Here is a 72,089-nt window from a genome sequence, read left to right as displayed (position 1 = left end):
TGTTCATTGGAAGAACTGATGTTGAAGCTGAAACTTCAATACTTTGGCCACCTGGTGCAAAGAGCTGACTCATTTGAAAAGAGCCTGATGCTGGGAAAGATTGAGGGCAGGAGGAGAAGGGAACAACAGAGGATGAGATTGTTGGATGGCATCACCGACTCGATGGACATGGGTTTGTGTGAACTCCAGGAGTTGGTGATGGACAGGGAGGCCTGGTGTGCTGTGGTTCATGGGGTCGCAAAGATTCGGACATGACTGAACTGAAAATAACTTCAGACGGTGACTATGCCATGAAATTAAAAGATAATTTCTTCTTGAAAGAAAAGTTATGACCATCCTAGACAGCATATTAAAAAGCAGAGACATTACTTTGCCAACAAATGTCCATCTAGTCAACGCTATTTTATTTCCAGTAAGGATATGCATGGATGTGAGCATTGGACTACAAAGAAAGCTGAGTGCCAAAGAATTGATGCTTTTGAACTGTGGTGTTGGAGAAGACTCTCAAGAGTCCCTTGGATTGCAAGGAGATCCAACCAGTCCATCCTAAAGGAAATCAGTCTTGAATATTCATTGGAAGGACTGATGCTGAAGCTCCAATACTTTGGCCACCTGATACCAAGAAGTGACTCATTGGAAAAGACCCTGATGCTGGAAAAGATTGAAGGCAGGAAGAAAAGGGGATGACAGAGGATGAGATGATTGGATGGCACCACCGACTTGATGGACATAAGTCTGAGTAAACACTGGGAGTTGGTGATAGACAAGGAAGCCTGGCATGCTGCAGTCCATGGAGTTGCAAAGAGTCGGACATGACTGAGCCACTGAACTGAAGATATATTATTGTTATGAATATCCTGCTATAAGTTTAAAAGGCTATATGTAATCCTTTTACATATATAAGGATATGTATATCCCCTTTTATATAGAGAAATAACCATAGAGAAAATGTTTATAAAATGTATACAAAATGATAAGGAATCAAAAGGTGTCAGTAGAAATATCAGCTGAAAACAAAGGGAGACTGAGGGAGAAACAAGGAACAAAAAGGAGTAAAAATACATACAAACACAACAAAAATGGCAAGAATATGTCCTTCTTATGAACAGTTAACTGTTAATGGTTTAAACTCCCCAGTCAAAACACATAGAGGGAAAGAATGAATTTAAATAACAGAATTTAGATATGGATCAAGGTGGTAGAGTAAGAGAATGTAGAGTTCACCTCCTTCAACAAACACATCAAAAATACATCTTTATGTGGAACAATTCTCACTGTAAACAAACTGGAAACTGACTATACTCCTTCTCAATCAAGGTTGTATGAAAGATTCATGTAATCATATAGGAAGGGAAGAAAAGTGATGGGGCTGGGACCATGTTCCTGGGAAAGAACACTGAGGAACAGGGAGAATTTATGGATAAGACCCCCGCCATGGGAGTTAGGCAGTAAATGCCACAGATTGGGTAGCCCAGTCCTGGGGTCCTGTGAACGGGAGAAGAGCCCTGTTGGCTGGTTGGAGAATGACTGGCACTAATGGGAGTGTGTAGTAAGCATGTGTGAGGAGCGTGTGTGCACTTAGCTTGCCTGGAAGGCAAGATGGACGGAAGTCTGCTCTATGGGTTGCCATGTTTCTCAAGACCACCTTGGCATGTGCTCCAGATCAAGCTGAGTGAACACTCTGGCCCTAATCACTCCATGCCACAGAGCAGCACTGGATGTGGGTAACTATAACCCACAACCAGGTGGGGGCAGTTGTGGTAGAGGCTGGGGGCAGTAATTGGCTGTGAGGGGCAAAGGGGCTTGCACCTGAGGCTGAGACTGATCAAAGTAAGGAAAGCAATTATGGGAAACTGCACAGAAAGCATTATCTTCCCTAGGGCTCAGCAATAATCTGCCTACAATGCAAGAGATGCAGGAAATATGGGTTCAGTCCCCTGGGTTGGGAACATCCCCTGGAGGAGGGCGTGGCAACATACTCCAATATTCTTGCCTGGAGAATCCCATAGGCAGAGGAACCTGGTGGTCTACAGTCCATAGCGTTGCACTGAGTTGGACACAACTGAAGAGACTTAGCATACATGCATGCATGCATAGAGAGTACAGTTTGGATCCCCGTGTACAGCCAACATGAGTCAAGAGACAGCATGGGCCCAAATAGCTTCACCACTCTCCCATCTCTGGGTTAAGTGTCTGAGTGCAAAGAGAGGGAAAAACACACATTAAAAGAGAATAGGAACAGCTTGGGTGTAAACAACTTGGAATTAACCTCCAACCCTCATAGGGTGGTAACAGTCACTGAGCAGAAAGAATGTCCCACATCACAACTAGCTCCGCTCTAGCTTATACATTTCCAGTTTCAACGTCTAAACAACAAATGGATCACTGAAGAAAAAAAAAAATGAAAGAAAAATTTTAAAATGCCTGGGGAAGAAAAAAATCACACACAAGAAAATGAATCAAGAAAGCCCAGAGATAAATCCATGCACCTATGGACAACTTATCTTTGACAAAGGAGGCAAGAATATACAATGGAGTAAACACAATCTCTTTAACAAGTGGTGCTGGGAAAACTGGTCAACCACTTGTAAAAGAATGAAACTAGATCACTTTCTAACACCGCATACAAAAATAAACTCAAAATGGATTAAAGATCTAAATGTAAGACCAGAAACTATAAAACTCCTAGAGGAGAACATAGGCAAAACACTCTCAGACATAAATCACAGCAGGATCCTCTATGATCCACCTCCCAGAATTCTGGAAATAAAAGCAAAAGTAAACAAATAGGATCTAATTAAAATTAAAAGCTTCTGCACAACAAAGGAAACTATAAGCAAGGTGAAAAGACAGCCTTCTGAATGGGAGAAAATAATAGCAAATGAAGCAACTGACAAACAACTAATCTCAACAATATACAAGCAACTTATGCAGCTCAATTCCAGAAAAATAAACGACCCAATCAAAAAATGGGCCAAAGAACTAAATAGACATTTCTCCAAAGAAGACATTCGGATGGCTAACAAACACATGAAAAGATGCTCAACATCACTCATTATCAGAGAAATGCAAATCAAAACCACAATGAGGTACCACTTCACACCAGTCAGAATGGCTGCGATCCAAAATTCTGCAAGCAATAAATGCTGGAGAGGGTGTGGAGAAAAGGGAACCCTCCTACACTGTTGGTGGGAATGCAAACTAGTACAGCCACTATGGAGAACAGTGTGGAGATTCCTTAAAAAATTGCAAATAGAACTACCTTATGACCCAGCAATCCCACTGCTGGGCATACACACCGAGGAAACCAGAATTGAAAGAGACACATGTACCCCAGTGTTCATCGCAGCACTGTTTATAATAGCCAGGACATGGAAACAACCTAGATGTCCATCAGCAGATGAATGGATAAGAAAGCTGTGGTACATATACACAATGGAGTATTACTCAGCCATTAAAAAGAATTCATTTGAATCAGTTCTGATGAGATGGATGAAACTGGAGCTGATTATACAGAGTGAAGTAAGCCAGAAAGAAAAACACCAATACAGTATACTAACACATATATATGGAATTTAGAAAGATGGCAATGACGACCCTGTATGCAAGACAGGAAAAAAGACACAGCTGTGTATAACGGACTTTTGGACTCAGAGGGAGAGGGAGAGGGTGGGATGATTTTGGAGAATGGCATTCTATCATGTATACTATCATGTAAGAATTGAATTGCCAGTCTATGTCTGACGCAGGATACAGCATGCTTGGGGTTGGTGCATGGGGATGACCCACTGAGATGTTATGGGGAGGGAGGTGGGAGGGGGGTTCATGTTTGGGAACACATGTAAGAATTAAAGATTTTAAAATTTAAAAAAAAAATTAAAAAAATAAAAATTAAAAAAATAAAAATAAATAAATCAACAACAACAACAACAAAAAAAACTATGGGACACAGGAAAAGCAGTTTTAAGAGGGAAGTTTGCAGTGATACAAGCTTACCTCAGGAAACTAGAAAATTTTCAAATAAGCAACCTAACCCTACAGCTAAAAAAACAAGAAAATGAAGAACAAGTCAAAACCAAACCAAAAATAGACATTAAAAAAAAAATCAAACTCCAAAAAACATTAGTAGAAAGAAAGAAAGAAAGATCAGAGGAGAAATAAATGGAGGCAAAGGAAAGAAAGAATCGGTGAAACTATGAGCTGGTTCTGATAAACAAAATTGATAAATCTATAGCCAGACTTATCGAGAAAAAATGAAAGAGGGCCCAAATGCATAAATCAGAAATAAAGAAGGAAAATTAATAAACAGTACAACAGAAATACAAAGTATCATAAGATATTACTACTAACAACTGTAGGGTAATAAAAAGGACAATCTAGAAGAAATGGACAAATTCCTAGAAATGTATAATTTCTGAAATAGAAAATGTGAACAGATAAATGATCAGTACTGAAATTTAATCAATATTTACAAATTCTCAACAAACATTATTTCAGGACCAAATGACTTCACAATTGAATTCTACCAAACATTTAAAGAAAAGTTACTACCTGTCCTCAAACTAGTCCACAAAACTGAGGAGAAAGGAATACTTCCTAGCTCATTCTGTGTGGTCAGCATTCCCTTAATACCAAATCCAAACACCTTATTAACAAAACAAAACAAAACAAACAAAAAAAAACTACAGATCAACATCTGTTATATACAGATATAAAAAAATTCTAAAGAAAATATTAGTAAATCAAATCCAACAATGTATAAAAAGAATATAGACCATAACCAATATAAATCGTTCAAAGATAAAGAAAAAGGATAAAGAAAACTATGACATGATCAAATCAAGAATATATGCAGACAAAGCATTTCACAATACCCAAAATTCATTAATTATACAAAATTCTCAGAAAACCAGAGAGGAAAACTAGCTAAATTTGATGAAGAGTATCTTAAAAAAAAAAAGAAAAAAGAAAAAAACTATAGTTAACAGTACAATTTACAGTGTGAAATTCAAAACATTCACTAGGATCAGGAACAAGGCAAAGATGTTCCCTCTCTGTACTGTTTTTCAACTTAATATTGAAAGTCTTAGCTAATGCAATAATGAAAGAAAAGAAAAGGAATAAAGTTTGGGAAAGAAGAAACAAAATTATCTTTGATTACAGATATTGCAATGGTCTATGTAGAAAAATCCAAAAGAACTGACAAAAATTTCTGTAATTAAGCAATTATAGCCAGGTTTCATGATACAAGGTTAATATACAAAAGTCTATCTCATTCCTACATACAGCAATAAAAAAATTATAATTTAAATTAAAATATATTACCATTTATAACAGTACTTAAATAAAATACCTAGGTATAAATCTTATATATATGAGTTCTGTATGAGGGGAAAGTACAATATATATATATTGTATATTTTTATATATTTTATTGTATGTATGTATATTTATTGTATTGTATGTATGTATACAATATGTATATTGTATATTTATATATGTATATATATAACAAAATACATGAGTTGGAAGACTTTCCAAGTCTATAAGTAGTAAATTTCAAAATTGTCAAGTTGTCAGTTTTTCTAACTTGATGTATGCTGCTGCTGCTGCATTGCTCCAGTCGTGTCCGACTCTGTGCGATCCTATGGACGGCAGCCCACCAGACTCCTCTGTCCGTGGGATTTTCCAGGCAAGAGTACTGGAGTGGGTTGCCATTTCCTTCTCCAGGGGATCTTCCCAACCCAGGGATTGAAGTCAGGTCTCCTGCACTGCAAGCAGACTCTTTACTGTCTGAAACACCAGGGAAGCTCAAAGGTACCTGTAAAGGTACATTTACCTGTTGCTTAATTTCTCTACATCTTTTCATATATAAATTTAAAGACAAAATTGCCAATACTTGGCAGTCAAGTGTCTCAATTTAAGACATTCAGAGAACTTAGGTTTGGAGACTAAAATAACCCACAAATATATGAAAAGTTCAGCATTTTTTAAAACCTAGAAAATAAAACTATATTTTGTGCTTCTTTAGCATCCTTCAGAACCACTGTCCCTCATATGTTTCTTGTTCCAACTGATCTGACATGATCAATCTCTGGTAGACTGAATAAATTCATTCAAGCTCAACATTGTGGAGCTTCAAATTATGCCATCCTTCAAACTCCATTCCCAAGGTAATAACTATCAACACCATTAATCAGAAAGTGTAACTGGAAGTGATCCTTCTACAAATTGTAAATGGGAACCAGTAGGTAAATCAAATCCCCTTCAAGTAACAGTCATGAGATACAATTTCTAAACAATGGTCTCATAAGATAGAGAATGTTGTTACATTTAGCAGCAGCCAGCTCTATAAAGAATCATAATCAAGGATCCCCTACTATTTTGGTCCCTTATAGTCATTAATATATTGTTGTTGTTCAGTAACCCAGTCCTGTCCAACTCTTTGCAACACCATGGGCTGAAGGACTCCAGGAAGTCTAATATGTAAAGTAGGATATGTGATTTTAGAGCTCAAGAAATCTAGGGATCCACTGATCCTGTACCTCAGGAACAAACCATTATTTTGCTAATCTAACTTCAGAGTGTGTCTAAACTAGCCAGATCCTGCATGTATATATAATGTATAATAAAAAATAATATTATGTAATATAACAACAAAAAACAGCCTATCTATTTCACACTTCTATTCTTTCCTATTCTGCTCAACAGATCAACCCTAAATATAAATGAGCCTTAATTTACTTAGAGAACCAACCTTACCTGTCTGTGTCTGAGAGAAGACCACTCTTTTCAAATTTGCATACCAGGTCACATTTAGTGTCCCCAAAAACAGTAGTTTGTTTGATATTTATTGAATGAGATAATTTAAGAATGGTGAAATCTATTCTGACGAATGCCATTTGAGAACCAACTCTAGGAATAAACAACTCACTCACTCGGACCAAAAGTAGGGTGGCTAATACTGAAGGTTCCCATAGGATTAAGTACTAACACTCACAAGACAACAGAAACAAGGTTTCTTCTGGGACTCCAAGCCACCCAGAAGAATAACCAACTGCTGTGAAAATAGGAGGGCATTTGGAAGAAGATAAAGAAGAAACTCTGAATGCTGACTTTTCAGGCAAACAAGATAAGAACTCAAGGAAGATGCCAAAGATTGATGCTCTCCATTTCATAATTTTCATTTCCACAAGAGCTAAGAGCTATATCAAGAATATTGAAACTTCCATTTTCCACTTCTGATAAAGCTGTTGTATGAGTGCTTGCTTCTGTCATTTGGCATGTATTATAGAACCTCAAAAAATTTTGTCTAAACTGCTATCCAAAGCACTGAATGGATGGTCAGTATGGTTGAATGATAAAGGTTGAATGAAAGTGAAGCCTGAACAGTTTTGACTTCCTATCCAAGTTTTCTTCTGCACTTATCATAATCAGTGGTGAGAAGACAGAATACCAACCACTATGGCATCCATTAACATGTCATATTTGAACCCCGGAACTGTAATCTTGATTGGAATTCCTGGACTACAACATATGCAGTTTTGGATTGGGTTTCCTTTTTTTGCTGTGTGCCTGGTGGCTCTTTTGGGAAACATCATTTTACTGATCATAATCCCTATGGAACACAGCCTACACCAGCCCATGTACATCTTCCTGGCAGTGTTGGCAGCCACTGACATAGGACTCTGTGCAGCCATTGCTCCCAAGATGTTGGCTATCTTCTGGTTCAGGTCTTACTCCATGGCCTTTGACACCTGCTTAGCCCAGCTGTTCTTCATTCATGCCCTGCAGTGCATGGAGTCTGGTATTCTGTTGGCCATGGCGTTGGACCGCTATATTGCCATCTGTGATCCTCTGAGGCACACATCCATTCTCACACCTTCAATTCTGGGTCACATGATGGTGATAGTGGCAATTCGAGCTACAGTGTTGGTGGGTCTCTTACCCATTCTAATCAAAAGATTGCACCTTTTCCATTCCACTGTAATTGCCCACTCCTACTGTGAGCACATGGCTGTGGTCAAGCTGGCTGCAGAAGACATCCGTGTCAATAACACATGTGGTCTTTTCATAGGTTTTACAATTCTGGGATTTGATATGATTTTCATCCTCATTTCCTATACCCTTATTTTCCAGGCTGTTTTTCGTCTACACCAAAAGGAGGCACGGCTCAAAGCATTCAACGCATGCACAGCTCACATTTTTGTTTTCCTTGAGTTTTATATTCTTGCCTTCTTCTCCTTCTTCAGCCATCGTTTTGGACACGTTGTCCCTTCTACTCATATTCTTCTGTCTACCATCTACCTTCTTGTACCACCTGCACTGAACCCTATTGTCTATGGGGTAAAAAATAAGGTAATTTGTAAGCGTGTGGCACAGGTTTTTCTTCTGAATCATGGATCCCAACAGTGATCTATCAAATGTCCCTGGACGTGTAGAGAATATTTTATTTCCTACAAGGGATAGAGTTCAGACTGTGCTTGTTAACTGTTGGGGTTTTATATCATCATGCTCTATCTTCAAAGCATTTATTTCCAAGACGACAGCTAAGTTGACATAAGAAGTGTTCAGGTTAACACTGATATTATCTCTCTATCTCTAATATATTTCTCTTCTAATATAATCTTTCTTATTCCTTTCCTTGTTTTTAATTTGTAGTTAATTTAGTTCTTCACAAGAGATCATTCTTTGATTTCAGTTTTTGAACTTTTGGTACTGGAATACCATCCAACCATTTCATCCTCTGTCACCCCCTGCTTCTCCTGCCTTCAATCTTTCCCAGCATCAGGGGGGTCTTTTCCAATGAGTCAGCTCTTCATATCAGGTGACCAAAGTACTGTAACTTCAACTTTGGCACCAGTCCTCCAATGAATATTCAGAGCTGATTTCCTTTAGGATTGACTGGTTTGATCTTCCTGCTGTTCAAGGGACTCTCAAGAGTCTTCTCCAGCACCACAGCTGGAAAGCATCAGTTCTTTAGTTCTCAGCCTTCTTTACGGTCCAACTCTCACATTTGTACATGAATACTAGAGAAACAACAGCTTAGACTATTTGGACATTTGTTACAAAGTGATATCTCGACTTTTTAATAGCTGTCTAGGTTTGTTATAGTTTTTCTTCCAAGGAGCAAGCATCTTTTAATTTTGTGACCATTCACAGTGATTTTTGGGGTCCAAAAAAATAAGATCTAAAAATAAAATGTTTCCACATTTTCCCCATCTATTTGCCATGAAGTGATGGGATTGGATACCATGATTTTAGTTTTTGGCATGTTGAGTTTTAAACCAGTTTTTTCACTCTCCTCTTTTACCTTCAAGAGGCTCCTTAGTTCCTCTTCTCTTTCTGCCATTTAAGTGGTATCATCTGCATATCTGAGGTTACTGATAGTTCTCCTGGCAATCTTGATTTTGTTTTGTGAGTCATCCAGCCTGGCATTTCTCATGATGTACAATATATAATATAGAGTGACAATATACAGCCTTGACATACTCCTTCCTGATTTTGAACCAGGCTGTTCTTCCATACAAGGTTCTAGCTGTTGCCTCTTGTCCTGCATACAGGTTTCTCGGGAGACAGGTGAGGTGGTCTGGTATTCCCATCTCTTTAAGAGTTTTTCACAGTTTGTTGTCACCCACACAAAGTCTTTAATGTAGTCAATGAAGCAGAAGTAGCTTTCTCTCTCTCTCTCTCTCTTTTTTTTTTCTGAATTGCCTTGATTTTTGTATGAAAGGATGGATGCTGGCAATTTGATATCTGGTTCCTTTACCTTTTATAAGTCCTGTTTTTATATCCAGAAGTTCTTGGTTCACTGCTGAAATCTAGCTTGAAGAATTTTGAGCATAGTCTTGTTAGCATGTGAAGATAGGAGGTGCATGATTTCCAAATATTTAAAACCTTTAATAATATTAATTCTTAATGTAGCTATATTGTATTCAGAGAATATGCTTTTTATAATATTAAACATTTGAAATCTGTTAAGACTTGAATTATGGCCCAGTTTAAGGTCTATTTTGTATATTCTGAAATGAATGGGCATTATATAGTTATTGAAAAGTGAGAAAAACAGAACAAATTAAACATAAATAAGTTGAAAGATGGAAATGATTATGATAGAAAATACATTAATAAAACATGAAGCAAATTACAGGAAAAAAGCCAGAGAGAGAGAGAGAATATAAATCACCAACACAAGGAAAGAACAAAGTCTTATTTCTACATGCTATATACATTAAAATATTAATAATGAAATATTGAGAATTACTACCAATGAATTTGACTATGTAAACATAATAAGCCCAATTCTTGAAAGATATGAATTACAAAAATTGTAAAGCAAAACATACAAAACCTGAGTATCTGTAAAGATATGAAATTTTATATCTGTAAAACAACTGAATGTTTAGAATTTTTCTTAATTGTTTTTGAAAAAAATTGTATATATAAAATAGATGTTAAATACACAAACATGCAATTTAAAAATTATACACATACATACACACACTGAAAATATTACCACAAGAAAAGTAACATATCCATCTTCTCATAGTTACTTTTTGTGTGTGAGGGGAGAACACTGAAGATCTACCTTATTAGCAATCAAGTGTACAACACATTATTATCGACTATAGTTCACCATGTGGTGCATTAGGTTTCTTGAATGTATTCGTCTTACAACTGGAAGTTTATACCCTTTGATCAAAAGCTCCCTTTCCTCTCTATGGTACAGCCTCTGGTAACCTTCATTCTTTTCTCCACTATGAGTTTATGAGGTTTTTTTTTTTTTTAACATTCAATATATAAATGAGATCATATTTGTCCTTCTGTATCTGGCTTATTTCACTTGAGTAAAGTAATCCAGCTACATTTATGTTGTAACATAAATGGCAGGATTTCCTTCTTTTTTTTAAGCCACAATACATAGTTACGTATCATATTTTTTATATACACATTTATCTTTCAATAGACACAGGTTACTTCCATATCCTGCTTACTATGAATAATGACACAATAAACATGGGAGTGCAGATAGTGCCATGAAATACAAATATTATTTCCTTGGGATATGTACCCAGAAGCAGGACTGCTGAATTATATGGTAGCTCTATTTTTATTTTTTTTTAAATACCACCATACTTTTTTTCATAATGGCAATACCAACTTACATTCTCACCAACAGTGAACAAGGGTCCCTTTTTCTCTACATCCTTACCAAGATTTGTAATCTTTAGACTTTTTGATAATAGCTCTTCTAACAGATGTGAGATAATGATAATTGTGGTTTTGATTTGTCTTTCACTAATGATTAGTGATGGTGAATACCTTTTCATGTATCCTTATCTTAGGGGAAATTTTTTCAGTGTTTTACCATTGTGCATAAAGTTAGCCATAGAATTTTCCCTCTACTTCTAGCTTTCTGAGCACTTTTATCATGAGAGGGTGTTAGACTTTGTTAAATGTTTTTCTGCACAAGCTAAGATGGCCATGTGTTTTTGTTTGTTGTGTGATTTTTCCCTGTTTGTCTGCTTGCTTCTTTTGTTCCATTAATGTGGTGTTTCATACTGATTTTTGTTGTTGAGCCACAATTGCATTCCTGAAATATATCCCAACATGGTCACGGTGTATCTTTTATTATGCTACTGGATTCAGTTAACTAGTATTTTGCTGAGAAAATTTGCATCTATATTCATTAAGGATATTGGTCTGAAATTTTATTCTTGTTATATCTTTATTCAGCTTTGATAGTCCAAGTCCAGCCACACAGAATGAGTATCCAGTCCTGAACATGTGTTACCTACCACATTCCATGATATATACAGTGGTCCTTGTGAGCCTGCCCATATAACCCCAAGAAACATTTTCCTTCATATCCTTGTGGGGTGTTGGAACTGTTTGCTGTTTGTCTTAACTCCTGTCTTTTACTCTAGGTGAACGTAAAGCAGTGTTTATCTTTAAATCTTTTTGACAAGCCCTCCTTCCTCTCACAAAGCTACTCTAGTCTAAGTGGTTGGGAACAAAAGTGATGCTCTGTGCTGGTTTTTCAGTGAACCAACAGATAGGTCAAAATGCACACTTACAGTATTTTTAGAAGCATTCATATTATCTCCTGGCACTTGCAAGGTACACCAGAAATTTGGGCCCCCATTTCCACAGCTACTGCTGAACTGTGAAATGGAAGATGGTAAGTGAATGACCAAAAATGCCATTAAACTTTCTTCCAAAATTCAGCTGCTTTTCCCCCCTCCTCATTAAACAGGTCCCTGGTGGTTGTCATATTTTGATTAGATCTTGACATTCTAAAAAATGTTTATTCTGTCAGTTTTTGAAAGTTCATTGTTGTTTGAGTAAAGTAGCTTGATTCTTTGAGTTCCTTACTCCATCATTTTTCATGACATAATTCTTAGTCCTTGTCTTTAACCAATGTTTATAAAGGATTATTCAGTTACATAGAAAACCATCAATGAAGAAATACCAAATGTATATCCTTACATCCATTTTAATGATAACCAAATCCTTCAGTATAACTACTTAACCCAAATCAGCTTAAGGAAGCTATTACTGGGTTTTATAAATGTTTTCAATGTTGCAATTCTTTGTGATATATATGACAAAAATCACACTTTTTGCTTAAAAATTTGCTTAAAACTCAACATTCAGAAAACTAAGATCATGGCATCCAGTCCCATCACTTCATGGCAAATAGATGGGGAAACAGTGGAAACAGTGACAGACTTTATCTTTTTTTGGCTCCAAAAGCACTGCAGATGGTGACTGCAGCCATGAAATTAAAAGACGCCTGGTCCTTGGAAGAAGAGCTATGACCAAACTAGACAGCATATTAAAAAGCAGAGACATTACTTTGCTGACAAAGGTCCATCTAGTCAAAGCAATGGTTTTTCCAGGAATCATGTATGGATGTGAGAGTTGAATTATAAAGAAAGCTGAGCACCGAAGAATTGATGCTTTTGAACTGTGGTATTGGAGAAGATTCTTGAGAGTCCCCTGGACTGCAAGGAGATCAAGTCAGTCAACCCTAAAGGAAATCTGTCCTGAATATTCATTGGAAGGACTGATGCTGAAGCTGAAACTCCAATACTTTGGCCACCTGATGCAAAGAACTGACTCATTGGAAAAGACCTTGATGCTGGGAAAGATTGAAGGCAGGAGGAGAAGGGGATGACAGAAGATGAGATGGTTGGATGGCATCACCGACTCGATGGATATGAGTTTGAGCAGGCTCCAGGAGTTGGTGGACAGGGAAGCCTGGCATGTTGTAGTCCAGGGTCAGACACGACTGAGTGAATGAACTGGACTGATGACGATAATTATCTGTAAGTTTCCAGGCAAATGTGTATTAAATCCTGAAAAGCAGCCTAATTCTAAAAGTGATTCTTTTTTTTTATTTTTCAATTTTTTGATCAAGCAATGCAATAACATAATAAATATGAGTTAACAATACAGACAATAAGCAAAAAAATGTATACTGACCATTTCATTATAAAAACTTAAGTATTCTAGAAATCAATTTGGAAAGAGAATATCATGCTATTCTAACCACAGTCATTTGAATAAATACAGAGTGAAGTGATACTTAAACGGACAAATTTGCAAATTTGAAGGATTTAACTCATTGCAAATATCAAGTGGCAGTAATTTGAATTCAACCACTAATATAATTTAACACCATTTTGTAAATATTTCAAAATAGCCATTAAAGATGCACACACATATCAAATTCTATCTCCTCACAGTGCAGCTTTGTCTATGTATCTTTCTGAGCCGGATTGAAAGCAAAAAAACAGACAGTGTTTGACAGAAAAAGTTTAATTTAAATAATTATTCACTTTAACTTGGGATTGAACTAATGAGGGAAGGAAGAGAATTCTAGTAAGAAAGGAAGAGAATTCTAAAGGATGTAAAAACAGCAGATATAAGACTGCCACTACCCCGAGGAAGGACTGAGATAGAGTACCTAAGAGGGGAGCCTCCCTTTTCTGATCTGAAATTCAGACCTCATTAGAGAAGGCACAGGCTTGGATCACTGAAAGACAGAAATGTTCCTGTGATGCTGATCCAGTGGAACCTGCCATATATCCATCTTCTAGAGGGTGCCAGGAAAAGCTGCTTATGGGTTCCTGAGGAAGCAGCCGGCTGCTAGGTGCTGCTTACTTCGTGCACTGTAGAACCTGGGCCCTGGAACAGCTGGCTAGAGTTGCAGGAGCCTGTTGGAGACTAGAGATGGCAACCAAACTATGTCTTTGAAGTGAGTACGTAGGATGTTGTTAGTCGTTCAGTCATGTCCAACTCTTTGCAATCGTATGGACTGTAGCCTGCCAGGCTCTTGTGTCCATGGAATTCTCCAGGCAAGAATACTAGAGTGGGTTATCATTCCCTTCTCCAGGGGATCTTCCCTACCCAGGGATCAAACCTGGATCTTCTGCATTGCAGGCAAATTCTTTACCGTCTGAGCCAGCAGGGAAACTCAAAGGATTAGAGTTAAGAGCTAAATCTCCATCTGCCAGGATATCTGAATTTGTGTGTGTGTTAGTCGCTCAGTCATATCTGATTCTGAATCTGGAAGCAAAACTCTTTTCCCACAGTGCCTCACTAGTGCCCTCAACTGAAAGTTTATCATTGTACCGGCTGGTAAAAAGAAAAAAAAAAGGAGGGGGGGTGGGGAGCCATGGCACATTTTCACAAACAAGGAAAAGTGAATTTAGAGCTGAATTAAGACAATTCTTAATTGCAGCACAGGCTGCATGGCAAGTAATATAGTGGTGGGCATATGCAACTATAAACAGAGCATACAACCAGGGTCATGTCTTCAGTGAGTGTAGTGCTCAAAGTGGTCCTTACCTACATAGATGACCCCATAAAATTCTCTTTAATATCTGTTTTAAAAAATCCCGGAATATGGAATCAACAAACGGAACTTCACTTTGTTCTGATATTTTGCCAGCAATAGGGAGAGGAAGAGTGAATACTCAACACCCTTGAAATCCAAGGTGAGAGAATTGGAAAATATGGAGTTGGGGGCACTGCAAGGGAACTGCATTTATTAATCGGGTATCGATCACAAAAAGTAAGTATTCTGCTGTCTCCATGACTAGAGGCTGTTTTACAATTAAAGCACAGACATACCAAGGTTAGGCTCCTACCTCCCCATAGAGACTGGATGTGAGATGCACTGCCTCCCTTGAGGAATAAATTTCAAAGGGGATGGTTACCAGGTCCTTGAGAAAGACATTTCTATGCTGTCAAACTCTCAGAGACTTTTAAATGACTTCCATCTCAAAAGAGAAGAAAAATAACCTAACAGTTAAAAATTTTCTAAAGTAAATGCTCTACAAGAAGAAAGAATAGTATGGTAAATACAGATTCACTGTAGTTTTGACACTCTATAATCCACAATACCCAATATATTTTTGCAGAGCACATGAGAATAGCGTTCAGGGAAACGAAGGAGGGGTTCTGTTACTACAGATACTAAATAAGAAAAGCCCAAGTTCCCTGTTTACGACATAACTAAAATTCATTAGAGAAGGTGTACTCCCCATGTAATTTACCAATCAGGATTGTGTTTTCCCCATTTTGTCTTTTCTCCTTCCTTCCTCCCTACCTACCTTTTTTTTTCTCTCTCTATCCTTTTTTCCTTTCTTTCAATGCAGCTGTAGGTCCATCTATAGAATTATCTAGAAGATTAGATTTATAAAGTTAAACTAAGGAAAATACCTCCTTACATCTTGTGACCTTTGGTTATAATCTTATAAATAATAATAACAGATCATGTACTTGATGAAAAGCATTTGTATCACTTAGAAAGTCACTGATATCCTCTCTATAACCTGAACAATCAGGCTGTTGCTTTGTCCAAATAATTCATCTAAGTCCTCGACAGATTTTAAGTATCACAAGCAAGTTCCCAAAGAGTATTAAAAAAGAATTTAATACATCAAATCATAGAACAGTATCATTTTTATCACTTTTAGAATAAGTAACACATGTATTGATACCATTATTAAAATCAGGGTTTTACCAAGTCTTATAACACAGTCATATTTAAGTCTTAAAATAGTAAAGTGTGATGCATATCTTGCACCTGGAACTTTTAAATCGCCACATTCAGTTCAGTTCAGTCGCTCAGTCATGTACGACTCTTTGCCACCCCATGAATCGCAGCATGCCAGGCCTCCCTGTCCATCACCAACTCCCGGAGTTCACTCAGACTCACGTCCATCGAGTCTGTGATGCCATCCAGCCATCTTATCCTCGGTCGTCCCCTTTTCCTCCTGCCCCCAATCCCTCCCAGCATCAGAGTCTTTTCCAATGAGTCAACTCTTCGCATGAGGTGGCCAAAGTACTGGAGTTTCAGCTTTAGCATCAGTCCTTCCAAAGAACACCCAGGACTGATCTCCTTTAGAGTGGACTGGCTGGATCTCCTTGTGGTCCAAGGGACTCTCAAGAGTCTTCTCCAACACCACAGTTCAAAAGCATCAATTCTTCTGCACTCAGCTTTCTTCACAGTCCAACTCTCACATCTATACATGACTACTGGAAAAACCGTAGCCTTGACTAGATGGACGTTTGTTGGCAAAGTAATGTCTCTGCTTTTGAATATGCTCTCTAGGTTGGTCATAACTTTTCTTCCAAGGCACAAGCATCTTTTAATTTCATGGCTGCAATTGGGTCTCACATTTTGAAAGTTTTGTGAATCTGTATTCCCAATAGTTCTTAGTAGATGATAGCAAAGAACTCTGGTTACATTCTAATAGTGGGTATAGTTGTGCAGCAGTTGTAGCCAAAGATGCTGTGATGTAGGTGCATGGATATTAACATATTTGGGGGCTGTTGCATTGACATTACCCTTGTAGCCCCGACAGCATCTCCTAGATTCAACTCCACTATCATTACTGCAGCTGTTATTGGAGTTTAGCTACTCTCTAGACACTCTGGGCACTCAGATGGGCACGCAGAAATTCTCAGGTGATTCTCCACTAGCCACAGTTCTCATTGGATGAGCGGATAGCTATTAATACATTTCCCAAGTTCAAATCCTGTCAGAGAAGAGCTGTTCCACTGATTTACATCCTAGCCAGGTATCCGTTTTTGTTGGTGAGTTTCTTCTCCATGAATTGGAACCTATGTTCCAACTGAAAACATTGTTTTCAATTTTAGCAAATTTTAAAAAGAAATGGAGAGGAGAGAATCAGGTGATCTTAAACTTTTTTTTCGCATGCTATCTTTCCCCCACTCTGATCCAAGTTTTTTTTTTTTTTTTGGTTTGTTTGTTTTTTAATCATTGATAGGAGAGATGAAAGAGATTCATGTCATTTAGAGACATAAGAGATGAAACAGTAATCTAGTATCAGCCTCTTAACTACATGGGAAGAAAACTCAGAACTGACACATCCCAGCTACTTAGTGTCAGGATAATATCAAAATAAGGTTTCACACTCCTCAACAAATGTTTACCTACAAGCACTCTAATACTGCTTGTTTTATTAAAATAAGAAGATACAGTTTATGGTTTGGAAAGTTGTCTGTGTGTGGGTGTGCATGCATGTATATTTGTAATTTAAGCAGGAAAACTTAAAAGATGTGGAGAGATGGTGAAAGATAGAGGCATCCTGTTGCTTTTAATATCTTTGATGTCTGGTCTTGTCATTGTGACTACAGCTCATATCCTATCCCCTGAAATACAGTCTTCTCTTTATCTGGGTGCATTAAAGTCTCATATTTTTGACTCTTGTTTCTTAGACTTTATACTACTTTCATTGAAGGTATCTTCCTATTCCTTTTTCTTTCTCTTTCATTTAGAGATCAGGAAACAACATTGTCTGCTTTGATTATCATAGAGAGAAAATTCCATAGAATGCATGCCTTTGCTGTCCTAGAAGCATTTTTAATCTAAACTGTTTTCAGAAAACTCGTTTTCCTAATCATGTGTTTTCCATCTACTAGGAATAATTTAAAGAAGGATATGACTATTTCTCTGATGAAGTAGAAACATCAATTTAAATAAGTGAAATTTATTGACTCCACCAAGTTCTATGCATCATTGGGAAGTAATTTTTCTATTGTAACCATGATCATTTTACTTGCTTACATACATGTCCAATCTTATGGACTGACTTGAGGAAGGTTATTCAGCTCCAGAAAATTTATTGCCTCATGGAATTTTAGTCAATTCTTTCTTTATAATGTTTCCTTGTTTGTGTATTTTAATTTTACACTTCCTCAAGAAGTAATAATGTGTCTCTGTCACACAGAAGTTTTCTGCAGATTCTGACAGCATGAGCTACCAGAGACTGAGGGCTTATTTTCTCCCCCTTTGGTGTTGAATTTTTTACATATAAACTCATTTAGCCTTTCCACTAATTCAATGAATTAAGCAATGTTATTATTTCTATTTGGGCTTCCCAAGGCACTAATAGTAAAGAACCCACCTGCCAATGTAGGAGACTTAAGAGATGTATGTTCAATCCCTAGATCAGGAAGATCCCCTGGAGGAAGGCATGGCAACCCACTCCAGTATTCTTGCCTTGAGAATCCCATGGACAGAAGAGCCTGGCGGCTACAGTCCATGGATTACAAAGAGTTGGACACAACTGAAGTGCTTAGCTCTCATGCACATTATTTCTGTTTATAGTTGAGTGAACTTAAGGAACTAGATAAGATTCCTTTTGAGGTAAATGTTAGAATCAGCATTTTAGATAGTATGTTATATTTCTAAATTTCTATACCATGTTTTACATATTATATTTTATATTTTTATGAGATAATCAACCAGGTGTGGCCACAAGTGAAAAAAGACAGGCTCAGGGAAACAACAGTTATTATACTAATTGGTCCTAATAGAGACAAGAGGCATAGCAGGTCTTGCAGAGCCAAATGGTGAGTAATCAGGGTAAGTGGGAGGCAAAAGACAGGAGGAGGAAGTGGGGGGCAGGGAAGAACTTGGGTGCTTAGAACAAGGCTTTAATTGGGATTTCCATAGGAAAGTCATGACAGGGAAGGGTGAACAGGTTAGGATTCACTGCTTTGAAAAACTTTCGTGGGTTTTGAATATAGAGATGATCTCTGTTGCCCATGGATGTTCAAGGCAGAAAAATACTGCCTCCTGGAGTTTGTGGGCCAGATAAAGGATGAATTCATTTGCAGACCAAAGATTTGCTGCTGGCTAGGCATTTTGCTGTCACCCAGACAGAGACAGCCTCTTCCCAACCAGAAAGGTTTTCTTAAGATGTCAAAACATAATATGCATAAACATAAAACATAAAATTGTATATATATAATATATAGAAAACTATGTTACATTTTTATATTTATAATATAAAGTATAAATAAATATATTTGTATATTACAGCAGTAATCCCTCTAGTTTCCTATCAAATAAAAATATATAAAATCTCATTCAGAGTGGTATTCTCTATTCAATGTATTTGCCTATGACAAAAATCATACACAGAATAAAACTTGTGGATGATTGTAAGTTTGTATAATAATTGATGAAAAAGAAAAAAGAGTATATAAAGTCACCTTAAGTTTTTTGAGTAGATTTCTAAAGAAAGAGAAGAGGGAAATTATAAAAATACTAGAAGTTTGGGTTGGGTGTGAAGCAAGGTAATTTGATCAAAAATATCAGAAATGATTTTCATTGTCAACAGAAAATACTAAAATGACAGAAAACATCTAGGTTAGACTGAGCTCCGTTATAAACAGTAGAGTGGCCCACAGGCAACTCTGTCCTTTTGCATCTGAAACATGATCATAACCAAAATATTTAAGTTACAGGGGTTACCCAATAGGTCAATTTTTATATGTTACCTTCATATCCTAATTTACTGTGCCTTTTATTCAATTGACTTTCCATTTATTGTCTCAACTTTGTTTTCTTTAAGATCTGTAAGGATTTACATCGCCTTGTATCCCATTCTGCTTACATATCCATTTTGAAGCTAATGGGCCAGAATTTTCTCAGTAACTCAAGTTTTCCTCCACTGCTGATAAAAGGACACCACTTCCATATAAATTCCAAAACCTGGATAGGAACCTGCACATGGGCCAACCATTTTTTTCTGGAGAGAACAAACCTCCTCACTGTCTCACCTGAGAGTCAATTCCAAGGTTTGTGAGTAGGTATACTTCCTAAACCAGAGTAAATGTGAACCCTGGGAAAAGCTGCCACTTTCTGGAGATTCAAAGTTTCAAACAAAATAGACAGAGCTATGAGTTTGAGGAGCTAGTCTATGACTTCAATTGTCACAGAGGAATTTCACCTAATCTGAAAGATGTTTGGAGTTTAGAAGTGGATATAGACAAAAAAAATTAATGTTGTCATCTGTGGCCCCATCTGAGACCACTTCAAAAACTACTAACGTCAATGCCCTTAGAATCATAATTGTGATTTCTACAATTTCTAGGTGAGAAACACTGGACTCATCTTCCTTTTCCATAAATATCCATACTGGCATTTGGAAAAGGTATTCCAAATTTTATTATCATGCTGATTTAAGCTGATTTCCAAATATTTAATGTCATGTGGCCATATTTCCATCCATTTTTTTCATGATCTACAAGGAATGACAAAGAGAATTCCCTTCTTCCTTCCCATCCATAATTGGTCTGTGAAGAGGTATTAGGATCAGTGGTGAGGAAAGGATTCATGAGCCTTATGGGATCTACTAACATGTCATATCTGAACCCGAAGACAGTGATTCTGATTGGGATCCCTGGACTAGAGCATGTGCAGTTTTGGATTGGATTTCCCTTCTTTAGTGTGTGCCTGGTGGCTCTGCTGGGGAATGTCATTTTAATAATCATTATTGCAACAGAACGCAGTCTTCACCAACCCATGTACATCTTCTTGGCAGTGTTGGCAACCACTGATCTAGGACTCTGTGCAGCCATTGCTCCCAAGATGTTGGCTGTCTTCTGGTTTGGCTCCTATTCCATGGCTTTTGATGCTTGCCTCACCCAACTCTTCTTCATCCACGCTTTGCAGGGCATGGAATCTGGCATACTGTTAGCCATGGCCTTTGACCGCTATATTGCCATCTGTGATCCTCTGAGGCATGCATCCATCTTCACGCCTCTCTTTCTAGTCCAGATGGTACTGATGGTGGCAATTCGGACAACAGTGCTTGTTGGGATTTTACCCATTCTGCTAAAACGACTGCACATTTTCCAGTCGGTGGTTATTGCCCATTCCTACTGCGAGCACATGGCTGTGGTCAAGTTGGCTGCGGAAGATGTCCACATTAACAAATCATATGGGCTTTTTGTGGCCTTTGCAATTCTGGGTTTTGACCTGATTTTTGTCTTCATTTCCTACATTCTTATTTTTCGAGCTGTTTCTCATCTTCCTCAGAAGGAGGCACGACTCAAAGCATTCAATACCTGCACTTCCCATATTGTCATCTTCCTAGAGTTTTATATCCTTGCTTTTTTTTCCTTCTTCAGCCACCGTTTTGGACATGTATCACCCTATACTCATATATTCTTATCTACCATCTATCTGCTTGTTCCCCCTGCCCTTAACCCCATTGTCTATGGTGTGAAGACCATGGAGATCCGCAGACGAGTTGCTCAGATTTGTATTATGGAGCATGACTCCTGGTAGTAATCCAAAAATAATATTACACAGGAAAAAATATATTTTTAGGTTTAAGATGAAAACTTCTTGTACCATGTCTATTTTGATGAGATTTTACATCATAATGATCTCCGCTAAAGAATGCATATTCCAAAAGAGGAACAATCAGACTACGAGATCAACTTAAGGTGAAAAAAATATATGTATCTCATATCTTCTTACCATCCCTTCATCTCTCCCTTCCTTTCTTCCTTTATCTTTTTGCCTTCCTTCCATCATTCTTTTCTCTTTTTTCCCTTTCTTTTCTTGTTTACAAGGAAACAAGACATACGATTCCTTGTATCTTCCTGTAATATCAACAGGCAGTTTATCTTTTGGATGTGTAAGACTGACACAGATATATCCATTATTTAAAAAGAATAAATCTAATTTTACTTAAGCTATGCTAAGATAAGAATAAAAGATTTCAGTTCACACGTGAGAAGCAATTACTTTAGATTTTTTTAGGGAATCAGAGAGGATCTCATATAGACAGTCATGGCAAATGTGAGATTTAAATAATGTTTCATTTAAAATGATGAAATTGTGTTAAACATAACTCAGTTTTTAAAACACTATAACTTAGGTAGTTATGGAGGAGTATGTGCAGATTTGTGTGAATCTAACTTTCTTGAGCATTTGATTCATGAAAAACAGAATCAAATATGCCTTTACCAGTTCTTCAGGCCAGAATACTGGAGTGGGTAGTCATTCCCTTCTCCAGGGGATCTTCCCAACCCAGCGATCAAACCCAGGTCTCCTGCAATGCAGGTGGATTCTTTACCAGCTGAGCTACTAGGGGAACCCCTCATCAGTGATCAAAATTATACAAATCATTCCACATTATGAAGTTATGTATTAATATCCAAGTAATATGATACTTGACACCATTTAACAGCCCAAACACAGTCATTTTTATTGGGTAAGTGAACAATTCCTCTTTTCAAAGTTCCCATTGACTAGCATTGCTTGTGATGGTTTTAGAAGGAGTTCATTTTCTGCCTGTATTGTTGCAACTCACTAAGAACTTAGTTTTTTCCAAAAGGTCATAAGGAGACCCTGACAAATTTTGACATGCTGCCCATTAACCTGAGCCAGTTCTGTGATGATGCACATGGAACAGTTTCTTTTTTCCCCACTCTTTTTATAGATACAGCTCAAAAAATATTACAAAAAACCCTAATACTCTGTTTAAGCCATCTCTCCCTTAGTCTCATTTTCACATCGTACCTTCCTGTCCAGTGTCTACAGCTTGAGAGCATATATGCCACCACATGAACACCAATAAGTCTTAGCTCAGGTTTGTCATCAACCACAACTGTTTGTCTCCTTCCCCTTGATGACCAAGATTAAGTTCAGTTCAGTTTCTCAGTCATGTCTGAGTCTCTGCAACCCCATAGACTGCAGCACACCAGGCCTCCCTGTCCATTACTAACTCCCGGAGTTTATTCAAACTCATGTCCATTGAGTCGGTGATACCATCTGACCATCTCATCCCCTGTCATCCCCTTCTCCTCCCGCCTTCAATCTTTCCCAGCATCAGGGTCTTTTCAAATGAGTCAGTTCTTTGTATCAGGTGGCCAAAATGTTGGAGTTTCAGCTCAAGCATCAGTCCTTCCAATGAATATTCAGAACTGATTTCCTTTAGGATGGACTGGATGGATCTCTTTGCAGTCCAAGGACTCTCAAGAGTCTTCTCCAACACCACAATTCAAAAGCATCAATTCTTCGGCGCTCAGCTTTCTTTATAGACCAACTCTCATATCCATACATAACTACGGGAAAAACCATAGCTTTGACTAGATACACCTTTGTTGACAAAATAATATCTTTGTTTTTTAATATGTTGTCTAGGTTGACCATAACTTTTCTTCAAAGGAACAAGTGTCTTTTAATTTCAAGGCCGAAGTCACCATCTGCAGTGATTCTGGACCCCAAAAACATAAAGTCTGTCATTGTTTCCACTATTTCCCCATCTATTTCCCATGAAGCGATGGAACCAGATGCCACAGTCTTAGTTTTCTGAATACTGAGTTTCAAGCCAACTTTTTCACTCTCCTCTTTCACTTTCATTAACAGGTTCTTTAGTTCTTCTTCACTTTCTGCCATAAGGGTGTTGTAATGTGCATATCTGAGGTTATTGATATGGATCAAGGTAATGACCTATACTATTTCTTAGAGAAGGAATAAAAGATCAAAGTTATATTACCTCACGATGGGCTCAAACAATAAACAGGTAAGTATGACATTAGAATGGCCCTATCAAGAGTTCTCCCCAAAGCAAACCAAAGCTAGAATTTTAGTGTATGTGGTATAACTGGGGATTGATACATGAAAAATCTTGCGAGAGAGGGAGCAAGTGAGACAGTGAAGAGAAGAAGCTAATAAAATAATCATGACTGAGCATATTACTGCTGTAGATTGCCAGGGCTTTTTCCTGCTAGGGGTACAGGAAAAATGTAAGAAACCCACCTAAAATTGTTCCAATGGGGGACCAGAAACATGGGATATTTATTTAACAATCTCCAACTGGTTCCTAGGAAAAGGAGTATGTCAAGGCTGTATATTGTCACCCTGCTTATTTAATTTATATGCAGAGTACATTATGAGAAATGCTGGGCTGGAAGAAGCACAAGCTGGAGTCAAGATTAAGTATCAATAACCTCAGATATGCAGATGACACCACCCTTATGGCAAAAAGTGAAGAGGAACTAAAAAGCTTCTTGATGAAAGTGAAAGAGGACAGTGAAAAAGTTGGCTTAAAGCTCAACATTCAGAAAACTAAGATCATGGCATCCGGTCCCATCACTTCATGGCAAACAGATGGGAAACAGTGTCAGACTATTTTTTTGGGCTCCAAAATCACTACAGATGGTGATTGCAGCCATGAATTTAAAGACACTTACTCCTTGGAGGAAAAGTTAGGACCAACCTAGATAGCATCTTTAAGAGCAGAGACATTACTTTGCCAACTAAGGTTCATCTAGTCAAGGCTAGGTTTTTCCTGTGATCATGTATGGATGTGAGATTTGGACTGTGAAGAAAGGTGAGCACCGAAGAACTGATGCTTTTGAACTGTGGTGTTGGAGAATACTCTTGAGAGTCCCTTCGACTATAAGGAGATCCAACCAGTCCATTCTGAAGGAGATCAACCCTGGGATTTCTTTGGAGGGAATGATGCTAAAGCTGAAACTCAAATACTTTGGCCACCTCATGCAAAGAGTTGACTCATTGGAAAAGACTCTGATGCTGGGAGGGATTGGGGGCAGGAGAAGAAGGGGACGACAGAGGATGAGATGGCTGGATGGCATCACCGACTTGATGGACATGAGTTTGGGTAAACTCCAGGAATTGGTGATGGACAGGGAGGCCTGGCGTGCTGCGATTCATGGGGTCACAAAGAGTCAGACACGACTGAGTGACTGAACTGAACTGAACTCTCCATATAAGAAAAACACAGAAGCTTTAAGTATTACCACAAGCTGGGTTGAGTGAAAAGTATCAGAAACGATTGCCAGCAATTAATTTATTTTTATTAGTTCTAAAGGCACTGTCTGTCATAAAATATAGAGTGGAAAGATATCACATTCTACAGAATGTTATTATTGGCAGATGCCGACAATGGTTATAATTATTTTTTGTAGATGAGAATATGAACTGATAAATGAACAGTTTGGGGGGGGGTATTTAATTAGAGAAAAGTGCTTCTTTCTTCTATATAACTTACCATTCCATACCTGTTCCCAATCTACTTTTTTTTCTGGTATACTACCTGGAATGGATTGAGTTTTTTCACAGTTGAGCATGGTCCAGATGAGAACCTAACCTCTTAAATTAAGAGAGGAGAAAATTGCTGTTGTGCAGAATAAGGTGTGTTGTCTTGGAAAGAAATAGATGTAATGGTGTGTCCTGGCTTTCTCATCAATTCCTATTAATTCCTGTATACATAAGTGAAGGTGTATTGACTACCTTGGAATCTCTATAGAAACAAACAAACAATTAAAAAAACTGAGAGTAGACTATATGTATGAGATTAATATGGGAAGCACTGAAAATAATCATTGGAGACAATGCTAAAAATGTTTGGGACCATAACATAGAACCTTTGATAGGGGGTTAATAGTGGTTTTGCATATCTACTGATGATGTAACTGGTATGTACATCAGATATATGTGCATACAGAAGTTCCTATGAATGTATGCATATTTCAGGTGAGATGTATAGATGAATACAAATATGCATATGTTATCATATTCCAGAAAAAAAAAAGGAGTTTATAGACAAATAAGATGATTGCAAGGCTGTATACGAATGAAATAGCATGTCTATTTGTATATATTTATGTGAGTAAATATCATCTGTGTGATATTTATTCTAAACAGATTTGAAGGTGTCTATATTATAAACATTAGAGGCATGAAGATGGGTATGATTTGCATGTATTAGTCCCTAGGTTTACAAATTGGTATTTAATAATGTTTTTTGAAAAGCTAAGACAAGGGTTTAGAACTGGTTTGCATGAGGTGAAAAGTTCAATTTCTGGGCATGCCATTGCCCTTAAAGAAATGTCAATGTAAGAGGGATAGGGTGGAGGGGGAGGTGAGGTCAGGATGGAAGGGACATATGTATACCTGTGGCTGATTCCTGTCGACATAAGGCAAAAACCATCACAATATTGCAAAGCAATTATCCTTCAAAAATAAATTAATTAAAAATAAAGGTAAAGAGTGCAGACTAAAATTGAACTATAGAACAGATCACAGATGACTAAACGCCAAAGAAACTGGCAGTACAGACTGGCACATACTGTTTGAAGATAAGCATTAAGGAAAACAAACTGAAGAAAGTCTCTTGAGGTGGGAAGAATTTTGACTAAGATTAAGGAAATGCTTTCTAAGTAGCAGGAGAATGAGCTAAAACAGCAGTAATGTGTTATTTCTTTACAAATAAAGCAGTCAGGTTTGGCTAGACTGATGCCTAGTCAGTGATTTAGTGAAAGTAAAACACCTGGCACAGCAGTTTGAAATCAAGTAATGTACAACTTGAATGCCATGCTATGGAGTTAAGCCATTATCGTAAGGAACAGGCTGTTGAAGATTTTAACTGGACAGAATGAGACATCTGTTTGAAAAAGATGAGTCCAGATAGGTGGAGAGTTAATGAAAATTTTGAATATGAGATAAATTGAATATAGGCAGGATAGTTAGAATTTTCTGCATAGAGATTGAAAGTAATGAAAATATAAGACAGAAAAAAAGACAAAGGAGATGTGCAAAGAAATATTGGTCATTGGTTGGATAACAGGTAGGAAATAAGTAATTCAAAGGTTGTGTATTTAATTTAACTCAGGTCAAAAGAACAATAGTGAAGGCTACAGAGGAACAATCTAGCTGATAGTGAGATAAGGAATTATTTTGGAAAGACTTACATTTAAGGTGCATATGAAGAGAAGAGTGGTTCACAACATTGTTGCAATGTTTTCTGGAACACAGCTATAACTCAGGGTTTAAGACATAGATCTGGGTGTTCTGGTTTGTGAAAACCTGTGAGGTTGGATAGGTGGAAGGAAAAAAGTGAAGCTAGATAAAAAAATAGCTTCTCTGAGTCATGTAAAAGTTGGTTTATAACATTATATAAGGTGTGCATGTACAATATTATATTTCATGTTCTGTATACACTACAGTGTGCTCACCACTTAATACTTATTTTCTGCCCATCATCATACAATTGACCTTTGCCCATTTCACCTTCACCCACCCTTCTTCCTTCTGGTAACCACTACTCTGTTCGTTGTTTTTCTGTTTGTTTTTCTTTTCATTTTATTTACTCATTTATTCATCTATGAATAAATATATTCCTCATATGAATGAAACAATATGGTATTTTTTTTCTTTGCCTTATTTCACTGAGCATAATACCTTCAAGATCCATCCATGTTGTCACAAATAAAAAGATTTCACCCTTTTTTTTTTAACTGAAAAGTGTTTGACTATAGGTGTGTGTATACATGTGTATGTGTATATATATGTGTATACATATACACACCATATCTTTATCCATTCATCTGTTGATAGACACTTAGGCTGCTTCCATGTCTTGGTTATTGTAAATAATGCTGTGATGAACATGGGATGCATATGTAGCTTTTAATTAGCATCTTCATATTTCTTTGATAAATACTCAGAATGGCTGGATCACATGGCAGATGGCCAACAGGCACATGAAAAGATGTTCAACATCACTAATTCTATGGGGAATATGAGTCAAAACCATAATGAGACACTACCTCATACCAATCAGAATGTATATTATCAAAAAGGCAAGAGATAATAAGTGTTGGTGAGGATATGAAGAAAAGATAACCCTCATACACTGCTGGTGGGAATGTAAATTGGTGGAACACTATGAAAAACAGTATGGAAATGGAGGTTACTAAAAAAAACTAAGGCTTTTTTTTTTTTCCCATTTGTAAAATCTATCAAGTCCAATCTACTTTATATTGGTACTATGTTCTGACACTGAGTAACTCTCTAAGAATGACACTTCTCTATTAAAACCCTTCAGACAAAAAAAGGAGCTCAGTATTTATTGATATGGTCATGGATACTTATACATATTTATTTCAGTTAGGATTATTTTCAACGATATATAATTCTGTTGGTGAAATATCTGACAAATAAATATGGAAGAAAAATCATTATATCAACAAAAACTTTGGATAACTGTTTTTATCCACAGGTCTTAAGATACATGTCTAAATTCATTTTATCTCATTTGAAAAAAATTTTCCAATTTATGTTATGTGATGGAAGTAGATAAACAATAAAATTAATTACAAAATGTTCTCCTGTTTTATTACACATAAGCATTTAGGGAGGATTGCTTGTCATGAAGGTTTCATAACAACTACATTTGATGGGAAGGACATGCCCCTGCTACATTCCCACACTGACCAAGTCCTTCTCTTGCCTTGGTTTATACCTTTCCTCACTAAGCCCAATTCAGACAGGAATTCTCTCTACCTACAACCTAACATGATTTCCAGCTCCATAGGTACCAACATCAATCTCCTTGACAATGGAAGATTCGTTGCACCCACTCCCGCATTTGCTTGGTCCGAGCCCCATAAATCAAAGGGTTGATCATGGGAGGCACCAAGAAGTAGAGATTGTCAATGATAATCTGTAGGTGGGGAGCCATACGATAGCCTAAAATCTGGGCCAAGACAGAAAAGATAACAGGGGAATAAAAGAGAGCAATGACACAAAGATGAGAGCCACATGTGCTGAAAGATTTGCCCCGTGCCTCCCAAGAGGGTATCCGAAAGACAGCATGAAGGATCAGGCCATATGACAGAATGACAAAAAACAGATCAAATCCCACAGATGCTACAATAACCATAAGGCCATAGACAATGTGATCAGAGATGTCTCCGCAGGCTATTTGCACCACAGCCATGTAGGCACAGTATGAGTATGCAATGATGTGAGTTTGGAAGCTTTCCAGTCTTTTCACCAGGATGGGTGCTGGGGTCAGCACTGCCACTGCCCTTGCCAGGACAGCCAGTGCCATCTTCACAAGCAGGTTGTTACTAAGGACAGTTGTATATCTCAGAGGATGCCAGATAGCCACAAATCTGTCAAAAGCCATAGCCAGAAGGACCCCAGACTCCATGACATAAAATGATGGGATGAAAAACATCTGTGTGAGGCAGGCATGAAAGCTGATTTCCTTGGCATTCATCCAGAAGATACCCAGCATGCGGGGCACAGTGACACTGACAAGAGACAGGTCAACAACTGACAGCATGGCCAAGAGGAGAAACATGGGCTCGTGAAGACTCTTCTCCACCCTGATGATACATAAAATGGTGGCATTGCCAATGACAGCAACAACAAATACCAAGAAAAAAGGCACAGAGAACCAGCCATGGGAAGATTCCAGTCCAGGAATTCCAGCCAGGACAAATATCAAGGGCTGAGGGATGGAGTTGTTGCAAGAGGACATCCCTCACCAGACCTCCTCAAGGTCTGATTCCTAGAGAGAAAGAAAGGAGGGACATTTTGAAATCACTGCATCATTTGAAGCTAAAATGCTGGGTACTATAGTAATTTATGGCGATAAGTAAAATTTACCAACTAGTGAACAAATAAATGTTGCAGCTAATGGAGTTAAGGAGAGAGATAATTCTCAGTTACTTTCTCTGCAGGAGAGAGAAGCAGTCTCAGGGAAAAATTCTCAATAAAAACATACCAACTCTGCTGTGTAAATTCTCCTGTTGACCTGAGCCTGTTTAATATTCAATGTATATAAACTTATAGGAGAGTTTTTTTTTTTTTTTCTTCCCTCAGAGAACAGGACCTGAAAGGAGACTCAATATAATCATTACAGGCATGACGTGGGGATGTGGATGAGCTAGAAAGCATGGTTTTCACTCAAGAAGTTGAATTTCATCATCTGAAGCTCCTCAGTTCCTGAGACTGGCTTTGATGCTTTAGAATTCTTCTCTGGAGTGTTATTTTCACAAATAACCAAGGAAATTTGCTGATCTTATATCTAAAAAATATGGTTTTCTGGAGGAATAACTGATATTTTGAAGGACTAAGGTAGAGTCAAAAATACGTCAATAGATAATGATTTCATATTAAAATTATATATATATATGTATTTATGTATAGCAATCATATTTAGAAGTTAATGGTAACATATGTCTATATAAATAAGACTCAGTTTAGTTCAGTTCAGTCGCTCAGTCATGTCTGACTCTTCGCGACCCCATGAATCTCAGCATGCCAGGCCTCCCTGTCCATCACCAACTCCCAGAGTTCACTCAGACTCACGTCCATCAAGTCTGTGATGCCATCCAGCCATCTCATCCTCAGTCGTCCCCTTCTCCTCCTGCCCCCAATCCCTCCCAGCATCAGAGTCTTTTCCAATGAGTCAACTCTTCCCATGAGGTGGCCAAAGTACTGGAGCTTCAGCTTTAGCATCATTCCTTCCAAAGAAATCCCAGGGTTGATCTCCTTCAGAATGGACAGGTTGGATCTCCTTGCAGTCCAAGGGACTCTCAAGAGTCTTCTCCAACACCACAGTTCAAAAGCATTAATTCTTCAGTGCTCAGCTTTCTTTATAGTCCACCTCTCACATCCATACATGACCACTGGGAAAACCATAGCCTTGACTAGATGGACCTTTGTTGGCAAAGTAATGTCTCTGCTTTTTAATATGCTATCTAGGTTGGTCATAACTTTCCTTCCAAGTAGTAAGCGTCTTTTAATTTCATGGCTGCAGTCACCATCTGCAGTGATTTTGGAGCCCCAAAAAATAAAGTCTGACACTGTTTCTACTGTTTCCCCATCTATTTCCCATGAAGTGATGGGACCAGATGCCATGATCTTAGTTTCCTGAATGTTGAACTTTAAGCCAAATTTTTCGCTCTCCTTTTTCACTTTCATCAAGTAGCTTTTTAGTTCCTCTTCACTTTCTGCCATAAGGGTGGTGTCATCTGCATATCTGAGGTTCTTGATATTTCTCCTGGCAATTTTGATTCCAGCTTGTGCTTCTTCCAGTCCAGCGTTTCTCATGATATACTCTGCATAGAAGTTAAATAAGCAGGGTGACAATATACAGCCTTGACATACTCCTTTTCCTCTTTGGAACCAGTCTGTTGTTCCATGTCCAGTTCTAACTGTTGCTTCCTGACCTGTGTACAGATTTCTGAAGAGGCAGGTCAGGTGGTCTGGTATTCCCATCTCTTTCAGAATTTTCCACACTTTATTGTGATCCACACAGTCAAAGGCTTTGGAATAGTCAATAAAGCAGAAATAGATGTTATTCTGGAACTCTCTTGCTTTTTCAATGATCCAATACTAAATTTCACTATTAAGGTCTGGACTTCACATTTCATTAGAAATATTCCAATTATATAGTAGTTATAAAAGGCAATCACAGAAAAAATAGAAGCTTCAACAAACGCTTAAAATACAGAGATGGAAAAACAAAACACAAAGTTGCTTTAAAAAATAAAAGTACATGGCATGGGGGAGTGGGAGGGAGGTTCTAGAGGAAGGGAAATATGTATATATACAGTCCATGAAATTCTCCAAGCCAGCATACTGGAGTGGGGAGCCTATTCCTTTTCCAGCAGATCTTCCTGACCCAGGAATTGAACTGAGGTCTCCTGCACTGCAGGTCAATTCTTTACTAACTGAGCTATCAGGGAATCCCATGTATACATATAGTTGATATATACTGAGGCACAGTAGAAGCCAACACAACATTGTAGAACAACTGTACCACAATAAAAAGTACAGTAATATTAATATTGTACACTTTTTTGTTTTGACACACTTGGATTATTTTTCTTTTTGCCAATTAATTTACTCTAAATACTTAAGACCCCAAAACAGAGTGGCAAAAAGTACACAGCTTTTATACATCATAAATTGAGTTATGAAGATCTAAGTATTTCATGTATCAACCACCTTTGTTAAAAGGCAAGCCACAGTCAAATTACAGGCAGGTCTCCTAGCAGGTAACTAGGTATAGTAAAAATAATAAGGTCTTTAGATAAATGTGGCTGTGATACAATTTCAACCCTGCCACTACTTTTATGTGACTTGACCATAAAGTGTTCAAGGCTTTGAGCCTCTTTCCTCATCTCAAAAATGAGATGAGGTTTACCTTGCAAAACCTGCTGTGAGAATTAAGTCCATCATTAAATCCCAACATTATATAAAATGTACAATGTTTCTGGCCTAATTCTTTTAATGTTTCTGTGCTCTACAAATGCAAATTTTCTTCTTTTTCAATAAAGTACAAAGATTAAGTGAGATACGCCAAAAATAAAGTCCTTTTTGCTCTGTGTTTTTCTTGGAAAGAACAGTAATGAGGATAATAACTGGTCTTGAATGGATACCATAAGAAGGAATATGTGATGGTCCTGATAAAATATGTAGTTTTATCTTTAATCTTTTTTATCCCTTTAGAAGTGTATTTATTTTACCATAGCTATTATCACTAGGTTCTAACAAAGTACAAATAATTTGACACCCTGTAAAATCCCATTTCCAAGACATCTTTCTAAAAAGCATTTTAGACAACGTTGGAAGGGCCATAAACTTACATTCAACCTATGTACTTTTCTACCATAGTGTGTTTCCATAAATAACCTTTAATCAGTACTTTATGGATCCTTACCAGAAAGTCATTTCTTCCTGGTCTTAGCAATCCATCTCTAATACAATAGGAGACCTCATCTGAAAGCTTGAGTACACTAGAAAGCCAGAACCCAGAAACCTGGCAGTGATAATGGAAAAGACAGTGTACTTTAAGCACCATGTCAATTTATCAGCATCCAAGAGAAGGTGATTTGAAAGTTTTCATTTTGCTCATGGCCACTGAGGTCAGCATTAAACATTTCATAGAACTGCCCCAAAGTAGCCTCCTCTAACAACTTTTCATAAATCTGTCTGGTTCAATGTGTTCAAAATAAGAACTGTGCATTCTATGTCTCTACTCAGTGTTACTGAAAAACATCTTTTGAAAGTGCATTGGTCGTTTTAAAAATACACAGAGAAAAAAATTGAAACGTACATTTTCCAAGAAAAATGATATTAAAGAGTTTGTCTTTTTTAAAATTGAAGTATAGTTGATTTATATTGTTTAGTTTCAGGTGTACAGCAAAGTGATTCAGTTATATATCCATATATATTCATATATATTTTTATATCCATTTTTACATATTCCTGTTCCTTATAAGTGAGTTTATTATAGATTATTATAAAATATTGAGTATAGTCCCCCATGATTTTTTAATTCATTACCTGCTATGGGGAAAATATATATATTTGGTGTCACCAGACATAGATACCTGGCCAAATAAAGGAGGCTAAAATATTTTTAAAGGTGCATTTTAGTTCAGTAGGGGAAAGAGACCTACCACAAACTCAAAAGAAAAGACAGCCCTGTGAAATTAGTCGCTCACTATCAGTGGGAGTTTTCAGGTAGAATTTAAATGGTCATCTACCCGGAATAGTATAAATAAAAATTATCCATGTGCTGGTGGCATTAGGATATTATTTGAGCTTTAAGTACTGCCAGCAACAACTATATAAATATTAATCTGAGTAAAGGAAGCATAAATTTAGATTTAAAAAGTAGGAAGATACTTATTATTTTCTAATGAATGTCATTGGGCAATCTAAAGATTACAGATCTCAACCATAACTATGCAAGGGTTAGTGACTATGGTATTTAGATGAAAAGATTTGAGAATCTCTTTATCCTATATGACTGTGCATCTCAGGATTTTGTACTCTTTTCCCTCCCCATTTTTCTCTCTTTGCCTAGCATAGTACCTGTAGAGGGTTGAGAATTTGGTCATAGGAGGACTGGGACCAGCAAAGCCACTGTCCTCTTGAGGCGTGAGGAAGATCTGTTGATGTCCAGAACAAGATGACCGTCTCAGCTAGAGGCAGATTTATGCTGGTTTTTCCTGGCCCTCCTGAGTCCTTACTGGCCTCTCTGTTAATCAAGGGACATTATTTAGCTTTGCTATTCTAGAGAACAAATCCTAGAGCCAATTAGTGAGGGGAGTACAGATGGATAAGAATTGTTCAGAAGCACTGTAAAACTAATTGCCGGTGTGTTGTGGCTGTAAAACTAATTGCCGGTGTGTTGTGGCATGTGGTATGGTGTGGTTTAGGAAGCCCAGGGAGGAGTAAGGATTGAATTATTTAGAATGGAAATTAAAGAACACCTGGGGCAACAACAGGCAGGGCCAAATGCGACTATAATTATATATAAATTACTATGGTTTGCTTCAAAACCAACAGTTTAAATCATTTTAATTTCCAGTGGCACTGGGACCTCCACAGACAAAACTGAAACTGAAATTAGAAGTCTTGATTCCCTAGATAAAAAAAGGATCCATAAAAAGCTGGCAAAAAGTATGCAGTAAATAAAATATTTAATTGACTAAATTAAGACCATTGTTTGGTAAATGAGATATGTGGAAAGAAAAATAACATAAAGAAGTGAGATTCAAGTAGAAGAAAGAGATGAGCTCTATAAAAAAATTGCACACTACTAGGTTTAGAAGAGACTGAGTTTCAGAAGAACTCTTGGCAGAAGTCAAAATCTCAACTTGAGAGTAAATATAAAAGCGGAAGAAATTGCTAATAAGTATTTTGTTGCAGGATGTAGTCAAATGTAAATATCCTGGAGACAATGACTGGGGCGCTGTTTATTCACTATTTCCCCACTGCCTGGCAAATTGTATAAGTCTTCAAATATTTTTTAAATCAGTAAGTGCACCACACACACACACACACACACACACACACACACACACACACACAGACACATAAATACACAATGGTTCTTCATCAATCATCCACTCTAAACTTTAGGCTTAGGGTAAGCAACAGTCATAAAGTGTGTGAGCTTGTCAAAGTCTTCATCAAGCCAAGTCCTAAAGTATATTCAGGGTACTCAAATCAGTTTAATTCTTTTCATCATGATGACCATCAACATGGATCAAGTTATCATTATACTGTCCTTGAAAACTTTATAACCTCCTAAAAGTTTTTCTCTAGTCATTCCTTCTACTCTGTCTCAACCCATTTTCTTCATTGCAGCCACAATGACCATTTTAAAACACAAACCTGATTATGTCACTCCCATGCATAAAATTTCCTTTTGTTTTTAGGATAAAATTGTGAATTCTCAGCATGCCTACCCCACACTCTCATGATACTCTTAGCTGTCCTCAGCACTCTTCATTCCACTCTGTACTCCATCCCATGAATGGACCTCCTTCAGTTCTTCAAATGTAAGATGACTCTGCCTATCTAAATATTTCTCTTAAAATCTACCTTAAATCCACACATGTTCACATATACTGTTCTCTCTCTCTTTAACACCACCCCAACATTTTCTCTTGCTTCCCTCAGCTAGTTATCTCCCATTCAACACTTACATAAATGTCTTGTTAAAGGGAACTTTCCTTGATTCCCCTAGACCAGATCAAAACTGATGTTAGTTGCTTTATAAAAATCTGTTTCTACTTGATAGCACTTGATATCCAATGTAGCTATGCATTTGAACATTACTTACTTAAGTCATGTCACCTCAACCAGAATATAAACTCCCTGACACACGGATTTCTTTTCTGCTCACCTCTCATTAGAATCTATCACAACCTGGCACATTTTAGCCACTCCATAAATAATCTTTTGTTGTATGAATATATGAATAAGCTGTATATCTTCTCCCCATTGACTAGAATTTAATGCAGGGATCTTGGCTATATAATTGTGTGATTATCTTATAGACACATGCCCCAGGAAACAAACTCACTCAGAAGGACAGTGTGGATAGTGGAGTACAGTTTATTACACCAGTGGGTCCAAGGCAGAATTTCTCCTCTTTAGCCAGGGACCCCGACTGACTTTTATGAAAACCTTATATACCTTAAGTGTACTGCACAAGCCCACATCCCCAAATTCCTTAAACCTAGGCTGGAAAGTGTTAAACGGAGATTCAATCAGGTTACAGCCATGATTCATAATCAGAAGAGTCAGCTGGTTATATATTGTAGCCTACAGCAATGGGAGCCATAGAGATTACGAAGGTGATTGACTAGATAGGGGATTATTACATTCTTTTTGGTGATGGGAAATCTTGGTATGGAATCTGGTGTTGATCAGTCCAGGAGGCCAGTTTGGCTATAGGTATGTTATCCCCATGGCTACCAGGCATGTAGTCCAAAGTTCACTGAAACTGCAAGATGGAATTTCCTTCTTTTTCAAGATGGAGTCAGTTTGGCCTGTTCCTTTCCTCTTTCAATTATTGTTGAACATCTGCAATTTGAGAGCCATTGGTATATAACCTATAAAAGCTAACTGCTTAGTTCATATTTCCCAATCTAACATATAAACAACCTTGTTTAACATATAAAAAATATATTACCTTGTCAGGAAATATATTTTAATTAGATTCAATGATCCATCATACTAAAAATTTTAAATAAATAAATACAACTTGAAGGTCCAGACTTTGAAATTTACCTTTTGGAAACATCCAACATAATCACAAACAGTCTTTTTTTTTTAATTTAAATTTTATTTTTTTACAATACTGTATTGGTTTTGGCATACATTGACATGAATCCACCACAGGTGTACATAAGTTCCCAACCCTGAACCCCCCTCCCACCACCCTCCGCATAAAGATTAAATTTCCCTAGAGATTCTCTTAAGCCTGGGAGAGATCCCTTTGTCATTGAATTTTTCTCCATTATCTTACAAAAATATCATTAAAACCTATCTTTATATTTTTAATTCAGTACTTTAATTATAACTATCACAAAACTAGGAGCTCTGAAATATGACAAGTGAATTCCACATCTTATGGCTTCATTGATTAAGAAGCATTCATTGAACACACATGTTCATAGGACACTGAAAGGTGTTAGAGATAAAAAGTAAATAAAGGATAGTCTTTAACCATGGGATTAACTACTTTCATTTTTTTAAAAATATATACTTCACTACTTTATCGACAGGTGATGTTGAGAAAATTACTTAATCTCTCTAAGTCTAAATTCCTCATTTGTGAAATCAGACTAGCATTCTGATGATTATGGTGATAATTATATAATTCAAATTACATATATGTGTGTGCAAACATGTATATATATATTGTGTAAATATTAATAAAATATTAATATATATTATATATATTTATTGCAGTTGTTTTTTAGTTGCTAAATTGTGTCGGACTCTTTTACAATCCCATGGACTGTAGCCCACCAGGCTCTTCTGTCCATGGGATTTCCCAGGCAAGAATACTGGAGTGGGTTGCCATTTCCTTCTCCAAGGGATCTTCCTGACCCAGGAATTGAACCCACATCATCTTTATTTTTACCACTGAGCCACTAGGGAAGCGTGTGTGTGTGTGTGTGTGTGTGTGTGTGTGTGTGTGTGTGTGTGTGTGTGCATACATTTAAATGAGACATATATGTCTCACAAAGTCAGGCATTCAATATACAAAAATTATACATGTCTGTATAATCCACAATGTTAACTAATGTATGTTTATTAAAAGCTTACTGTGTGATACTATTTAATGTATCTTACATGCTTTCACTCATTCAATCCTTAAAAGTTTATGGAGACGGCAATGTCACGATCCCTGTTTTATTATGTAAACAAAGCCCAGAAAGTTTTAGCAAAGTGTCTGGGTACACGAAGATAGCAAGTGGTAAAGCTGAAACATGATCCCAGGCACTCTCATTCTAGGGTCAATGCATTTAACCTCTAACTATACTGTGAGTTGAAGTGGCAAAATTACAACATATCATTTCATTTTTTACAATAATGATAGGGAGAATTTCTGTTTAGTTTGGTTCAAGGAAACAATCTTTCTGAGGAGTTTAAACAGGAGCTGTATCTTGAAGGATAACTGAATCCTCTCCAGGTAAGAAAGAAGATGGGACAGAGAGAAACATTCTAAGCAAAAACACAAAGATATGAAGAGAACTACTGTTTGAATAAAAGTGAGAATTTTAATGAATAGTATAAAGAGTATACGCGATATATAAGAAGGATAAGAGAAACAGTAGAAAAGGTAATTCATAAAGCTCTGCTTTGCCATCCTGGAGCTTCATGGGTCTGACACAATTAATTGTTTGTTTTAAATTGTTAGGAGGATAACTATGGTCTCCATGTAGAGAATTTACTGAACATAATAATCAAAAGTTACTTCCTTGAAGATATCAGTGGAAACTGTTGAAATGATACAATGGAAATGATAAAAGCTTAAATAATGGCATTTAATAGTCAAAGAGGAATGGAGAGGAATGGAGAACTTAGATGTTAACCTCTATGAAGCTCTGAGACTAAAGAGATGGCAAATAGTGAGAAAAGAAAAAAAGTACAAATAATACTTTAGGAGTAGTAAATCACACAGAGAAACCTGGTCAGGGAAGTTCAGCATGTAACTCTAAGTACCTCTGTTACCAAACCAAACTCGAGTCCACTTACACACAAGCAGTAAAGTCAATCTACAGACACCAGGTTGTGGTGAAGAAAGCATTTATTGTAGGGCACCAAACAAGGAGCCTGCGATAGTTAACATTCAAAACTCCCCAGTGGGTTTCTGCAGACCATTTTTAAAGGCAAGATGAGGGAGAGGAGCTGCAGGGATTTTGGTTAGCTCATGCGCAATTGTCTCATTACTTGATGGTGAGGTAACAGGGCAGTGTCACAAGGGTTAACATTATCAGTCCTCATGCTCCAGTAGGTTTTGGAGGCTAACGCCTGTGGTCATCAAATACTTAATTTCTTCCATCTGTGGAGTCTGGGGGGGGGGGCGGTTAACATCAGCAAAGAACTCAGGAAATGTGCATTAGATACTGTTATCTAGGTACTTCTGAGACATATAAAGTAGAGGATATGGGGGAAGGGTCTACCCCAGAAGGCCCCACAAGGTACTGCTCACTTACACCTCTAGAGTAATTCCCAATTTTTTGTAAGCCAAGAAGTGAAGGAATGAAAAGTAACAAATATTTAATTTTTTCCAGTAAATTATTTATATTCCTTTTAATAATTTCACTTTCAATGTCAGCAGTAGTACAATCACTACAAATTTAAATTGAATTATTTGTGATAATAGACTTTGTCTCTGAACAAGGACTTGTTACATACCAGCATACTTGAATCTAGCTCAGTGGGCTGCCTATGCCCTGGGCAAACTCCAAAGTATGTAACATCAAACATAAAGCAATTTGGTTTTCAGGATAAAGGTTTAGAAATCTCATGTTGGTTCAGGTAAAAAAATAATTGCAGACACATGTTACTCTTGGTGGAGAGAGAATACTCTATGAGCAATACAATGGTTACAGATGTGTGGACCTGATTATTTATAGCAATGTTGAACTTTTCCACATTTCTATCTGACAGCTTGTCCAGTTTGTCAATTTGTAGGAATAAAACACAATTACTTGTTGCATTCAGAGGACATCAACCCTGATATATTGCCTCTTCTATGGATATTTACAGTCATAATTAATTTTTTAATCGCCTATACTTTATGTGGAATTCTTTGAGGTTCTCATGGATTTCCTTCTTTTTAAAATCACTCCCTATTTGAAAATAAACTACTACCCCAGTTAACACCACAAAAATTGAAACTGAAGTCACTCAGTCGTGTCCGACTCTTTGCGACCCCATGGACTGTAGCCCACCAGGCTCCTCCGTCCATGGGATTCTCCAGGCAAGAATACTGGAGTGAGTTGCCATTTCCTTCTCCAGGGGATCTTCCCAACCCTGGGATCAAACCCAGGTCTCCCGCATTGCAGGCAGACGCTTTAACCTTTGAGCTACCAGGGAAGCCTAGCAGCATACCAGGAAATGATCACTAGCAGCGCGAAAAGAGGAGAGTCCCTTTAAGTTCATCAGGTTCTAAGTAAGCTCCCCAAAATTCAAAGGCACACAGAATATATTAAGTGTACTAGTTTAATTAAAATTGAGAAATTTCTATCTTGTATGGTCATTCTTCCCCATTAAAATCTGATAAGATGTCTGATACTGTTGCAGGAAGGGGGACCCCTTCCAGGGCCCGAAACTGGGCTCTTGTCTAACACTTGGAAATGAATTGTCCAAGGAGACACATGTGCTGACAAAGCAAGAGATTTTATTGGGAAAGGGCACCCGGGTGGAGAGCAGTAGGGTAAGGGAACCCAGGAGAACTGCTCTGCTGTGTGGCTCGCAGTATTGGGTTTTATGGTGATGGGATTAGTTTCTGGGTGGTCTTTGGCCAATCACTCTAATTCAGTCTTTCCTGGTGGTGCACACATCACTCAGCCAAGATGGATGCTAGAGAGAGGGATTCTTGGAAGTGGACAGACATGCAGTGTCTCCTTTCAACCTTTCCTGAACTCTTCCTGTTGGTGGTGGCTTATTAGTTCCATGGAGAAGGCAATGGCACCCCACTCCAGTACTCTTGCCTGGAAAATCCCATGGACAGGGAAGCCTGGTAGGCTGGAGTCCATGGGGTCGCTAAGAGTCAGACATGACTGAGCGACTTCACTTTCACTTTCATGCATTGGAGAAGAAAATGGCAACCCACTCCAGTCTTCTTGCCTGGAGAATCCCAGGGACGAGGGAGCCTGCTGGGCTTCCGTCTGTGGGGTTGCACAGAGTTGGACACGACTGAAGCGACTTGGCAGTAGCAGTAGCAGTATTAGTTCCATATTCCTTATCAGGATCTCCTGTCATAAAACGACTCATATAAATGGTTACTATGGTGCCTGGCCAGGGTGGGCAGTTTCAATCAGTGTGCTTCCCTAACAATACCAGTGGAAAAAGGCATCATGTCAGTTATGAAAAAGGGATAAGTCATTTATATTCTTCCCTCCTTATTCTTATACCATCTTTGCAAACAATTTCAATATAATCAAGCAACCTTTACCATTAGAGAACTAAGAACATGGTCTCGAATTTTCTTGGTCCTTATACCATAAACAATGGGGTTAAGAAAAGGTGGTACCAGAAGGTATATATTGGCAATGAAGATATGAATTTGGGGGGCCACATTGTGGCCAAAACGGTGAGTGAGGAAGGTAAAGACAGCTGTGGAGTAGAAAACGAGAATGACACAGACATGGGAGCCACAAGTGCCTAGAGCTTTAAGACTTGCTTCCCGTGATGGAAGACGAAAGACTGCACGGAGGATTAGGACATAAGACACAGCAACGAATAACCCATCACAGGAGCCGATGACAGAGGCCACACTGAGGCTGTAACGCTTGGTGGGCCCTGTGTCCACACACGCCAGCTTCACCACAGCCATGAACTCACAGTAGGTGTGGGCAATGATTCGAGCCCTGCAGTAGGGCAGCTGTCTGAGCAGGATAGGATGTGGGGAAAAGAAGGCCACGCCCCGCAGTACCACAGAAGCTCCCATTTTAGCAATGCGAGTGTGGGTGAGAATGGTGGTGTGGCGCAGTGGATGACAAATGGCCACATAACGGTCAATGGCCATAGACAAAAAGAAGCCTGATTCCATAGCAGTAAAACTATGAATGAAGAACATTTGGGTCAGGCAGGCATCAAAGGCAATGTCCTGGGCTCCGAGCCAGAAGAGACAGAGCATGCGAGGCAGTGTAGACGTGGAGAGGACCAGGTCGGTGACAGAGAGCATGCACAGAAAGAGAAACATAGGCTTGTGGAGGCTTTGCTCTGTCCTCACCACAGCCAGAATGGTCATATTCCCCACCACAGCCACCACATACATGGAGCAGAAGGGAATCCCAATCCAAACATGCAGTTGCTCTAGTCCTGGGATGCCCATCAGCAAGAAAGTGTCTGGAGATGTTTGGGATTTATTGGCTGGTCCCATTGCTCTGCTGCTTTCTGTCTCTTGCTGATAGAATCCTCCTTTTTACAGCAGAAGCTTTGTGCCAAGATCATCACAACCAAATCTGGCAACAAATGAAAAACAAGTCTGGAAGATCCCAAAGCAGCACATTAGAAAACATCCAAGGTTACACTTCAGGGTGAAAAAATTTAGTAACACTAATTACTAAAATAAAAACCTTGCAACCAGACACAAAGTACTAATTCTAAATCAAGTCATGAATCTCACACATTTAAGAACAAAACAAACTCTAAATCTGTTAACAATCTATGTATAATAAAATTTAATACTACTTTTTAAATTCACAATTTGCTTTCAACTTAAGTCAAATTATCCTTTGATAAACAATATCAGGCATTATAAATGGAAAGGATCTAAGATTTCATCTAACCCAACTTTCTTAATATCATTCTGAGATATAATATTCTAGGATATGTCTGAAGTATTCTCTGAGAGTACATATGCTCAGGTATGATTACTCATTTCCTAGTCCATTACACATGTTCCCAGTACTGTCACAGAACCTATCTTCAGGGGGTATGAAACAGTACTGCCCATTCCATGGAGCTCTACAGATTTATCTGTCTTGTACATAAAAGTCTTCACTAAATTTGAGCTTTAACAGTCATACCTTCATTAAGTTCTCTCCTTTTCAGTGAAATAGTCCCAATTGACATATCTGCTTATTTTAAGCTTAATTTTCAAAAATCCTAACTTTCTACCTTAATTCTTCTGTACATGCCCCAATATGCCTTGTTTCTTACTTTGATCACTTATATCTGAACACACTAATCACTACAAAGATCCACGCACTTGGTACCACTTTTGATTCGTACATTATTAGTGTGATTTCAGTTACTATAATTGTTTAAGTGAAATAAGAAAGTAAAACTTAGTGATCCTAACATGAAAAAAAATATATATTTTCCTGGAATCTTTGTATATGTTCATTTGTAGCTGGAAAAGCAATGTAAGCTAAATATCATTTTTCAAATTTTTTCAATTAAAACATAGTACCCCAGAGTGTTATGAATAATGCAATAGCCTCACAGAAAGAATGGCTGAGACATCAGAATTCTAACATAACTCTGTATGACTGCAAAGTTCACATTATTTCCATTACACCAAAATCAGTATTTGCTGTCACAGATGTTAAGTAATAGTAAAATATAACCAACAAAAAATTTTCATAATTTTAAAGTCATATTTGTTAAGACACCTTTGAGCATTTCAACATTTGCCTTTTTCATTAAACTTGATAATCTATAGAGTATTATTTTATATATTACTTTAAATAACCATTGTTTTTATTTTATTATTATTAAGCATCTATCAATATTCACATCCTGAATTAAATGATTATTGTCTATTAATTTTAAAGGTATTTATTCTACATCTACAATGAAGCAATTGAAATCTAATTTTGAAATAAGAATAGACCAATAACAAGATTCTTTTTATCATCCTAGGAAATTGTGATTAACCACCCTAATATACTTTACATAATATCCATAAATTAGAAATGGATCTGTTGAGATAAATGTAATTACAAATATTGAGTCTTATTTACTTCATAACCTCAGATATGTAGATGACACCATGCTTATGGCAGAAAGTGAAAAGGAACTAAAGAGCCTCTTGATGAAAGTGAAAGTGGAGAGTGAAAAAGTTGGCCTAAATCTCAACATTCAGAAAATGAAGATCGTGGCATCCGGTCCCATCACTTCATGGGAAATAGATGGGGAAACAGTGGAAACAGTCTCAGACTTTATTTTGGGGGGCTCCAAAATCACTGCAGATGGTGACTGCAGCCATGAAATTAAAAGACACTTACTCCTTGGAAGAAACGTTATGACCAACCTAGATAGCATATTCAAAAGCTAAGACATTACTTTGCCAACTAAGGTCTGTCTAGTCAATGCTATGGTTTTTCCTGTGGTCATGTATGGATGCGAGAGTTGGACTGTGAAGAAAGCTGAGTGCCGAAGAATTGATGCTTTTGAACTGTGGTGTTGGAGAAGACTCTTGAGAGTCCCTTCGACAGCAAGGAGATCCAACCAGTCCATTCTGAAGATCAGCCCTGGAATTTCTTTGGAAGGAATGATGCTAAAGCTGAAGCTCCAGTACTTTGGCCACCTCATGGGAAGAGTTGACTCATTGGAAAAGACTCTGATGCTGGGAGGGATTGGGGGCAGGAGGAGAAGGGGATGATAGAGGATGAGATGGCTGAATGGCATCAGGGACTCGATGGATGTGAGTCTGAGTGAACTCCGGGAGTTGGTGATGGACAGGGAGGCCTGGTGTGCTGCAATTCATGGGGTTGCAAAGAGTCGGACATGACTGAGTGACTGAACTGAACTGAATTTATAGTCTGATCAAGTGTTATCAAAACTGGCATATGACTTACATTACCCAGCATTTTGGGAGGAACATAGACCTTGTTAAACTGACTATATATTATATTAGAAATATTCCCAGTGTCTTCTGAAAAATTTTCCAGCCTGATCTGAGCTCTGTAAATGATCATTTATATAATACTTTAAATGACCAGGATAATTAACTCAGAAGAAATAAAGTTCAATAAATCTTGAAATGTATCATTCATCATGCTGCTGCTGCTGCTGCAGCTAAGTCGCTTCAGTCATGTCTGACTCTGTGTGACCCCATAGACGGCAGCCCACCAGGCTCCCCCGTCCCTGGGATTCTCCAGGCAAGAACACTGGAGTGGGTTGTTATTTCCTTCTCCAATGCATGAAAGTGAAAAGTGAAAGTGAAGTCGCTCAGTCATGTCCGACTCCTAGCAACCCCATGGACTATAGCCTATCAGGCTCCTCCATCCATGGGATTTTCCAGGCAAGAGTACTGGAGTGGGGTGCCAATGCCTTCTCCAATCACTCATCATAAGTAACGGTTTAACTTGTTCTCATCTTTTTTTTTCCCTTCTGTCTGATTATTTCATTCCTATCACACGTTCTTCCTATGCCCTTTTATTAAATGCATGTATTTCCATAAAAACTTTTAGTTGTGTTCTATATACTGATTATGGGCTTCTCTGGTGGCTCAGATGGTAAAAAAAAAAATCCACCTGCAATGTGGGAGACTTGGGTTTGGTCCCTGGGTTGGGAAGATCCCTTGGAGGAGGCAATGGCAACCCACTCCAGCATTTTGCCTGGAGAATCCCCATGGAGAGAGGAGCCTGGTGGGCTACAGTCCATGGGGTCACAAAGAATCAGATATGACTGAGCAACTAAGCACACAGCAGAGCACAGACACTGATTATATTTTTTCTCGGTTTCCTCAACTGTAAAGTGGAGAAAATAAAATGCTGTTAATGCTTAACAAATTAGCACATTATCTTACACAGAGCATTTTAAGATACTGTTTCTATACCTCCCATGGGGGTAACAACTAACTTCTAACTATTCCCCAAATGCAACATGTTTTTTGGTGAAATTGTGCCTTTTTCACCTACTTCTCTGATTGTAATGTTCCTCCCCCTCCTTTTTATTAACTTCCTTTGGCAATCCACTGTTCTTGCAGTATCTAGGTCAAAAGTAATATTCTTCCTCCCACAAACATTTGCCATGACTGATCAACATCTACTGTTGACTGGGAGGAACATGGCTCTTCCTCGCTCAGAGTGGAATCTGACCTCAAAGCTTATCCTGGTCAAGGAATTAAATGCTACTTTAACTCTTCTTTGAAGTGTCTATGACCATATGCTCCATATACTTTAGATAATCAGCTGAGTTCACTACAGCTTTTTAGTGTTTTACATATCTACAAGATATACTCTTAACTTTACTAAGAGTATTTTTGAAGAGATGGACATTACCTTTTTGAGGAAGGATCTCATAATTTAAATGCAGATGTTTGAATGTAGCCTCCTTCTCTCTTTTTCTGTCCTGTATCTCTGTCAACTCACCCAAATTAGAAGTTCAGAGTGATCCAGACAGCCATCTTGCATGACAGCAGGTGCTAAGAAGTGTGGTCATTGACTATCAGCTGGATTATACCCAGCATCAAATCCCACTGGATTTAACAGTGTAGGTGGCAGGGGAATCAGTGGTCCTCCAGGATATGGGGCCTTTTCCCAAACTACAAGACTTAAATTACTCTAATTAATATTAACTATCCCATAAGATAACAAATAAGGATATTATTATTTCCCAAAGGTTTTCTGAGTGCTTTGATATGAAATATATTTGTGGGAAAATGTTAGGAAATCTCAAAATAATAAGAAAGCATTATGTTCATATACTGAGAGGTCATCACTTTCTGGGCCTATGTTTAATGCTAAAAAACCCTTCTTTCATTGATCTTCAAAACAACCTTTGTAAATAGGAAATTACCACCAAAAAGTCGAGGAAGCAGTGAGACCATTAGATTAAATGATTTAAGTAAAATTTTTACAGCAAATGAAGGGTGACTTTAGGAACTGAATCCAGATATCTCTAGCTCCACATTTTATTTACTTAATCACTATATGATCAAGATTTAAAACTGAAGTATGCCTGAATTAAAGTCTATAACTTCCATGGATTATAACTGATAACATCCCAAAGGACCAACAAGAACCTTTATAGTCTTGTTGGTTCTTGGCATCACTTTCCGCTACACAGCTCATCTTTAAGTTTCCCTGAGTCTCAACCAGTCCAGACTTTCTTTCACTGTCTCCTTTAAGATTCTGATTCATGTTTATGCTTCTATGTATGATACTTCCTAGGCCTTTTCATTTCCTATTCATTTCAAGGTTATGATGGAATGTCACTGCTTCAATAAGGACTACTATTCTTTTATACCAAATTATGTTTATATGTTATATTTCTACTGCAATTTGTATTCTTCCACTTTCTCATTTATCATATTGGTAAATATTTTTCAATGATTGACGCCAGTCCAGATGTTCAGCATACAATCACACAGGTTGTGATCTAAATAACCACGGGGACACCAATCTCATAGCCTCTGATATGAATGGTCCCTAGGTCAGAGAGGCCCATGTACAGAGGCAATCTTTGGCTTATTTTTATAACAGAGATCTCAAGCATGCACTTTTCTACAAAGATGGCTAGAGAAAAACATCATCTACAGCCAAGGGACTGGTCTTATTTTGAATTCATATTCATTATATCAAGTAGGCCCCTAATACTACATTTAATTTTGAAGTCTTTTAATTTCTCAGTCTCCTCAAATTGTTTCCTGTATTCGTTTAATCCAAACCTCTGTCACACTTCCCCTAACTTCACTCTTAGATGATAAACTAGATTCCTCTTTCACTGAGAAAAAAGAAGCAAGAGAAGATCCCATCAACATGTTTACCAACATGTCTATCTATCTGTCAACTTCTCCACTTGTGCAATATAGCCTTCCCTGTCTTGCAACTCAACTATTTTGATTTTGCTTTTTGTTGTTGTTGTTGTTATGCCTTCTCATGGGTAATCATCATTGTCTTTCTGTGGCCTCATAGTGGATGCATGATATCTAAGTCAGGTAAGTTTTTAAGTTGATTTCTGTCACTGATCTGGAAGAGAGTGATAATTAAGGGAAGGATTACAGTGCTAGACTTCAGGTCATGCACAGAGAGGATGCCCAGGAAGAGATATGTGGCTTTATACCAAGTAGGGTCTGTCTTGATGATGAACACAAGCACACATTTCTCAACCTGAACCAAAAGGTAGAAAAACAAGCCTAGGCAGATGGAAAGGAAGACAATGGAAACCTCCAGTCCTGACTTTCTAGGGAGTAGAAAGGTGGTTGGATGAAAACTGATTCTATTAAGAACTAACATCAAAGGAGTTATTTATCCTTCTCTACTCTGAGTTTGAAAGAGATCGTTGCATGCTCAGTTATGTTCAACTCTTTGCAACCCCATGGACTGTGGCCCACCAGGCTCCTCTGTCCATGGAATTTCCTAGGCAAGAATATTGGAATGGGTTGCTATTTCCTTCTCTAGGGGATCTTTCCTGACCCAGGGTTTGAACCGGCATCTCTTGAGTCTCCTGCATTGGCAGGCAGATTTTTTTTTTTTTTTAACCACTGTGCCACCTGGGAAGCCCACTCAGAGCTTAAAACTGTTAAAAATCCCAATGCATAAAACTAGAAATTAATTTTAGTCATGAGATAAAAAGCCGAGTATCCTAATGAATGTACTGAATCTTGACCTCTTATATATAGACGATCTGCAACCTAATAGCTTGACTTACAATTTTTGACTTTACAATAGTGCAAACTGATACACATTCAGTAGAAACAGTACAGTGATTATTGAATTTTGATTTTTTTCCAAAGCTAGCCATATGTAGTAAGATACCCTCCTGCTGCTGGGCAGTACAGTGAGCTGCAGCTCCGTCAACCACGCGATCATGAGAGCAAAAATGTTCACAAGCACTGTTCATCCACAAAACCATCCTGTTTTTCACTTTCAGTACAGTATTCAATAAATTACATAAGATATTCAACACTTTGTTATAAAATAGCCTTTGTGTTAAATGTATCTGCCCATCTGTAGGCTAATGTAGGTGTTCTGAGCACATTTCAGGTAAGTGAGGCGAAGCTATGACATTCAGTAGGTTAGGTGTATTATATGCATTTTTTACCTATGCTATTTTTAACTTATGATGGATTTATCAGTATGTAACCCCACCGGAAAATGAGGAAGATATGTATAGGATTCAGAGCAATCAGACATGGGTGATTAGCCACGTCTTATCAATCTCAGTTTTGAAAATAAGTGAGTAGTAAACTGAACTCTGGAGAGAAGAAAGGACAAAATCTCCAAGTGTGTGTGGGTTGGGAGGGTATGATGGTTACTTAGAATATTATCTATATTAAAATAAGTTCTCCATATGTGTGATATGTCTGATGAACAGATTAATATATCATTATGACTAAAATAGAGCATTTCAGTGCACTAAAAAAGCACTGGTTTTACATATTCATAAATTCTTTGAAGCTCTAAGAGATGGAATAAAGGCATATATTCACGTTTTTTCTTTAACAGAGGCAAAATAGTCAGTTAGATATCTTGGTATAACAGTACTTGAGAAATAAATGGAAGAATTCCAAGATTAAAGTATATCTCTTATTTGTATTTCTAAGTTTTATGCCCTTAAGGGGAGATAAAGATATAGATATACAGATATAGCCATATACACATAACCTTTTCTCTGTGGGAAATATACTGAACCTATAAGAACTATTGGATTATGTGTTTTCCTCATTGTTCTTTGTTTCAAACTAAGCGGTCTATCCACATTTCTCATGAGAAGTAACAGGATCTCTGTTTTATGTGAGGAAAGAATGTTGAGAAATTCTAATGGTTCTACTATTTCAGACCTGTAGAATAAGAACTGCCAAACCCAGAGAGAAAATTGTGAAGATTGGACTCATACAATAAGATAAAGTCGAGGGTCTTAAATCCTGAAATACTGATGATCTATGATGTTGTAGCACCACTACCACAATTCTTTCTCATATGCAGCAAGGCTTTTTCACATTTCTCAAATTTTTGTTCAAACCCCGCCACCAGTTGAATGTCCTTTCCCCTCCCCTCTACACAGTCATCATTTTCTGTTCACACTTTTCTCTTTTCCTATGATCTCTTCTCAGAGAAGGCAATGGCACCCCACTCCAGTACTCTTAATTCTACCCACAATGAAATTCACATATGGTGAAATCCTATGATTGCTAATTTTGATTACAAAACATACTGATTATTATCAATGTTTCCTGAATAGGAATCTTAATCACTGTATTATTTGGAACAACTGACTGACATAAATTTTAAACATCACAAATTTTAGAATTGAGATTCTAAGATTGAAAGCATCTTCTAAACTTATTTAGAATATTTTTATGTGATCTATGAAATTCTGATCAATTTTAGGGGAAGTGGATATAGAAATTTTGGTGAGTTTAAGGAATCTGCTGACATTTTACGAAATCCAGCCAAAAGATCACAATCGGTCTCCTACTAAAAGCTTCTCTGTAAGGTATACAGTTGATATATTTCTTAGACAACCTCCAGAGCAGTGTCCAGAGACTACCATCTCTAGGAACTTCTCATCTGCTAAAATCACCTTGGGCTGTGCTGTGCTAAGTCACTTCAGTTGTGCCCAACTCTTTACGACCCTACGGGCTGTAGCCTGCCAGGCTACTCTGTCCATGGGATTCCCCAGGCAAGAACACTGGAGTGGGTTGCCATGCCCTCTTCAGGGGATCTTCCTGACCCAGCGATCAAACCTGCATCTCTTACATTTCCTGCATTGGCAGGTGGGTTCTTTACCACTAGTGCCACCTGAGAAGCCCTAAAATCACTTTATCTACCTTCTATCAGAAGCACTTAGTTATTACTAAGCAAAACAATAGTGTATGGGATTTGTACTCTTATCCATGCACCTTGTTATTTTCTCTTCCTGGTAATATGGCAGTTTGACAATTATAACTACTAAATATCAAATCTGTAATATATGAACTGCATTCTAGCAGTCAGTAGAATTGAAGATATTGTTTATTTTTTTTAATAGTCCTGGCTCAATCATAATTTGTCTAAAAAGCCACTGAAGCTCTAACATCAATCTTGACACCTTCACAAAAATTCATGTTTCTGAGTTTATTAAATTATTTTTGTTTCTGCTTGTTTCCCTTGAGGGGAATACTCATGCCTTCTTAATTAAATTTATTTAGTTTTGGGGTATTATTAGTACTACTCATTTTTCTCAAGCCTTTAATTTCATTCAACCAGGTCACAGATACAACACTTATCACTGGTTCTAAATATTCACAGCCATATGACTCAAGATTTCTTCAAAATGTCTGGTCTATAAAATTCAGCATGCAGATCTTAGATAACTTTTCCTTTTTTGGAGCGGGTGGGCAGGAAGAGGTGTCTACTTAAGTTTTCTATCCTTCTATCTACTTTTCATTCCCTATTGTACCTACCTCCAAAAGGTACATATTTAGAATGATTAACAACTCCATCACTAATATTACTAAATAAAAAAGTTACAGTAATGTGTTGAGTTAGAATCTATAGATATTCTACACATCTGGTAAATAACAAATTTCAGGTGGTAAGTGCAAATCAGCTTACGGGAGTGAAAGCAGTTACTTATTTTCCCTACATCATCTCTTGCAGTTCTATATATCTTGAACTATGTACTTCATTGATCCAACTAAAATCAGGCAACTTTTATACTTAGTGCCTTAACAACATGCTCCCGTATTTTCTTGGTCCTTACTCCATACACAATGGGGTTGAGAAATGGGGGCACCAAAAGATACATATTTGCAATAAAAATATGGATATGTGCAGGTATATTTTTCCCAAAACGGTGAGTGAAAATGGAAAAGCCAGTTGTGGAGTAAAAGACAAGAATAACACAAACATGGGATCCACATGTGCCCAAAGCCTTAAAGCCAGCTTCTCGAGATGGCAAGTGGAATACAGACTGGAGGATGAAGACATAGGATACAGCAGTAAGAATCGCATCACATGAGCCAATGATAGAAGCCACACTGAGGCTGTAACGTGAGGTGGCTCCTGTGTCCACACACGCCAGCTTCAGCACAGCCATAAACTCACAGTAGGTGTGGGCAATGATTCGTGTTCTGCAGTAAGGCAGCTGTTTGAGCAGAATGGGGTGTGGAGAAAAGAAGGCAACTCCCCGAATCACCACAATAATACCCATTATAGTGATGCGAGTGTTGGTCAGTATGGTGGTGTGGCGCAGTGGATGACAAATGGCCACATAACGGTCAATGGCCATGGTCAGGAAAAAGCCTGATTCCATGGTAGTGAAGCTGTGAATGAAGAACATTTGGGTCAGGCAGGCATCAAAGGCAATGTCATGGGCTCCAAGCCAGAAGAGACAGAGCATGCGAGGCAGTGTAGACGAGGAGAGGACCAGGTCAGTGATGGAGAGCATGCACAGAAAGAGGAACATGGGCTCATGGAGTCTTCGCTCTGCCCTAACCACAGCCAGAATGGTCACATTCCCCACCACCACCACCACATACATGGAGCAGAAGGGAATCCCAATCCAGACATGCAGGTGCTCCAGTCCTGGGATGCCCATCAGCGAGAAGGTGACAGGAGAGGGATGAGAAGTGTTGAGAGGAGGCATGATGGTTTTTTCTTTGATTGTTATCAGTTCTTCCGAAGATAAAGTTGCCATGCCAAGATGACCACAACCAGAAGCTGAAAACATGGGAGATTTAGTTGAGGAAAACCCTTAATTATCTGTTTCTAAAACAATTCAAATTCATAACCACATGAATTTTAATTCACTAGGATCAGAGAAATAAAATGTGTAATATCATACCAAATATTGTGTTTGCAAATACATAAAGATCATTCATGTGTCACTGCATATTATCATAGGTGCATATAGGTCATCTTATCCATTTATTTCCAACAAAAAGTTTCTCTATCTACTTAATTCAACAACTATTTGTTAAGCAGTTACTGTATAACAAACCATGTCCTAGGCACTGGGAATAAAGTAACACACATCAGATATTCTTCTCAAGGAGATTACACTCTACCAGAAAAACATCACAATAGGATGGTGATGAAAATGTTACGTAAGCTGATATCTAAATTTGGGAGCTCACATTCTATCTAGGAAATCAGACATTCTTGGAATGGAAATAGCAAGAAATATTACTGTGAAGCAGGAGCAAACAGACAAGAGTGTCAGTGGTGGGAACTTAAAAATCAAAGGAAAAAGCAGGAGGCGATGAAGGCAATTTTTCCACATCAATGACTTAATCTTCACATCCCCACTGTCATCACTGTGTTGAGAATATTCTAAAATTATCTGCTTCAGTTTCATCTGTAAAAACTTCATGAAAGATATTTAATTTTCCAATGATTATATGGCTCCAAATTTGTTGTAGATAACCTGACTTGGTGTGTTGTCATCTGTCACTCATAAGTTCTCCATACCACCAGTTCCATAGGATTTATTTCCTTTCTACTTCTTCCTGTGATAGTTGCCTGAAAATTATATTGGTAACGTATTCACACTTTTCCAAATGCAGTATCACAATGTGAAAAGTGCACAGTTAATATTTAAACTATGGATTTATGACTTGATAAAGTGGAGTCTAAGAAGAGCATGCTCCAATTCCCCAAGGTGAATAATACAAGATATTATTCCTCAGAATGCAGAAGTCCAAAGCCATCTTGGGTTTTGACTTCCCTCTTCAAGCTGCTTTTATGTCAGTGATAAACAGAAACTATGTTCTTTGGAGCAAGATTCCTTAATCTTTCAGTCAGTATTTCTCTCAAGTGAGAAGACTTTCCATGGCCGTAATTGATTAAGTAGAGACATTGTAAAACTTTTTGGGAGTTATTGAAAATTCTTGTTTCACTTGAAGACTGCATAACTCACAGTCTAGGTGATTTAAGTAGTAGAAATAAACAATCTCCACCTCCTGATTTAAGAGAAAGAAAGTTAAAATGCAGGCAATCAAGCTCCTGGAGTTACATATTAAATCTGGATAACTAAAAATTCATAGGGCTGCATGCAGTAAAAATGTGATATCAGTTGGAGTATTTCCAAATGAGAGAATGATCTTGACACCCTTGGGTTGGCTCTTAAATGACAATAATATATCCCATGCCTCTGGATCTCATTTGTCACACTGCCTATGTGTCTAATATGAAGCCATGGTGTATTATGATGTCAGTTTTTTCCTATTTTTTCTACTGTATACCTTTTAAATGAAGACATTATCATATGTCCTTTGGAAAAAGTATAAACAAGGACTATACATATACATACACATGTGAATATATACATATATGTGTATGTGTGTGCTAAATCACTTCAGTCATATCCAACTCTGTACCACTCTATGAATTGCAGCCTGCCAGGCTACTCTGTCCATGGGATTCTCCAGGCAAGAATACTGGGGTGGGTTGCCACACCCTCTTCCAGGGGATATTCCCAACCCTAGAGATAAAACTCAGGTTTCTTAAGTCTCCTGCATTGGCAGGCTGGTTCTTTACTAGAGCCACCTGGGAAGCCTATACATATATATGCACACATATATACATAAAATATATATATATATATATGAATATAGATGAATGTCTATTAAGGTTAATGCTATTCGATATTTTCCTATACTCAATATTTCAAACAGGCTATTTCACTGTAGAGATAGGCTCTTTTGTGCACCTTCATTTATTCCTCCAGAAACCCACATTCTAATACAAGCAGAGCTGTTCATACTTGATTGGTAAATTGACCTGCCTGTGTGCATGCTCACTTACTCAGCTGTGTCTGACTCTCTGCGACACCATGGACTTTAGCCCACCAGGCTCCTCTGTTCATGGAATTCTCCAGGCAAGAATACTGGAGTGGGTTGTCATTTCCTCCTCCAGGGGATCTTCAACCCAGGGATCAAACTTGCATATCCCATGTCTCTTGCATTGGCAGGTGGATTCTTTACCACTGAGCCACCTGGGAAGCTCTCTGTAAACTGACCTAATGATGTCTAAAAGATCAGTTATTGAATAAATCATATTGCTTTATGATTCTCATAGTTCTAGTGGAGGGCTAAGCCTACATGGCAAAGAAGACTTTGGGATCTCCCTCAGATAAAGGTGATGGGTGTGGAGGTGGGGACTAAGAAGGTTAAGGAAAAGAAGGACTCTTTATATCATTACAAATTATTTTGTTGTAGTGAAACCCTTGGTTACTAGCTATCTGTTCTCCCCCATCTCCCATTAAGGCAGCTACACTTAGTAGTACAGCCATCAGCTCTTGAGGACAAATATGATTTTCTTATGTCTCAAACAAGTTCTTTTGAAGATAATGTGAACTCATAAAGAAGCAAATAATTATCCCTTAATATGCTTACCAAAATCATGTAAACGCACCTAAGTGGTCCAAATACCACTAACTGAAGAATTGTTTTCTAGGCATCTACATTTACCAAAACTTTATTCTAGTGAAAAACTCTTGAACTGCACATATGTGGCTTTTTGAATGATTTACCTTATAAAGCACACCATAAAGAAGCAAGTTGTAATGCAGTCAACTATCAAGTGAGATATGAATTCTACAGCAATAACAGCAATAGACCTAATTAAGTTTTGTGCCTAAAGGAAAGTCTCCTTAAGTGGTACCTAGAATGGTATCTAAAGAACATATCACTTCTGGTCTTGGGAACTGATATATGTATTTGAAATATATACATGATATATATGTATATACATATATATACACACATCTATAGGCATGTGTGTGTATATATAAATATACATAAAACACAGACATAGGTATAGATACAGATAGAGATATCAAAAGAATAAGAGCACAAAGTTCCATTAGGAAGAGCAATCATAACACAATGAACTGAAAATTTTATGTAATTTGGATTCAATGAGTACACAACAGATGAGATTTTATGGGCAATAAGTACATGAATACATATATTGTATAACCTACAGAGAATTTTATTATCCAATGTTTACAACAGTGTCTTTCACTTATTAATATATGTTATATGCATAAACACAAAATAGAACACTGCAAAAGATGAAAAGTACACACACTGATGGATATACACATCAGTTTTCAAAGTGCTTTTGTCTACAAGTATACATATGATCACTAGGATGATATCTGCTTGAAAATACCAACCTGTGAGTCCAGATGACACAAGGTATTCATTTTCTTGTTACCCATGTTTTATTTTTTGAATGAATTATGCAACATAAAATAATTTAAAAAAGAGAGAGAATCCTTACTTCTATGATATCCTTAGAAAAGATCTATGCCTCCTAAAATCCGGTTCTTTCAAAATTTCATCCATTGAGAATAAGTGTATATTTCCTCTGCTCAAAGACTATTTCTCCTTCTTTGAATTTAGGTCGTTCATAAGATAAGATGGTGTGTTTTATGGAATATCATGTCTTGTAAAGTTATACTAAGATCACCCTTTTCTCCACCCTTCTCTACTTTCATAGCAACCCGAAGTCGCTTGTACAAGAAACTAATTTAGAGCCAACAAGAAACTCAAAGACCTAGCTTTTATATGCAGCAGCCTCAACATAATATTCTCAGAGGATAAGCAAGAATTGCATTTGTCACAAAGGGGTCCCTATGGAATTAATGCCAGAAGAAAAACTATTTTGTATACTTGAAGTAATTGATAATCTACATAATTTGAGAGCTAGCAGTTTATTTCTGTATTTCCTCAGATTTTAGTGACACGTGTAGCCATTTTTCAAAAATATGATATTATTTAATGTCAACCACTTAACAGGACCTGAAATCCTGAAAAAGGTAAATAATATATTGTTTATTCCTTTGATTAACACAGTTTAATTACAACTTGAAACAAGAGTGAGTGACTCGATTTCCTTTGGATATATTCCTAAAAGTGGAGTTACTGAATAATATGGCACTTCTGTGTTTTGCTTTGTTTAAATTTTTGAGGAAACTCCATACTGTGTCCCATCATTATTGCACTAATTTATATTCTCACAGAGTACAGGGATTTCTGTTTCTTCACAGTCTGTCCAGAATTTGTTGCTGTTGTCTTTTTTTCACTCTAACCTTCATAATAGGTGATATCCATTGTGACTTTGATTTGCATTTCCCTTATGATTAGTGATGTTGAACACCTTTTTGCATATAAATATTAGTCATTCATGTCTTCTTTTGAGAAACATCTCTTCAGGTCACTTGCCTAATTTCTAATGGAGTTACTTTATTGTTGCTGCACTGAGCTACATGAAATATATGAATTCCTCATATATTTTGGATCCAAACCCCTAACAACTCCATGGCTTGCAAATATTTCCTCCCATTCCATAGATTATTGTTTATTCTGTTGATTGTTTCCTTTAACAGGAGAGAATCTTTTTAGTTCCACACAAACCCATTTGATTACTTTTGCTTTGCTGGCTAATTTTTGATGCCATGTCTAAAACATCATTGCCCAGACAAATGTGAAGAAGCCTTTTTCCTCCATTTTCTTCTAGGAGTTTTATGGTTTCAGGTCTTTAATCCATTTTTGTTCATTTTTTGTATGATGCTAGATAGAGCTCTAATTTCATTCTTCTGCATGTGGGTGTCCAGTTTTGTTTTGTTTTGTTTTGCTGTTGAAATTAAAAATTTATTTCCAAATGAAAATATGTGGTAGATTTTCAGGATAATTTGTAGCAGTAGCCGTGAAGTTGCATTTGTAATTCTATTGTTACTATTCTACATAGTTTTTGCCCAATACCATTTATTGAAGAGAACATCCTCTTTTCCACTGTGTTCTGGCACCCTTGTAGAATGTATGGGTTTATTTCTAGGTTGTGTTCTCTGTTACATTGATCTGCTTTCTCTGACTTTATGCCAGTTCCATACTGCTTTGATTATTATGCTGCTGCGGCTGCTGCTAAGTTGCTTCAGTCGTGTCCGACTCTGTGCAACCCCATAGACAGCTGCCTACCAGGCTCCTCCATCCATGGGAGTTTCCAGGCAAGAGTACTGGAGTGGGTTGCCATTGCCTTCTCCATTTGATTACTATAGCTTTGAAATATATTTTGAAACCAGGAAGTGAGATGCCTCCATCTTTGTTCTTACTCAATATGGCTTTGACTATTTGAGATCTTTTGTGATTCCATATGAATTTTCGATTTTTTTTTTCTATTTCTGTTTGAATGCCATTAAATTTTCAATAGGGTTTACACTGAATCTGTAGATCACTTTAGACAGTTTGGAAATTTTAACAAAACCAATTCTTGTAATCCATGAGTGTAATGTCTTTCCAATTACCTGGATCTTCTTTCATTTTTTTCTCAATAGCTTTATAATTTTCAGCATTCAAGTTTTTTGCCCCTTTGTTTATGTTTGTTCATAACTATTTTATTCTTTTTGTTGGTATTCTGAACAGAATTGTTTTCTCAATTTCCTTTTAGCATTGTTTACTGATTTTGTACAAAAACAAAATGATTTCTTATACTGATTTTGTGTTGTGCAACTAAATTTATTAATTATAATAGTTACAATTAATAAACCAGAATACTAAACTATTCACTAGTATCAGGAGTCATACATTCTGCACTTTATTCTTGCCATCTTAATCTTTCTTCAATTGGCTCTCCATCACAGCTGCTAAACTCACTTATCTGCTTTGTAATGGAAGACTCCATCCCATATTACCCGGAATTTTACTAATAATTTCCCTCAATGCCCAACTTTTTAATGACTCATTTCACACTCTTTAAAAAGAAAAAGTGGTTTACATTACACTATAGACTAAAGTTGAGGTTAAGTATTCAGACATACACACACACACACACACACACACACACACATATATATGCATTTATTGAGTATTTAATTCAATATATATTCTTCCTAACCTGGAAATAAAGGATTTTTATTTATTTATTTATTTATTTATTTATTTGCCAATTTTGGAACCATCCATTTTCCAATCACATAGAGAGAAAAGATGTATCTAGGGAGCCTCAAGTGTAGGGCTCACAACAAAGGGCTTGCTATCTTTTAAAAGACTGTGTTTAAAGGATAAGTAAGTTTCTGTATATATGCACATACATATACAGGGAGGCTGCTTCATTAAAAGATTGTGTCAGAACTGCAGTTCTGACAACACAGAGGTTGAAACAACTCTCTGTTGTGTAACACAGCTTGAAACAACTGTTTGTGTTCATACTGCAAAGTTGAACATGATGGCTCCTTACTCATCACAGCTCCAAGCACCAGGTAAAGAAGATTTCTGCTTAAAGGAACATCAATCCATACACAGGAAACAGGTATAGCCAAACTAAGTATACATTCATGTAGTGACTTAGAAGGTTTAAAGAGTATTACACGGACTATACAGGCCAGAGATAAGTAGTAAAAAGGCAAAATACCAACAGAGACATGAAGAAATAAGAAGAGGATTCCAGTGTATCCTACTGATCCAAGAAAACGTTGACATTAATTCTTAAATGACTTCACTTTCAACTCTAGTTAATCAATTTTAACTGCAATTAATTCTTTCCTAAAATATTTTCTCCTTCAAATCCACAAATCAAATACTTTACCATTCAAAATAGATGAGGAATATTGTGAGAAATACGGCTAGAGAAGCAAGATTATGTGTGTGTGTGTGTGTGTGTGTGTATAAGTGTACATATATATATGAAGGTGTATACAAATCGATGCATTTTTATACATAGGCATATATACACAAACGAACTTCTCCATCTCCCACAATATTCCCTATCACAATGAACTGTGAAGTGAAGTGAAGTCGCTCAGTCGTGTCCGACTCTTTGCGACCCCGTGGACTGTAGCCTGCCAGGCTCCTCTGTCCACGGGATTCTCCAGGCAAGAATACTGGAGTGGGTTACCATTTCCTTCTCCAGGGGATTTTCCCAACCCAGAGATCCAACCCGGGTCTCCTGCATTGGAGGCAGACGCTTTAACCTCTGAGCCACCAGGGAAGCCCACAGTGAACTGTAATGACATGAAATGTATGTATGACCTTTGTTTCAAGACTATTCTTTTGCTATATCCATCCCTTTTCTTGAATTTCTTCATTATGTTTTTCACTCAGTAAGCTTCAATTTACAATTTACAATTCAAATAAAATCTAAGACAAGGTAAAACTAATCTGTGGTAATAAAAACAAGAATTATTAATAGTTGCTTGAAGTGAAGAGAGGTTTGGATGATGATTTGGAATGTGGCCTAAGGGAATCTCTGAGATACTGAAAATTTTTAGTACCTAAAAATTAGGTAATGATTACATAGTAGTATACATATATTAAAAGTTCATCATATTGAGAAACAGAATCATTATCCTTTTGATGGACATTTCCGCCATTGGGGTTAGTCTGAAAAAGACTACTACAAAAATTACTATATAAGACTTACTGTGGACTTATATGTGTTACTTTTTAGTAAACACTATATAGTAGAATTGTTGGGTCATGAAGGAATTTTGTATTTGTTTGAAAGTAAAATTCTAATAGAGACAAAAAAGATTAAACCACATTGATATGAAGCATACAAAGAATATACATATATGTACATACATTTATACATATATACTAGTGTTCAATAATGTAGCTATAAAATGAAAAATCTCTCTTTGTCTTTCTTGCTTTATGCTTTAAAAATGTATATTTTACCATTCTATGTATATGAATGGCTTTAAATTCTTTGTGGAATAATATAATATTAAATGAATAAATATACACATAAATATATACAATGAATAACATTTCTGAAATGTTTTTTGCCTAAAGGAGATTATATTCTTTTAATGGAAAATCTCAAATTAATACATGCAGATTGGAGAAAGGAGAAAGTGGGGAGGCAAATACTCCAGAAAGAGTGGACAACTGATAAAAACCTTACTCTGAGAAAACAGTGTGATAGGCATAAAAAAGGAGAATGAGAAAAAAAAGAGAGAAAGTGGAAGAAAGGAAGGAAAGACACAAGAAAGAAGTGAAAGACGAGCAATCATAAAGGAGTAAAATGAAAAACAATCAGAAAGTAGAGAAAAGAAGGTAAGATAATGAGATGGGAAGAAGGGAGAGATGTCAGCCTTTGGAATAAATTCCTAAGGAAACTGAAGAAAAAAGGATAGCAAAAGTAATGAAGATGATAACTATTAGTGCATGAAAGCATTTTCTTCTCCTCATAATTCAAATTGATTTTGTTTGTGTACTGAAGCTGGATAAATAATTCTGCGGCTGGAAAACTACTGACAACTTACTACCCAAAATAAAAACATAAATAAGTAAATAAACGAAAATGTGATGGCATCATGAGAGGATTGAAAGTGAGTGCAGACAGTTGAGCCTCACTCAGAAGAAAACTACCTAGGTGCACATCCTCATATTTTGGTCACTGTCACTTAAAACCCCACAATCTGCCTGCTTGCTACAGAAACGCAATTTGCCGTCTTCACATTGCAATCTTAGTTAATTAATGATTTTTGAAGTAAGTGAGTGAACTACTAAAGCTCCGGGTCAGGAAACAGTCTACATTTGCAACCGCTGAGAGGGAAAACCCATTACTGACAGCCTTCTTCGATCCTTATCTCTTCCGTTCAGTTCAGTTGCTCAGTCGTGTCTGACTCTTTGTGACCCCATGGACTGCAGTCCCGGAGCTTACTCAAACTCATGTCCATTGAGTCAGTAATGCCATCCAACCATCCTTACCTCTTAACAACTATCAAACTCTTCTGTGACAGTCAGTTAGTATAGTTAGCTTTGAATAAAACATTTTAAAAACCTGACTACTCAGCAAGTCTCCTTTATAATAATGAATAACTTTAATGTTTTTTAAAGATATATCTAAGAGATTCAGAGGGTTATCAGCACATACCAAAGCTCTGTATACCTAAAACAGTAATTCCAAAGAGTACTTTAAGCCTTTAGAACTCTAAGCCCTTAGAGTAAATGGGACAGAAAAGAGCCCAGGAATGACCTGCTGGGCAGTGTGCTCACTCATGCTCAGCCTACTGCTTCGGCTAGAGGGAAATAGACTAACATTTTAAAATGCTGCCTTGGTCATTAATTTTTTTGTCCATTGCCATGTCATTTCTGTTCTCTGTGTTTTGAATTTTTCATCAACAAAAAGAGAGTTGGGGAGCTAGATTAATATAATTTAGAGTTGAAATAATTTTGCAGATAATTTAGTCTCATCTTATTATTTATAGTCCTCAAGTAATTTATTATGTATGAAAAATGGTTCCCATGATTCTGGATTCAAGTCACCTGGAGGCCTGTTGACTCTAATGTTCTTCGGCTTCCTGAAAACTAAAAAGAATAATTATGAGCAACAGACCATTTATGTCTGTGGAGATATGGTATATGTTTGAGGGATATGGAAAGTAAGATAATATAGAAAAATTATAAGCCTTGGAAAGGTTTAGTATCTTATCAATTTATACAAAATATTAGTCTTCTTTGTGATGGGGCAGAAGATATCCCAATCTCCTTTCTGGCTTCTTGTTTCTACTGGAGATCATCTATTAGCACCTTTTCTTCCTCTTTTTCTCAATAAGTAAGAATTAGAGAATCCTGTGTGTGACTAGATTATTTATAAGCTATGGTGCACCGGGATGACCCTGAGGGATGGGATGGAGGGTGGTGGGAGGGGGTTCAGGATGGAGGACACATGTATACCAATGGCTGACTCAGGTGAATGTACGGCAAAAACCACTACAATATTGTAAAGTAATTAGCCTCCAATTAAAACAAACAAACAAACAAAAAGTTAAAGGTCATCAAACCCAAGCCCTTATTGTTTCTCATCCCAACTGTATCTTTTTAAATTTAAATTTATTTATTTTAATTGGAGGCTAATTACTTTACAATATTGTATTGGTTTTGCCATACATCAACATGAATCCGCCACGGGTGTACATGTGTTCCCCATCCTGAACCCCCCCTCCCACCTCCCTCCCCATCCCATCCCTCTGGGTCATCCCAGTGCACCAACCCCAAGCATCCTGTATCCTGCATCAAACCTGGACTGGAGATTCGTTTCATATATTATATTATACATGTTTCAATGCCATTCTCCCAAATCATCCCACCCTCTCCCTCTCCCACAGAGTCCAAAAGACTGTTCTATACATCTGTCTCTTTTGCTTTCTCACATACAGGGTTATTATTATCATCTTTCTTCCATATATACGCGTTAATATACTGTATTGGTTTTAATGCAATTTAGATGCATTGGGCTCACAGCATTTTATTCCTACTAATTCACAAAGCTTGTAAATGAGCAACTATTGCAAATACACTTTAAAAAATTATGTGACATTTCCTAACTATATGATACTAAAGATATCACCTTAATATTTTGGCTGTGGTCAATCTTATACATAGGAAGATGAAGAAAGCTCTTAAGCTCTGGAATTTTCATCTTGTGAGTTCTTTTTTTTTTTTTGTTTTTCCCCATTTCTATAATCAATGAGTTTTCAGTTGTGTGTTTTGTTTGGCTTCTTCAATATCATTAGCTTGTTTCTTGGTAAAATAACCAGTTTTTTCACAGCTACTATAGATAATATCTGAACTGTGCCAACCACCAATCTATTCTATATATTATCTCATTTAGCACTGAGGTAAGTGAAGTTATTACTCCTTTACAGGCAAGTGAACTCTCATATTCCATAAAATCTTCAGCAAGATTCTATAGTTAAGTGTGGGAGGGTGGGATCTAGGATTAGTAGCCAGGTCATCTGGCATATTTTCAAGCACTTGATTTTAACTTCTTGTTTCTCAGTCACTCAGTTGTGTCCGACTTTGTGACCCCATGGACTGCAGCACACCAGGCTTCCCTGTCCTTCACCATCTCCTGGAGTTTGCTCAAACTCATGTCCGTTGAGTCCATGATACCATCCTACCATCTCGTCCTCTGTCGTCCCTTTCTCCTCCTGCCTTCAATCTTTCCCAGCATCAGGGTCATTTCCAATGAGTTGGCTCTTTGCATCAGGTGGCCAGAGTATAACTGTGTTGACTGTGCTATGCTGTGCTTAGTAGTTCAATCGTGTCAGACTCTTTGTGATCCAATTACTGATAATTAGACAACTAATCTGATAAAAGCATTGTCATCAAGTGGGTGTGACTATTTTTGCCTTTACAATTCAGGCAATTTTTGAATTCAGGAGATACTGATTTATTTGGATTCTGAGATTTCCTTTTCTCTTAGCTTCTATAGTTTCTCACAACTCACACATAATTATTAGCAACATCTTCCATACATTTCATCATTTCTCCCACTACATTCTTCCAAATACCATATATAAATATCAAAGAAAATTATTGGTCACAACATTTATTGCTTTAATCCATATCTTATGACTATTATGACTATAGTACTAATATCAGTACAGTATATAGCATTCATATTGGTGCAGGATCACAAGCAAAGGGATCTCAGTGTACCTCCATCATTCCTCTTTCATTCGTATGAAAATTTTTATACCCCAAATCCCTTTTATACCTCTATGCTGCTGCTGCTGCTGCTAAGTCACTTCAGTCGTGTTCAACTCTGTGCAACCCCATAGACGGCAGCCCACCAGGCTCTCCTGTCCCTGGTTTTCTCCAGGCAAGAACAGTGGAGTGGGTTGTACATGTGCTTTAACTGACTATGAAACAGCTATTTATATGATCTTTTCAAGAGACTGACACCATAGACAAACAAAAATAGAGACTTCTGCTTCTATTCATAAATGGCTTCCTTTTCCATGGTATATGAATATGACCAGATCAGAGGAAACCTCTTTGTGGAAGTAGTTTCAATCAGTTCTTAGGCATAGACAGACAGTAGTAAAATGTGAAATGGTCCAAATATTACAGAATGATTAGTGAAACAGACATTAATAGGAAACAAAAATAAATTTCTTAAATTCGAGATTAGGTTCTTTTAAAAGGGAACACAAGTCAAATATAGAAAAGAGTATAAATCTAGGGAGATACTAAGAGTTGGTCATTATATTCAAAAGTGCTTCAGAATCCAAGCCAAAGCTAATTAACCACAGTATACTGTAGAGAGTCAGTACAATTTGGGGTCACAGTACAGTGTAAAGCTATTAAAAAGAAAAGTAGGATCCCCACTGCATAAAGCAGAATATACAACTAGTTATCTACTGAACTTTAACTTGTGGAGGAAAAGCATAATATCATTCACTCAGCTATATGTTACATGTAAACTAGCTTAGTTCTGCTTTTGACTCAATTCTATCCTATTTTTAGCTTTTACCCTTCTTGAAATATTTCTCTCTATTCTTTTTTTTTTTAATTTCCTAAAGCCTCCTTGTAAAAATATCCTCTGTATTTCACCTTCCCTAGTCCATGCAACAGTTCTCCTTAAACATAAATGAAGGATAATTTATAGAACCAACAATCCCAGAAGCCTTTAAAAATAGATCACCTTCTCCAAATCTCCTCTAAGGGGCATGCTTAATGCCCTGCCAAATAGTGACTTGTTCAGCATCTTGATATTGGAATAAGTGAATGTAAGAAAGCTTAACTCTTACCGATATACAATTGAGAACTAATGCCAATGACTTGGGGATAAATAGCATGCTCTCTGGGACCAAGAGTAGACTGCTTAAGGGTGAAGATTCCCAATAGGATTGTGGACTAATGATCATGGGCGACAGCAATAGTACTTTCTGGATCCTTAAGAATCCTAGGGAGAATTTGCATCTATAGCAAAATTGGGTTGGTATCTAGAGATAAAGAAAGAAAGCCTGACAGTTTTGCAAACAGCCCAGACTCTAGGTCAAGGAAAATGCAAGAAGAGTGTTCTGAGTCATAGTTTCTACTTATACAAATGGTAGGTTAGAAATCCTGAGACTTTTCCCTGTTGTCTCTAGTAAAGGTTTTGTAGGATGGCTTTCTACCGCCATCCTGTCATCCTGCATAGAACCTCTCAATATTCTGGCCTGATTGTCATCTAAACCACTAAGTTTATTTCTTTAATGTCCAATATGTCTTAATGATAGTGAGGTCAGTGTTCTGTTTCACTTCTCATTCATTCTCTTCTGTAGGCATGAGAATCAGCGGTGAAAAGAGATCACGAACATCCATGGAATCCATGAACATGTCATATATGGACCCCAAAACAGTGACACTGATTGGTATCCCTGGACTGGAGCATGTGCAATTTTGGATTGGGTTTTCCTTCTTTGCTGTGTGCCTAGTGGCTCTTCTGGGCAACATCATTTTACTGATCATTATCCCTACAGAACACAGTCTGTACCAGCCCACGTACATCTTCTTGGCAGTGTTGGCAGCCACTGACATAGGACTCTGTGTAGCCATTGCTCCGAAAATGTTGGCTATCTTCTGGTTTGGCTTTTATTCCATGGCCTTTGATGCTTGCTTAGCCCAGCTGTTCTTTATCCATGCCTTGCAGGGTATGGAATCTGGAATCCTGTTGGCAATGGCCTTTGACCGCTATGTTGCCATCTGTGATCCTTTGAGGCACACGACCACCCTTACACCTTTCATTCTGGTTAGTATGGTGCTGGCTGTGGCAATCCGAGCAACAGTGCTTGTTGGCATTTTACCCATTTTACTCAAAAGATTGCACTTTTTCCAATCCATTGTAATTGCCCACTCTTACTGTGAGCACGTGGCTGTGGTCAAGCTGGCTGCAGAGGACACTCATGTCAAAAAAACATGTGGTCTTTTCATAGGTTTCACAATTCTAGGATTTGACAGGATTTTCATCCTCATTTCCTATATCCTTATTTTCCAGGCTGTTTTTCGTCTACACCAAGAGGAGGCACGGCTTAAGGCATTCAACACATGCACAGCTCACATTTTTGTTTTCCTTGAGTTTTATATTCTTGCCTTTTTCTCCTTCTTCAGCCATCGGTTTGGACATGTTGTGCCCTCTACCCACATTCTTCTGTCTCCCATCTACCTCCTTGTGCCACCTGCACTCAACCCTATTGTCTATGGCGTGAAAAATAAGGTAATTCACAAGCATGTGGCATGGATATTTTTCCTGAATCACTGATAATAGTGGTGATCCATCAAATATTAAGATCATAGGAAGAATATTTTCATTTCCTAAAGATGGAGATGACATTGGCTAAACTCTGTGTATTCATTGTTAAAGACTTCACTTCATCATACTCAAACTTTTAGACATTTATTTCACAAACTACAGATAGAATAAAATAAAGTCTATTCAGGTTAATATTGATATTAGTTCTACTTAGTAATTTTATTTCTAATTTCATTTTTATTGCTTCCTTTTAATTTGTATTTAATTTGTAATTATATTTTTTACTGATAGGAAAATTCATTAATGTTTTTCAATATTTTCCTTTTGCAATATTTGTATTTTAAACTACAGTTACATCTTAAACCATTTTCTCTGCTGCAGCCCAGAATTTTGACAAAAGTCTTAAAGTGCTGTAATATTCCAGTAACTAATAACAAACTGTCATTCATATCTTCCTGGCTTAAACTTTAAAAACACCAAATCAGAGTCCCTCATTTGGAGGAGCTTCTTGAGTCTACCCACATTCCTAATATATCTTACTAGATGGGAGTAGAGAATGTTGGTTACAGTCTAGGATAGATATCCTAGTGCAACAGTCACAGCTAAAGGAGCTTTCGTCCAGGTGCACAGTTGCTACCACAGACTTTCTACTGGTGCCATTGACATCATTTGTTACCCCTAGAGCATCCCTCAAACTGAACTGCCACCTTAACCACTGTAGGCTAGCCTTGAAATATGGCTGACCTACCAAAACTCCAGTCTTCAAGCAAGCACAGAGAAATTTCTAGGTGATTCTCCATGAGTTGGAGCTTTCCCAGAGAAAGAGACAATCAACCCACAGCTCAGTTTCATTTCCTACAGTTCTGTCTAGCCCTGCGTTCTGGCATCTAGATGTATGTCTAAATTGTTGCATCTCCTGGGAAAGATTCACACAGTCTTAATAATGATAGGAGTCAAAGCCTGTTGACCTTTCATATATGGGCTTGCAGGTATTCTCACTCAAGATCAGTCAGGTGGCATGGCTTAGTTTGGCCTGTAATCATCATTTGTCCCAGTGGCATTGTCATTCATATCAGTTCAGATATGGCTACATTCATGGGTAGGCTCATTTCATGTCCAAAGTGGAGGAGATAAATCTTTCTTCCAATACAGATATAATTTCATTCCAACTTTTATAAATTGTTCTTCTGGATTTGGATCCTTAAATGTGAGCAATAACCCAGGCATGGTGACGGAAATTGTGCCATCTTTCTCAGTTTACCAGTTCAATCAGTTGCATACCTAAGGTTACTTTATACCATGGTGTACAGTACTGTTCTGTGCTAGCAAGGCACTCTTCCTGAGCCACGGACACAAAGCTGGCATTCCTCACTATTCAGATAATCAGTTGCTTCAATCTCATAGTGCAGTTACCTCTTTAACTTGTACTGTTACAACAAGGCCTTGAACACAAAAAGAACCTTTACATTTCTAACCATCCTGGGAATGTTCTTAATCTGAATCGATCCATCTAATCTCTTTCTCTAAGCCAGCCATATTGTTAGGTTAACCTATAACTCTGGTTAATGCTCAAAGTATTAAAAAAACATTGTGTTTTCAAATATCCCTGTGAAATGCAATTTACTTTACAATAGTAATATGATCCAATTGAAGATAATGTTATCCAGAATATTCTAGGATCCCTCATGAATATTTTTTCACAATCCTGAATGTGAAATATATCTTCCTTATACTTCTGAAATAGAGGTAGCACAAGAGTTGCCCCTCAAAAAGTCCCTGATGACTTCTATCAGTTAACAAGAACTAACACAAATTATGTCATTCCCTTAACAGATTTTTATTTAAATATGCATTCTGTCTTCTCGGTATAGGGTACTTATATGTAGCTGCACACCTATAATGTAACTTAGCTCCACTTCCTCAGACAACTGATTAAAACTATGCATCTCTAGTAGACCACATTATGTTCAAACAAAAATTTATACTAATTATGACAAAGTAGTATTGATACAAAGATTTTTTTTAATGACCAACGTAATAAATAAGAGGTCTAGAATGGACAGTTGTCTGAATATGACAAATATATCACACAGCTCAATAGAGAATAATGTTCTTTCCCGTTAATATATGCTGTTAAGTTGAATATTCATATTTACTACTCTAAAGTTTAGTTCTAACAACTACACCATATACAAAGAGCAGACTGCAGATTTATTTTAGATTTTAATAGAAGGGCCAAATAATAAAGCCATAAGAAGAAAATATGGGAGGGAATATATCTGTATTATATCAGGGTAAGCAAAGTTTTCTTAATGAGTATTAAATAGGCCATTGGACTATGTTAAAATTAAGCTTTCTATATTCATCTAAAAGCACTACTAATTAAAGGAGAAAGATACAAGGAGAATATATAAACATTTAATTGCACTGACTCCATTGATTACTCCAGTGAAAATTGCTAACATAACTATATTCTTCAAACACAAGACTATAGTTATAGCTTCATTTATTTAGGTCTTTTAAAAATTTCTTTCAGCAGTGTTTTGTAGCTTTGATTATGTAAGTTTTACATATATTTCTATCTATTTTTTGAGCTATTATAAAGTATGTGCATCCATGCTAAGTCGTTTCAGTCATGTCTGACTCTGTGCGACCCTATGGATTGCAGCCCATCAGGCTTCTCTGTCCATGGGATTCTTCAGGCAGAATACTGGAGTGGATTGCCATGCCCTCCTCCAGGGGATCTTCCCGACCCAAGGATCGAATCCACATCTCTTAAGTCTCCTGTAATGGCAGCTGGGTTCTTTACCACTAGCGCCACCTGGGAAGGCCATTATAAATGACACATTTTTAAATTTTAGTTGCAGTTGTTCATTGACTGAATTTTGTACATGGATCTTGATAAACATTATTTCCAGAAGATTTCCTTAAATTCCTTGGTATTTTCTATGTAAATAGCATGTCACTTGCAAAAAGGGATAATTTTATTTCTTTTCAATCTGAATGTCTTTTTTTTTTCTACCCTTAATGAATATACAAAGACTTCAAATATGATATTGGACAGAAGTGGTCAAAATGATCACCCTTACTTTGTTTCTGGTAATAGAGACTAATCTTCAACCATCACTTATATTGTTCTTTATCAACTTGAGAAAGTTTGCTTCTATTTCTAGTTAGCTAAAGTTGTTTTTTTTTAAATCATGATTGGATATTAAAATATTTTCAAATGATTTTTGCATGTGCCAATAAAATTATATGACTTTTTCTTGTTACATCTTTTAATGTGGTGGGCTTCACTGTTTGAGTGTTCAGTCATGCTTGCATTCTTGAGACAAATCCTACTTTTAGTGACATACTGTTTGTCTCTTTATTTTGTAGGATTCAATTTACTAATGTATAGGTGAAGATTTTAACATCTATATTCATGAGTATTGATCTATAGCTTCTTTTCTTGTACAATTTCCATCTGGTTGTCATTATGAGCAAGTTTGGCCTCATAAAACAAGTCTGAAAGTTGTTTCCTTTCCCTCTTAGCTTCTGGATGATATTGAAAGTAACTGGTGCTATTTCTTCCTTAAATATTTGATAAAATTCACTAAGATATAGATGTAGAAAAAACATTATTTATTTATTCTTGAGTGTATTTTGATAGTTTGTTCCTTCAACAAATTCATCTGTTTCATCTACATTGTCACATTTATGTGCATAGAATTGTTTGCAGTATTCCATTATTTCATTTTGTTATCTATAAGGTCAGTATTGATATGCTTTCTTTATTTTCTAGTTTTGATGTTGGTGATTTCTCTCTGTGTCAAGTAAGTTACAGATTTATGAAAGAAACAGGCTTTGGTTTCATTAATTTTTTTTAATCTTTTGTTTTCAATTCAGTTTTTATTTTTAGTATTTCTTTCCTTATATTGTTTTTGATTTATTTTGGCCTCTGTTTTCCATCTTTTTAAGATGGAAACATAATTTAGATATTGTTATTTTTTTAATGTAAAAATTAATGCTATCATTTGCCATTAAGAACTAGCTTACCTACCACAGAAATTTTGGTTTCTTGTATTTTTATTTCATTACATTTGAAATATTTCCTAATTCTCTTTGACACTTCTTCTTTGAGCTATGTATTACTTAGATACTCTAATTTTCAAATATTTTGGTATTATCTTTTTCTTGATAGCATATAATTTTGTCATTGGCAATAAGTTTAACTGCATTAGGTCAGAGACCATATCAATACTTTGAATCATGTGCTAATTTTTCTTAACAATTGTGTGTCCACTTAAAAAGAACATTTATTTTTGGTTGTTACACACTCTTTTTATTTCAAATACTTTTGCTCATATTTATTTATTCTCAGTTTTCAGTCAACTACGTTTTCACTTTTGCCTTGGTTTCCAGGAAACTAGACCAGTCAAAGCAACAGCAGCAGTGGAGAAAGCAATATGTGGGCTTTTCTGGACATGCATAGTTGCAGAGGAAATTTGAATATTCTCTAAGAAATGTTCAGGTAGTAAGTAACATAGGGATAATCTCCATAGAATAATAAAAAAATGTGGGAGAAGCCTGAGACATTCTGTTTTTCTAAGAAGATATCTACATTTTATTTTACTTAAAGTATTACCCTTGACTCCAATCATTATATTATCTTTCATATGCCACCTGTTCAGAAATTTTGTTACCTGTGTCTCCAAGACATGTCTAAACCTAATTTCGCAAATTCATTTCAACCAACCTTATCCAAACCATTATCATCTCTTCTGAATTGCTGCAATATCCTACTAATTTGTCTTTATCTCTCAGTTTTCCTCAACTCCTACAAACTTTAACTGATTCTATAAATAGCAGTCAGAGCAACCCCATTAAGATTTAACTTAAATGCTGCTATTACCTTGCTCAAAATCATCTAATTATTTTCTGTTTCATTCAACGATAACCCAGAATTCTTAGTACAAGCTATACATGGTTTATGGTACAATACCATATCATTTTCTCTTTTATTTTCTACTGTTTTCCCCACATCACCACTCATCATCCTGGCCTCACTGTCCCCTCACCCCATGCTTTTCTCGGATTAAAGTCACCCATGTGAACCTCCGATTTGCACATTTAACTGTCTATTGGGTATTAGCCTTAGAATATTTGACATTCATCTTCAATTAACATATCCAAAACTATTTTTCTCCAGTGTTTCCCATATCACGAAGAGTAAATACATCCTTAAAATTGCTTATGATAACATTTCCAAAATTCTTCTCTGTAACTCTTTCATATATCCCATTCAAATCAACAAATGCATTTCACTTTTCTACCAAAATATCCAGAACACATATTTATCTAATAAAATTCTTACAAACTATTATTTACTTCTTGGATATTTGATATAATAATGTAGTATATTATTAGTTCAAAATATTCACTGAACCTGCCTGATAGAGCTGTTGGAGTGTTATTTTTCAATCCTAGTGACATTTGTTTTCATCATGTGATTTGGATTGGCCAATATAAGATTT

General features: G+C 37.1%; 6 protein-coding genes across 6 annotated transcripts; 3 read left to right on the top strand and 3 right to left on the bottom strand.

Moving 5' to 3' along the window:
* Positions 1 to 7,464: 7,464 nt before the first annotated feature.
* On the top strand, positions 7,465 to 8,415 carry LOC138092868 (olfactory receptor 52A5-like). Its single transcript, XM_068988924.1, has one exon. The coding sequence runs from the start codon at positions 7,465 to 7,467 to the stop codon at positions 8,413 to 8,415; it is 951 nt and encodes a 316-aa protein (XP_068845025.1).
* Positions 8,416 to 20,665: 12,250 nt separating this feature from the next.
* Positions 20,666 to 21,622, top strand: LOC138092182 (olfactory receptor 52A1-like). Its single transcript, XM_068988023.1, has one exon. It carries the CDS (start codon positions 20,666 to 20,668, stop codon positions 21,620 to 21,622), a length of 957 nt encoding a protein of 318 aa, XP_068844124.1.
* A 7,075-nt stretch (positions 21,623 to 28,697) lies between these two features.
* On the bottom strand, positions 28,698 to 29,642 carry LOC138092336 (olfactory receptor 52K1-like). Its single transcript, XM_068988114.1, has one exon. It carries the CDS (start codon positions 29,640 to 29,642, stop codon positions 28,698 to 28,700), a length of 945 nt encoding a protein of 314 aa, XP_068844215.1.
* Positions 29,643 to 41,096: 11,454 nt separating this feature from the next.
* Positions 41,097 to 42,041, bottom strand: LOC138093115 (olfactory receptor 52P1-like). Its single transcript, XM_068989227.1, has one exon. It carries the CDS (start codon positions 42,039 to 42,041, stop codon positions 41,097 to 41,099), a length of 945 nt encoding a protein of 314 aa, XP_068845328.1.
* A 9,200-nt stretch (positions 42,042 to 51,241) lies between these two features.
* LOC138093218 (olfactory receptor 52D1-like) lies at positions 51,242 to 52,186 on the bottom strand. Its single transcript, XM_068989336.1, has one exon. It carries the CDS (start codon positions 52,184 to 52,186, stop codon positions 51,242 to 51,244), a length of 945 nt encoding a protein of 314 aa, XP_068845437.1.
* Positions 52,187 to 65,643: 13,457 nt separating this feature from the next.
* Positions 65,644 to 66,582, top strand: LOC138092691 (olfactory receptor 52A1-like). Its single transcript, XM_068988766.1, has one exon. The coding sequence runs from the start codon at positions 65,644 to 65,646 to the stop codon at positions 66,580 to 66,582; it is 939 nt and encodes a 312-aa protein (XP_068844867.1).
* The last annotated feature ends 5,507 nt before the right edge of the window (positions 66,583 to 72,089 follow it).

This window comes from Capricornis sumatraensis, chromosome 16 (genome assembly GCF_032405125.1).
Source record: "Capricornis sumatraensis isolate serow.1 chromosome 16, serow.2, whole genome shotgun sequence".
Classification (NCBI taxonomy): Eukaryota; Metazoa; Chordata; class Mammalia; order Artiodactyla; family Bovidae; genus Capricornis; species Capricornis sumatraensis.
Note: the sequence above shows the minus strand (reverse complement) of the source record. Positions and strands in the feature narration are given on the sequence as shown.

Excerpts from the sequence above, each read along its gene's own strand:
- LOC138092868 (XM_068988924.1), top strand. The coding sequence starts at position 7,465 with ATGGCATCCATTAACATGTCATATTTGAACCCCGGAACTGTAATCTTG.
- LOC138092182 (XM_068988023.1), top strand. The coding sequence starts at position 20,666 with ATGAGCCTTATGGGATCTACTAACATGTCATATCTGAACCCGAAGACA.
- LOC138092336 (XM_068988114.1), bottom strand. The coding sequence starts at position 29,642 with ATGTCCTCTTGCAACAACTCCATCCCTCAGCCCTTGATATTTGTCCTG.
- LOC138093115 (XM_068989227.1), bottom strand. The coding sequence starts at position 42,041 with ATGGGACCAGCCAATAAATCCCAAACATCTCCAGACACTTTCTTGCTG.
- LOC138093218 (XM_068989336.1), bottom strand. The coding sequence starts at position 52,186 with ATGCCTCCTCTCAACACTTCTCATCCCTCTCCTGTCACCTTCTCGCTG.
- LOC138092691 (XM_068988766.1), top strand. The coding sequence starts at position 65,644 with ATGGAATCCATGAACATGTCATATATGGACCCCAAAACAGTGACACTG.